This window comes from Chenopodium quinoa, unplaced genomic scaffold (genome assembly GCF_001683475.1).
Source record: "Chenopodium quinoa cultivar QQ74 unplaced genomic scaffold, ASM168347v1, whole genome shotgun sequence".
In the NCBI taxonomy this organism is placed as follows: domain Eukaryota; kingdom Viridiplantae; phylum Streptophyta; class Magnoliopsida; order Caryophyllales; family Amaranthaceae; genus Chenopodium; species Chenopodium quinoa.
The window spans coordinates 3,670,969-3,743,057 of NW_018742309.1; the positions used below are offsets into that span (position 1 = coordinate 3,670,969).

Sequence of the window (72,089 nt, forward strand, 5' to 3'; positions counted from 1 at the left end):
CAAAAACTGGCTGGGAGACCAAGGTATCTCTCACTACTTTGCATCAGTCGGCCGACCACAAGCAAACGGCCTAGTGGAAGCTTTCAATAAAATCATCTCAGACGGTATCAAAAAGAAGATTGAACGAGCAGGCGGCCTATGGGCAGACGAACTACCACACGTTCTCTAGGCCATAAGGACGACTGAAAAGGGGGCGACTGGAGAAACTCCTTTCCTCCTAACTTATGGGGCAGAAGCTGTTCTACCAATTGAACACTATGAGCCAACTCTTCGTATAATGCTGTATGACGAAGAAGCAAATTGGGAGGCCATGCGCCTGACATTGGATTCACTCCCAGAACGTAGGGGCAAATGCAGCCCTACGCCATGAAATCTACCGCCTGAGGATGATAAGGGCATATAACAAAGGGTACACAGGCGTCCACTCAAAGTGGGGGACTTTGTACTACGAAAGATGGAAGCAGTCAGTAAGGCCAATAAGTTTGGCAAATTAACTCCCAACTAGGAGGGACCCTATCGAATCTATAAAGAGGTCAGGGACGGCACCTACCACCTGGAAACACCAGACGGCCAACCCTTACCTAGAACTTGGAATGTTGATAATTTAAGAGAAGTATTATTTTTGAATGATGTAATTGTAATTGCCGAGAGCAACTAATAAAACTTGCAAATTTGCTTCATTGATGTTATAAATAGAGAGGCATGCCACCTGCTCCATAAGCAGTCGGCTACTCTCCATTTTCTTCACTTTGTACTAGTTCAGAGGGGCATGTCACCTGTAACTTTACAGTCGGCTACTCTCCTACACCATGAACTAAATAAGGCCTATGGCCGGATGATCAGCCCATGCGCCTTGCCGACTGATCCTCTCTTTTAAACTAATACAACCTGTCCCAACATCATAGCAAGCGTTCGACGACATCCCTCCGGATGAGATTCGTTGCAGAGTGCAGCTCCCTTTTGGGTGGAATAATGCTCTATAAACTAGGTACACGGCACCCAAACGACTGTCTCTAAGGACAACCACGTAGCCGTTTCGAGACGAGGATAACTCTAACACTAACCAAGCAAGTGTTAGCAGTTGACATCCGAGTCGGATGACCGTCTGTATTACTTGGGATAAATACAAGGGGTACCTCTTGAGTTAATAGCCAACAAACATTGGCAAATCAAGGGGATCAGCCGGCCTCCACCGCCTGGTACCTTTACTACTCAAGCTAGGGTGATGGAGACTGAGTAAACTCAACTGTTAACTCATAGTCACTCTCTCAAACTTAGTATGGAACCTAAAAGGTATAAGTAGTCCGCCTGTTTTTTAGCAAACAGAGGTACTCAAACCACTATTCCTACTAGGTTACCAACCTGAGTTAGTAGCCAAGTAAACCTTGGCAAATCAAGGGATCATCCGGCATACGCCGCCTGGTTACCCTACTACTCAAACAAAAGAGGAGGCGCCTTGTTAACCTGCATGGGTAACCAGTCGTTCCCTCAGGTATGGAATCAAAGAGTTCAAGAGTCGACTGTTTTTTGGCAAACGGGGGCCCTAGGACACCATACTTGATGAAAAATAAGAATTCTAAACACGCAGCTCGATACAACAGGCGTCCAACCACCTAGGTAACGCCCAAACAAAGAAACCGCCCTAAGTTAAGGAAAGCCTAATATAGTTGAACTAGTTGGCACCAAGCTACTACGACTAATAAGGCGACCCATAAATATTAATTTGCGAAACAGATTAGAAGATCTAATGTATTTTCTAGAAAATGCGCTAGGGTCCGCCTGGATTCATGGCCAACTGGTCGCCAATTCTGGAACAAAGACAACAAGTCGCCCAGGGGCATAAGTAGTCGGCATCATGAGTAGTCGGCACTTGATAATCCTAGCCTACTATACCTCGCAAAAATTTGATCAGAATTTTATCAAGACAAGACAAGCAAATAAGGCTAATACAGTCGGTATGGCATTCAAAGCAGATGTCAAGGACCCTTTATACTTGGCAAAAATAAGCATAAACATGATTCTGTGATCAAAGACGACCAAAAAGTGGTCGCCAGGTTCATATATTAAACAGCCGGCCATGAAGACCGGCAAAATATTCATAACCCCGACCCCTTGGTTGGGTAAAGATACAAAAGAAACAAACGGCACGCAGGCCGATGGAAAGTTGAAATAATAAAAGCTTTAAACATTAGGAGGGGCTTGTGTCTCAACTGTCGACTGATCGAGCTCAATCATAGGCGCTTGATTTTTCAAGGCGTCCTCCTTGTTTGGCTCGTTTTCAGGGGCAGGATCCTTAGGCGCATCCACCTCCATTGGCTGGTTGGCCACTACCTCTTCTTTTTTCTTCAGAGCTGGAGCCGGCCGCCTCCTCCTTTCTCTCATCCTCTTCAGCCGCCTGCTGCATGATCCTTCTATTGTACTCTTCAGTACAGGCGGTGAATTTGAATCCCATGCGGCATAATCAACTTTTGGGAAGAGGGACGACCAGGTCATCTTCATTACATTGGCCGAGTCCTCCATCATGGCCTGAGCTAAAGCCATCTTCTCAGTCTCAACCTTGGCCTTGAGCTTTTCAGTGATAGCCGTCTCCTGCTTCTCTGGGCGCTCTTTAACCTTGTCCAAAGACTTCTGGAGAGACTCAGCCTTATGGGCAATGTTCTTCAGTGGCTGTAATTCGTTTTGGAGGCTTTTGACCGTCTTCTCCAGCTCTTGGTTCTTTTTATTGGCCGCCTCCAACTTGTCCTTGATCTCCAAAGTGGCAGCCGCCTAATAATAAAGAATATCAGTTGTCAAAATTTCATTTTGGGCAATTTGAAACATTGCCTTGTCAAAGTCAGAGGCGGCCATGGCTTTGGCAGCTTTTACCTCATTGTTTTTGGCACTAATCGGCATACAGAGGCCATGTACACGAAGCATGGTCTGAAAAATGAACACCAGGCGTCAGATTTGCAAATAATAGGCGGCAGGCAAAATCACTCAACATTTCAAAATACTAACTCTACCTCAGATAGGAGACCCATGATTCCGTCAAGGTCAAGGGTGCCAACTCCCTTGACCGCATTCCTCTCCTCTAAAGGGATGGCTTTCACCATAGACTTGGCCATGCTGACCAAGTCTGGTTCTTGATGGCCGCCTGTATTCTGAAACAAAAAATTAGAACAAAAGAAGGAATATCAAAGGAGGAAGAATTAAACAAGGGTCGAAGGAGCCGGTTATACCTCTTGGAGGCCGGCTGTCCCTGGGGACTTGCGTTTGTTTTCCCCCACTTTGGGGGGTGCGCGGCTGTTTTTCAGCCGCCTGCTTTCTGGCAGAACCAGGCGTACTCCCAGCTATCTGTTTTGGAACCTTTGAGTCCGGCTACTGGGAGGAAGAGGGTTTAGACGAGCCCTCCTGCAAAAGCACAGAAAGTTAATACTGGCCAAAAAGAGGAGTTCAAAGAGAAGCTCGAAAGATCAGAAACTCACTATGGGCGTCTCCTTGGCAGGAGAATCAGATGATGGCCGCTTGAGGCTCATGATAGAGGATCGAAGAAGAGCGGCCTCCTTCTTTGATGCAGAGATGTGGTCCATAGCTTCGGCTGAAAATAGGCAACAAAGAGTTAGTAAAACTTGAAAAAATTAATCAAATGATGCATATACAGGCATAAGAGGCCGGCTACCTCTGGAGGTCCGACTGCTCAGGCCACAAGCGACCAAAAAATATTCATCATACAGCCATTGAAATTTGGGGACGCAGTAAAGGCACCTGCTCTCGTACTCCAGTACTAGAGTTGGCCTTAATCTCTACTTTGAAGAGTCCTCGGTCAAGGATCTCTTCCTTTGCTTGATGAGGAACAGGCGGCATGCTTGGGCCGCCTGCAAGAAGAGGTGGATCCCTATTCCACCTGTTGTATCGTTTGTTCAGGAGTTTGTCAAGGCTAGAGATAAGGAAGAAAGTGTTTCTCCAATCTTTCCACTTATTTTCTTTCCCCCTAGTCATCAAATAGCCTTTGTGGCTTGTTATTTGGTACCGGCCGGTACCGCTTGCTTTGGGGGTTCGGCTTAAATAATTCATATGGGTGAACGCCTCAAAATTCGGCTCCACCCTATGCATTTCACACCCGGATACATAGCCAACGATGTTGAACCAAGAATTAGGGGCTAACTGCCAGAGCCCCACCTCGTACCCATCGAGGATTTGTTGAACTGCCGGATGCAGGGGAAATCGGAGTCCATCCTTAATGGTCGCCTCATAGCAGCCAAAACAGGCATCTCCGTAACTAGATCCCGCGTGACAGACGACTGTATCTTCAGCATCTGACACAAACAACTTAAAATTCGGACCCATCACATGGTCCGAGAGGAAAGTCTCTATTCGCTCATTCATGGTCTTGATTCGACCTTTTGGGACGTGACAGTAATAGGGGGTGTTTAACTCCCTATGGGAGGAGGATGGCTCTGACCAGTCGACCCCTTTTTCAACTGAATGAGATAGCCTCGCCTCATTTAAGCGAGAATGCCTTTCTTCCGAACTTGGAGAAAGACGGCTTGAAGAGCTGGATTCAGACTCACTATCAGAAGAGTCCGACTCCCCTCTTCCCGAGGGGGCCGACCCCTCTTCTTCAGAAGGAGCCGACTGCTGACCAGCTAAGTCAACTACAAAATGGGAAGGGGCCACCTTGACCCCCTCCTTAGAGCTCCCGGCGACAGAGCCACCTGGGTACCCTCAGCATCAGGCGTCTTATCTGACAACTCGCTCACCGTCACATGGTAGGTAGAGCCGTCTGAGCTGGTGTACCTGGCCGTCCTCTTAGTCCGAGCCATTGTGTTCTGCACAGACATAGAGATAATCGGGCTATGTATAAAGGGTGAAGAGTGGTCCAGAAAAGGGCAGGCGGCACTCCTAGTCCTAGATTCACCCGTCCCCGGTGACCGATTGATCACTAACCTAGGTCGTGTCGGGTGCTTTCGAGGTACCATATTTCACAGAAAAAGAAAAGAAAATACAAAAGAACAGACGGTTACCTGAGTTTTGAGAATTGTTGAAGAAGAAAAAGCAGTCGTCCGAAAAACCAATCGGCTTGTCAGAATCAGTCGGTAGGTTAAAAATTGTCCAAAGTGTCAAAGCTCAAGTTCAGGGGTCCGAGTGTTCTCTTTCAGGAAGTTTGCAAAGTGTAAACAAATGGCTTTCGGTCAAGGCCCTTATATAGGGTAAAGCGAGAATACGAAGGGTCACTGCCAAATTCAAAAAATAAGCGGGCAAAACCCTCGACCAATCTCGGGACGACACCTGTAGCGGGCCGTCACCTGTTACAGGCCGACACCTGTCACGGGTGACATGTGACCAGTCACGAGCCACCTGTGAGGGGCAAATGATTAGGGGATTTTCCCCGCCCAACCACAGTATGCCACGTGGACCAATCAGGCCCTTCCATGTGTCCGCCACATGGACCAGCTAGAGCCTGCCACGTGTCAAGCAGTAATCAGTCCAGCTTGGACTAATCGTGCCACACCACGTGGCCTGCTGTCTGTCCACCTAGGAAACCGGCCACCTAGGCCTAGTTTCTGGGAAAAGCCCAATCAGCACTAGGTTGACCTAAACCTAGGATTAGGCACGCATCCTGAGGCTATAAATATAGTAATTAAGCCTCCATTAAAGGGGATTCAGAAATAATTACTCTCACCTAGAGAAGCCTAAACACACTGATCACTCCTTCCCTTGAGGAACCGGATCTCCCACCTTTACTTTTCCGCACTTTTTCACTCCTCAAACAAGTACTAACTTGATCGTCGGAAGTGGAGCTCCCACCACCCGAAGTCTCTGTTTTTTTGCAGGTATAGGCGCAAGGATACCAGTCTCGGAATTGTAACTCTCCCGTAGGACACCAGAAAACCCAAAACACCTGTTGTGTTGTTCTTGTATTGTTGTTGTTTTTGTATTATGATGGGTATTAGTAAGACAAAAGTTAGTTTTTATTATTTTCTGTTTTGGGTAGTAGAATGATTAAAAGAACCAGGTCATGGCAGGAGAGGGAGACACATTAAGTTTGTTGTAGCTCAAATAGTTCATACAGTGATGAAATTTCACAAAGTGATTTGAATGACGATGTATGGGGGGTATTGACTTGAATAAGAAGCCTTGGAATCCCCATAAATTTAAGTAAATTATTATTATATTTAATTATTTATTATATGGTTATTTTACGATGATGAAATATTTTATAAGTATTTCTAAAATATTAACTCTAAATTATTTAGTCATTATTCTACTAATACAAGTTAATACCCTAGTCCAAATTACCTCAAAGCCCAACTCTACATCTTATTTCTAACCCTTAGTATGTATTTGGGCCTAAATAAGTTTTTCTAATTCTAATTGGATTAGGAAACCTCAAAACCCCACTTACTATTGCTATTTAATTTAAGCCCATGATTCTTCTTCTTGCTCCAAAACTCACGTACATTGTTATTGCCCTTTGCTCGTTTTCCCTATTCACGAACGGCACACACAAAAAAAAAAGAAAAAAAAATTTCCCTGCTACCTTCTGCCATGGACTGCTGCTGCCGGAGCCACCAGACCGGTGCTTCACAACCGCACTGCCTGCCGGTTTTTCCTCCCTTCCTCCTTCCTCCCTTGTTTCTCCTTCTTCCTTATTATTATTAAAGATTGTTATTTTAATTTATATTGTTAGTTTCAATCACTTTAATCATGTTTAAATTCTTTGAAAACATGAGAAATTATCAAGTTTATAAATTATGATATCTAGTTTAAATTTTCAGATTACATAATTTGTGAAATTAGGGCTTAAACCTTGATTTTTCATGATTTTAGGGCTTAAAACGTGTTAATCAAGTTACCTAATCATACTATGTTTAAATTATGCTAAAGCTTAATTATTTTGATTGTAAATAAAATTCAGATTTTAAAAAATTTTGATTTTGGGTTTTGATTTGTATTAATTTCATATTTTCATGTTCTTAATTCCGTTAGATGGTTATTATGGGTATGTTGTAACTATAAAATGTTACTCTTTGAAGTTTAGTTTGATGACTTAATTTTCAGATTTTTGTCTATTATTTTTGGAGTCTTTAATCACTTTAAATTAATGGATTTTTGGGTTTAAAGTCTACTAATCTACTATATAACGAAAGTAGTAAGTAAGGATTTCAATAACTTCAAAATACTTGTTTAAAATAAAATTTCAGATTTTTTATAATGTTTTAAACTTGCTGAAATTTCATAGATAAATATGTATTTTAAGGATTTTTCTATGAAAATTCGTATAAATACTTCTAAACTACTAACCTAGACTTTAGGGAGGCTTAAAGATATTGTTTCAATGATTTTTGAAGCTTTTAAAGTTAATTAGTATTGCTGTAAATTTTATTGCTTGAGTATTGATTTAATTATTGGTGTTTGGTTTAGGAGAGGACTTCGTAGAGGGCGATTTCTAGTTCCTAAAGTGGCCAACCAACTCGTTTACTCAAGGTACATACAAGGATACGAAAACCTTGTCTTTAGGAGCATGTTTAAGGACTTGGAAAATTTAGAATCATGTTAGGGAAACTTGTAGATTGGTTGAAATTGTATGGTAGTGAGTTTGATTGATGATTAATGTGATGATTTGTTTTGATTCATGTATGAGAAATGCATATTGATTTATCTTGTTAGTATTATTTATGCAATAACTTGCAAGATGAGCTAAGAGGCAAAGGTACAGAAATATGTGGAATGAATTATCTTATCACTTGTTCATGTTTATGAATTGAAATGAGTAAAGGGAGAATTAAAGTCTTATGAGATGAGGTTGAGGAGTTGAGGTGCCTTATGCACTTAAGGGTTTATACACCGAGGTAGTTAAAGGATTCAATAATAAATATTGTTTGTCAATAATAAATCAAGGATTGAATTGGAAATTTGAATTGCTTGAATGATTGATGTTTGATTAATTGTATTGTTTTGCATTTGAGTCATCACCAAGTTTAAACTTGTAAATCACGTAAAGTGCAAGATGGATGAGCAATAAAACTCTGATTTGTGCACATCTAGAGTAATGACAAACAAGGGTTGGGGTACACGGGGTATTAGCCGCACACTTTTCTAGAGGCCGTCTGATCTACGAGTCTCTTGTTTTCAAATACATTTTAAAACTATAAGGAGTTAGCTGAGATCTCATACTAGCTATGGCCACGGAGTCGCGCCCGTCTTCCATTAGATGTTTATTAATGCTTTTGAAAGGAGACATGGGGTTTTTTCTTTTATTAATGTTCCAAATTGGAGCATGGGGAGACAACCTTGTCTATTGCTTAATCCAATGAATGAAATGAAATGAATAATTATTATTAATAAGTGAAGTCTTAGTAATGTTAACAGTTGAGGCATGTGTTCGAGTCAATAATTAAATTGTTGTGGGTTGATTTATAATATTAGCATGCTAGAAATTCTTTGTTATACTTTGTAGCTTATATGTACTCAGCGTTGCTGATTGTGTGCTTTTGTGTGTATTTTTCTTGGTCATGACCTTCGCCTTTCAATGACCTTGTAATGATCCAATTTTTACACTTGTAATATTGGGGAGCAGATTAATCACAAGTGTTTACATAGTCTGGACTTGCATCAAGGTGGTGGGGTTTTTGTGTAGAGTGTTGGTTATTGTTCATAGTTTATTTTATTTCATAAGTTCGAATTTATTTAAACTGTGGTTTGACTTATTTACTACTTCTGTTAGGTTTTGAATAAGGGCCTTAATGGTTCCAACTTGTAAGACTTAATTTGGTTTTGTTCATTGGTTTTGAAACTTATTTAAAACTGAGTTAGTTTTTCCGTTGCTAAATTCTGAATTAGCCTCAACGTTTGAACACAAGGCGGTAGCACGTCAGTAATTCTCTTGGTTTTATTAAAGGAATTACAGGTTTAAAGAGAGAATTATTGGGGTGTTACAAGCCTTCTGCTGTATGTACCAATACTAGGGAGGGTGAACTTGAATGACGATTGAAATGTGGGTTCACATAATGCAGGCTCAGAGAGGGGCTCAGAAAGTTCAGGGTCAGGTAGATCATTAAAGGCTACTTCAGTACCTGATCAAGAAGTAGGAATGGTGTTTGGCACTTAAGATGACATGAATAAGTATTATCGTAGTTATGGGAAGCAAGAAGATTTAGTGTTGTGTGTATAGAGGAGGTGGCAAATGGGTCGGGTCATTTTGGATCGGATAAGCAGATAATTGGGTTGTTTTGGGTTTCGGGTCAACATATCATTGGGTCGGGTCGGGTGTCAGGTCAATACTTCAGGTCATGTTTGGGTCGGGTCAGTTCGGACCTGGTCAATTTATAGGTCTAAATGTCAGGTCAAATTCAGGTCGGGTCAAGTTTAGGTCCGGTCGGGTCATAATCGGGTTGGGTGAAGTTCGTATCGGGTCATATTTGGGTCATTCCATTTGACTATTTCGGGTCACTACTTTGGGTGAAACTCAAATTGGTAAATTTATTATTGTTATTGTTATAATTATTAGTGTTTTTTTTTCTAGGAAATATACTTATAAGTGTTAATATCATTGTATTTATTGTCATCATTTTTGAATTATTACTGTTATAATAATTATTATTCTTTTAATAATTTATAATACTTCCCTTTGTTTTAATATAAGTTATCCATTTTAATTTTTAACATGAGATATATGCCGATGCAAAATTTGACTAATAATATAATTAATATATTATAATTATCAAAAAGGAAATCATAATAATAGAATTTTAATAAAACAATCATTTTGAAGATTTTAACAAGTACACAATGGTTTACGTAAATAATACAAAAACTTCTAAATGATATACTTTAGAAATGAACGAAGAGATAAGCTTCGTAATCAAGTGGAATCATTTATTGTGAATTGCAAAATTACACATTCATGTTACTAATGTAAGACGACCATCTTACATTAGAAACGTTTTTTGTATGATCTGAACTTCAGAGTTAAGAGCAACAAGAATATGTTTTTCTTACATTATAAATTATAATATTAAATAATAAGAAATGGATAATCTTGCTTATCTAAATAGTCTAACATGGGTAAAGAATATGATATTTAAAAGTTCTGACCAAATAATAATTGTAAGTATTATATAATCCAAAATGATAGGAGAATTTTATCTTTCAAATTTGATTTGAAATCGGCGGAGTTATTTATATCATTTTTCCTTAATTAATATTATTAGCTATTGTAGCTACTAGTCTAATATAGTTACAAGTCTTATAACTGCTTGTGAACTTTTGTAATCAATTCGATCAAATATTTGTTATAACATGACTCGTTCAATTTTAAACTTATCTGTAGGATGTCAAACAAGCTAACTTAAACTCAATTGATATACTGATTTAAGTCTAGTGATTAAGTGTTATGTGAAGCTTTAGTAGCCTAGTAGGGTCCTTGTATGATCGGTACGAATCAAATTTGGATTAATTGATTTAGTCTAACTCAGTTCGGGTAAAGGATTAGATGTCAGACAATCCTTTCGGATCTACGTTTAGAGTTTTACTCGTCTCGATTTATACTTTCATATATTATCAAATTTTTCTAATTTTTACACATTGTAACTAAAAATATTAACGATAAAAATAGTGCATTGACAAACGTAAAAAGAGAACTGTTGCAAGTATTAAGAAACAAAGGAAGTATTTATTTAGCGAAATATTTGGATATAGGATTACAATTTTACAAATAGAGTTATTGATTATTAAAAAAATAATCAAAATTTGAATTTTAAAAAGTAAAAATATTGGAGGGAAATTCCCTCTATAATCAAAATACCATTTAACCATTTTTCCCAAATAGCGGGGAAACTCCCTCCAACTTTTTACAAGTAATTTCTAAGCGGTAAATACAAGTTAATCTCTGGGAGAAACAATTTTTAACAGAGGGAGAAATGCTTAGAGAGAGAAAGAGAAATGTATGTTCACGAATGGAACAGCAACTAAAGAGCACTAGATAACCTGCTGGAACGTTGTTATAATTGCAGCAAAATGCAGAAGGTGTGCGTAGTTGATGATTGTGGTATAACAATTGAGGATTAGCAATTGAGGTACAACAATTGAGGAAGCACGAAGAAGCACGAATGAGGTAAATCAATTGTGTTAGTGCGATGAAATTGCTGAATTGCAATCAAGTATTGAGGTATATTCAGTGTTTGTTATGTTAATTATGTTAATTATTAGTAATTTATTGTATATTTCGAAGTCAATTGAATATATGTCAATTGTAAAACCTAAATTGTTATTGTTGCATTCCATTGGCGTTCTGTTAAGTCTATTGTTATTGTCGCATTGGCGTTCTGTGACTGTAAATGTTAGAGTTGCACTTCAATTCCTATGAACCCAGATGATGTATAAATGTAGGCTTGCCCTCTACAGCTTGGTTTCAATGATCTTGGATGAATGAGTTTCGTATGTCTTTAGTTGTGGCAAAACTTCGCATTAGTATGCTGTCATATTTTGCTTATACCCTGTATGTCGTCCATAGGAAGTGTGTTTATCAAATATTGGTAACAATGTGCTCAACTAATGATGGATGTGGATTGGTAACAATGGTAATGTAGTTAATTTTGATGTTGTGCTCATATTCCACTGTGAATGTTACCGATGTTGGTTATGTGGGAAATCTGGGTTGTAGATGTAATGTTTGGATATTGTGATGTGTACAGACTATGAACAGAAAACGAGATTTTCAAAGGAAACATATGTCAGCTGAATTGTTTAAGGTAAGGATGTTCAGAGTGTGTTTTGTTATCTAGATGAAAAACAGATGATGTAAATGAATATGTTATTTAAATGGTGAAGTTGTTGTGTAGGATGATAGTATTAGTGTTGGAGGTGGTGTCATGGCAATGGGTGAGGTTATCAAGTAACAAGTGGAAGTATTTGGACGGGTATGTTACATTGTTGTTGGTTTTATTTGGAGATCTGGTTGTTTATGTGTGTTTTGTTTGTCTTATATGTTTCTTATAATTTGTAGCCCCCCAATATGAATTGTCGTATTCAAACCTTTTCTAGAATATGCCGCACTTTTGATGAGAGGAGAACTCGTTGGGTTAATGAAATGGGATTCGGTGGGTTGTTGAATGTTCCAACTGACATTCATTTACCTCGGCAATTGGGGTATTGGTTAATGATACGTATTGATCCTTTGAATAGGCTTCTAATTGCTCCGGATGGTAATCAATTTAGGTTTTCTGCAAATCAGGTGCATTGGGTTTTAGGTATTCCTAATGGGGGTTTAAGTGTTTCAACTGGAAAATCGATGTCAGTTGAGTTAGAAGAAAAGGTGAATAGAATCCAACAAAAATATGGTCAACCCGCTAAGACAATTTCACGTAAGTATGCAGGTTGTGTGTATACCTCTATCGGCATCCCAGTCAATTCAAAATTGATGGAAAGGGTGGAGGGTGAGTGGCAGGCTCATGAAGAGGAAGAGTTTATGATGTTGTTCTTGTTGTTGTCATTGGAGATGGTGTTATGTCCTACGCAATCACCGAGGCTGGGTTGTGATTTGATCCCCGCGCTTACTTGTGCTATGAATGCTGCGTCATACAATTGGTGTGATCTAGTGTTGAATAAGTTGATGGATAGTGTCAATAGGTTTGCACGTCGCTTTTACTCGACCGGGGTTGCCGGGTGTTGTGTCGGTTGTACATTCTTTGTAGTGGTAAGTTTTTTTATTTTTCAAACCACGCCGTCTGCACTATATTAGTTATCTTGTTTGAAATTGTTACTAAAGTTGGTTTAATGCAGCTCTTCTATTTGAACAAGTTAAACCGATTCCCTGTTAAGTGGGGTGAATTCCCACGAATTAAGGTGTGGGAATCACATAACATCGGTGTCGCAGCTAAAGAGGATCGATTTGCTGTAGGAGTTGATTTTGGTCAGCTTGGGGTAAGTGAAAAAACTGAAAACCCATCCGAGGGAAGCAAGAGATAGTAATAGGCCATCTTTTGGTACTGAGGTAGAGTATTTATCTATGTGTTTAATGAGCTGAATCAAAGTATTTGAATTGACAAACTGTTTAATTATTTATGTCTGCTGGGGTGTTGTCCATGAATATGTTAAGCCTCCTGGGCATATTGAAAAAATGAAGCGAAGGCGGGGAGCACCGCCAAAGTCCTTTCCACATCAAGGCAAACGACGTAAGCTATGTTTAGGGAGCACCTCCAATTTCCGTTAGTCTATGTTCTTTTGTAATGTATGTTTTTTCATTGAAGTTGTATTGAAAGGAATAATTGTAGTTTTAGTATGTTTAGAGTTGAAATACTCCCTAAAGTTGGACGTTGAGATGTGTTTAATAAATATTTTTTCATGGAGGTTCATTGTTAGTCGTCGAGTTTGGCCTTATGCATTTATAATGGCCTACATTATAATTGTTTGGTAAGTTATTTACAATGATATCTGGGCCTTTTGTTAAAAGTCCATACGTTTTGTAGATAATTGGATCCAATTGTCTTATATTGGATTTCCAATTGTTAAATTTGTGTGTCATGGGCTGTCTTACATGGCCAACTTATAAGCTGATGTAATATGTAATATAATTGGATTTTACCACTATATGCCACTTAAGATCCATACATTACCAATAAGGTCTGTCCATTCATCAAAACATATAATATGCAAACCTCTAAATTCACATATATGTTTACCATCATCCCACCTGTGCCAGGCATATATAATAAACAATATAAACAATACAAAGCAACACAAAACTAATGCTTTCAAACCAAGATCATTAATTATATATAGATCATAATTTCACAGATTCAACAACTTAAACCTGTTGTTCAGACTTACTAATTAAGTAATTATGTACCATGCATTTTAAAAGTTATTAAATACATACAAAAACCAAAACATTTTGTCAAAAGCTTTCGTTAATGATACTATCTATAAAGCTTAGCATCTGAAAATAACCCAAAACAACCCTAAAATGCACCTTCCTGACCAAAATCCATTGTTATAGCCTTCAATCATATCTTTTCCTTCCATACATATCAGAATCCGCACTTGATCCCTCATTGTCTTCATAGTAGTTCCCATAGCCGGAACAAGACCTATTATCCTCATCATCATCAGCCTTATCAGCATCAGCATTATCATCATCATCATAATTGTCTTCTAACGAGGCATCCAATTTTGGTGCAACCTCAGTGCTCGCCATTTTTTTGGGTTTTTTGGAAGTTGAAGAAAGAAGATAAAGCAAATAGAAAAAGGAGATGGGGAACAGTTTAAAGAAGAAGACAACTACCAAAAAAAAAAAATTCGGCCAACCAAAACCAACTAGGGTAATTATGACAGATTCTTGAAAGAATAAAACGGAATTTCTTACTTCCAAAAAGTACAATTTCACATTTTAAAAATCTAAGAATAGAAAGACACTTTTCGTACGTATCTTTTTATGCATAATATCTATGCACACGTGTGTTTGGACAATTTTTCCTTTCCGTCAATCAGTTTTTCTTAAATACATTCTTGTAAAAACGGATTATATGTAAATCTTAAATTTTTAAATTAAATTGTAACAATATAACATTAAATTGTTAGTTCAAAACTTTTAAATTAAACTGTAAAAGTACATAAATATATAATGGATGCTTTCAAAATCTGAGAGTTTTTTTTTTTTTGAGATAAAATATGAGAATTGACAAACCTTATCCAAGGGGTTTTAAACCATATTTCTATGATTCTTCACTAAATTTTTTGTTTTCTCTCCATAATTGAGTATAATGGACATAAAAAGCCAATAAGTCACATACTAGTTTATCTTCCAAGAAACAAAATGAATGTAATTTTCTTTCAAAAGTAAAAGGGTTGGGGCAAAAATGATAAGTCTTGACTCAACCCACCCAACTTACATTTTAATGTGACCCGCCCTTCCCTTCATCTTTTATAAATTGACCCACACCACCCCTCACTCGACCCATTGAACCCGTTTATTGACATATACATTGTATTTTGTAATTATCATTAATTTTTGTAAAAAAAAAAACGATGCTAAAATACCAAACTCATATCCATTTTTGATAAGAAATCAAATAATACAACAGTATTAATAATAATTAAATAAAACAATTACACTAAAATCACTTGGAATTGAAAGTGCGTAACTATAAATATCAACATAGTAACACTTAAATACAAAGATCCAAAACCATTTTTTTGTATTAAGATAACCAATAAATAATAACCTTTAGGAACAATAGTTAAATCGAATTGTTACAACACATCTATTCAACCATGAATTTACAAACTTATTACCACACCTTAATCCGGATGAATTTACAAACTTATTACCACACTGTATTCTTTCCACTAAACCATTCCAAATTCAGCCACAATAACGAACTCGAATTGGTGTGCACGTATTATCAAGAAGATAAGGCGGAAGAACAAAATCCATGGCAAAGTCTGCAAAAATAATAAAGCAATGTACACATTAGTTTATATATACCAATGTACACATTAGTTTATCTACACGCAAGAGATTTGCATCGTTCGGAGTTAGTTATGTAACATCTTTTTTCTTTTGTTGATGTTGTCTACGACATACATGATTTGATTTTCAATTTGCAGTTATGTAACATCTTTTTTCTTTTGTTGACACTGTCTAGGCCATACATGATTTGATTTTCAATTTGCAGTTATGTAGCATCTTTTTTCTTTTGTTGACGCTGTAGGATACTCTACTCTATTATTTTTTTTTCAATTAAACCAATTTTGTTACATTTTCAAAGTGTAAACTACTTGTTAAAAAATTATGACCATTCCAATTCAATTTCAGGGTCATATTATTTGTTCACTAAACGTAAATGCACAATTGTTGTCGTTTTACCTAGAAGTGAATTTTGTTCGTAATTAATATATGATAATGGGCCTTAATCATTTTTCCCATACATTGTGATTTTGTTTTACTGACATTAATAAAAAAATTTGAAGATAAACATAAACAACGATTACTAATCACACATAATACATTAATAACACCATAAACCATAGCATTGTTGACACCTAGACAAATAACAATTATTGCTGCCTTAATTAATACACGATTAGGCCTTACTAGGCCAAGTAGTAGTAGCAAGTACGAATAAAATTAAATTAATACACGATTAGGCCTTACTAGGCCAAGTAGTACTAGATCATATTGTCTTAATTAATTACCCTAATACACACCAACAGTACGAATAACATAAAATTACACATAATAGTTCACGATTTGTTTGAAAATTGAAAGGGCGAGTCACATCAGTCACCACATTGCACCATCCTTCTCCAGCAGTCTACTACCAAGGGTTGTGCATGCATCTAGGTCAACCAGCCTCCTCCGTGGCAGTGGCAGGAGCAGCCTATTAAAATAGAAAAACAAAGTACTTTCATTAATAAAATGTCCTAAGTACATTTTGACAAAATGAAGTTACTAATTAAAAAAATACCTTCAACTCCCCTAGCATCCTTAGTGGGCAGCTGTCTGCATCCATAGTAGCAATGTTGAACTCCCCAGAACTGACCTTCTTCTCATCCCAAATCACAGCTACACCACCTGCACTGCCTACACTCTCGTCCAAGTAATAATTCACTTCATAATGAAAGGCCTTCACCACTTCCTTGAAAGACTTCTGACCAGTTCTAGCTTCAGTTATTATGAAATGATGGGTTTGTGAACGAACACAATTTCAAGGGCATTTGACTTAAAAGAAGGGTGACTAACACCACGTGCATTCCACACAACAATTGATGCACCTAAAAGAAATGCCGAACTACCTCGTTTATACTTAGTCTCGAGGTTAACATCCATGTACCTTATAAATGGGTCAACGATAAACCTACTAGCACAAACTCTGACAACGACTTCACTAATATTGGAATGCAAATAAAATTCTTGAAAACCGTCGGAGTAACAGGCTAGTTCAGTTGTTACCGACCTAGTAGTGAGGGGGTAGACAGGACCCTCAATGGCAATCATAGGAGTAGGATCAATTACATTGAGAAGGAAATCTGGGATTACCTCACTGATGTTGTTAGGATTGTAAACAAGCACTTCCTTGTTGAGCTTGTCAAAAAGGTCTTTCACATCCACTACACCCACAAGATCAACCATATTGGGAAGGTGTGCAGGGACGGGGTCTGTTACACCTGGACCAATCATGACCATTCCTTGCAACTTTGGCTCCCATGGGCTTTCCGGGCTCCTAATGATGTCCCTAATGCATTGGTCACTCAGAATTTGAAGGTTGCCATTTCCGGGTTTGGGTGAAAAGTACATGAACTTGTTAAAGTTCATTTCGGGTTGGCCGGTTTTGTTAGGGTCACGGAAAGTTGTTTTGTTAGGTGTAGGAACCGGGTAGCAGCGAGGAGGGTATACCGGGTTTTGGGGATCTAAGGGTTGGTTGGCCATTGTGAATTTGTTTTAAGAAAATTAGGAGTTTGGAAATGTCGAAAAGGTAAAGGGTACTATATCCACTCCAATAACATTGCTTTTATAGCGAAGCAAAGGGGGTAGAGCATAAGACAAGTACATGAACTGCCACGTCTGATCTTAGTGACTTACAAATATTATGGAATTACTATAAGTAATCCATGATTTCGGGTAATTACACCATGCAATATTTGGAGTGAGCAATACTTATTAATGATAATTTGCACGTGATTAAAATGGTGACACGAGTCATGAAGTATTAAACCATGAAAAGAGTACTTATTCTTTCTTTTAGAGTTGAATAATATGATTATTTGAATATTATTCATGAAAAGGGATGCGTACAACCCTACATCTGATCTTTCAACAAGACACATTTACAAATGAAGTAGCATGTATGTATTGTCACTTCACCAAGCTGAACAAGTCAGGGGAGTATTCATATGTAATCATGATTTTGGCGAAATTAGGCGCACAAGTACTACACGCAAGAGATTTGCATCGTTCGGAGTCAGCTATGCAATTAAACTTTTACTACACTAAATAAATAATGTCTTCTATAATTGGAGAATTACATTTAATTATAAAAAATTAAATCAGGGTAAGTTATTAATTAGTAAAATGAATTTATTATGAGATTAAAATCCTTTTTCCTCTTTATCCTTTCGTTGTTTAGTTCTTTCTCTCTGTACAATTCTAAGCTGAAACTTTCTTTCTCTCTCCTCTCATTTCCAGCTTCTGCTACTCGGGGATTTCTTCGTTCTCCAGGTAACGACCTTTTGCTGGAAATCTGAGTATCATTTCTATGTCGTTATTCTGATGTTATGATCAATTTTGTTCAATTTCCAGTGCGATTTTGCGACTTTTGCTCATCAATTTTTTTGACTTTTTTTCATCAATTTTGTTCGATTTTGTTTAATTTTGCGATTTTCTAGTTCGATTTTCTTCAATTTAGTTCGATTTCCTGTTTTACTAATCAATTAACTTTAGTTTCTTCCTTCATTTCAGTGATTTGTTCGATTCAGTCAAGTTTTTCCACCATTGTTAACTAATTTGAAGTTCACTTGTTGATTTGATTGATTTTTGTAGTGGTAGAAGAAGCGTATGAGGAGATTGAAGAGGAATTGCCGAAAGATGAGACAGAGATCTAAGTAGAAGAAGATCTACAACTTTCACGATTTTTCACTCGTCAAACAGTTTAACCCTAATTCTCTCAAACTCGTTCTTCAAATACTCCAATGTTGCTCGCATTTGTATGCTTTTCTTTCTCATTTCTTGTCAATTATTGGTATATTATGATTGGAAATTCAAGTTTTTACGATATTTGATGCTTTTGGTTGATATAGAGTGTAGTTGTTGGAAATTAATAATATTAGGTGATTAACTATATTAATTTTTTTCATGATTTTAATGTGAAATGCTGCTCGTTTCGCTCAATCTAACTTAGTCTTGCTTTAGATTTGTTTGTTCGTCTGATTTTCTGTTGAATTTTGTTTCTCTTTGGTTAATTTTTGGGCTCCCTTTGCTATCTCATCAATGTGGAGATGCGTAAGGGTTGGAAATTGGTTTGTCGATTGCCATTGGATATTAAGACTTTGTTGCATTGATCTCCTTCCTATTTGATGCAACAAATTCATCATTGCACCTCTGCTTGCAATGTCTAATCTTTTGAGTTTCCCTCTGTTATCGAAGGCATAAGATAGTGCCATAGATAGGTCGACCACTTTTCTTGAGTGTTGGCCTCCAACATAAGGGACCGTCTGATTAGCAGTTTGTATAGTACCAGGACATTTCTGGCTATTACTGCTACTCTTGTACCTGCTTCCAATCTTCGGACCAACATGCAGTAAATAAATTGTTTTTGTTGTTACTGGTACTTCTTATGTTCAAAGTATATAAATAACACTTCGTATCTTCTTGTTTTATTTACTATGACTATCTGCTAACATAATTTGGATTAATAATTATTCTGTCTAAGCTTTGTATGAAGTTCCTAGAATTCATGAGCATGCAATTAAGTTGCTATTTATGTACAGAAAATGTATTAGCTAATCATAATTTCTATGCAGACTACTTATGTTTTAGGATATCTTATTATATACTCATGTCATCAGATGATCAGATCCCATATGATTCTAGCCCTACTTTAAGTTTAGAGCAATTTAGTTTAAATCTTTACCTTATGCTCTTACACTTACTTTTGATGCCTTTTTGTGTGGTCAGATTATTGTATTGCTAGCATTAGCTCTTGAATATCTGTTTAATAGCATCTGTGATCTTGTCTAGCTAATATGGAATTGATGACACGCATGATTTTTATTCTACTGAATGCTATTTTATATTAGTTAAACTACAATGATTATTTGTCAAATCTAATTGTTGGTTGCTATGTAGTACTTGAAATTATGTATGGCATGTACTCTTTGCTGAATATATGCATTTGAAGTGAAAATTAAGTTTAGACAGTTGGTAGCTCTGAGTTTTATTTTGAGTTTGATTATCTTCCACTGAGTTTCTACTCAGAAGTACAAAACCAGCTACATTTCTTCTCTTGTATATTTAAATTGCTTAGCTTTGATCTGACTAATAGTTTATGGGTGATACAAACACTTACTGACTCAAGTGCTCTTGTTCCCCTGGATCGTTTTAAGTTTTGCCTCAAGTTCCCGTACATATCTGCGCACTCTAAATTAACAAAAACATCAACCATGTTATATTTAAAGGTTCCAAGTCTAGTACTGTGTTAGAATTTTTTGGCCTAGCTGCTAAGATTGAGTGCATTATCTGCCTGTTTATTGTTGTTTTATAGCACTCCTAACTTCCAAGTCAATTAGTATTTTATATATACTGGAGCAATTGCAGACTTAATTGTTATGTTTCATGCTATATCATATGCGAATCCATTTTAATGATTTGGATAATACGTTAATTCTATAAGTGCATGCTAGATTACTAGATATCCTAAATTTTGTTATTATCTCTTCCTTGCCTTTGTTTTTGCTTTTAAATGTAAAACACGGTAATTATTTGCTTATTTCAATAATTTCTTAATTGTCTACAATTTATAATATCTGATTCAAAAGCTTGCTTTGACAGACCGTTGGAAGCTGAAAGCTGATTCGTTGGAATCGGATAGCTTATGGTTCGTGGAAGAATCACAATTTGGCTATTACAAAATTATTTGATGACAAGCAGGAGTAGGAGAAGTTATCTGATGACAAGGAGAAGAAGGAAAAGTTATCTGATGATAGTTACCTTATTTTTGTAAATAGTGACTTCTATATAAATGTGGTCAATGTTGTCAAAATTGATATAATTACCGTATTTTTATACATAGTGACCTTCGTTATTTTTATATATAGTGGCCTCTGAATAAATGTGGTCAAAATTGATATAGTTACCTTATTTTTGTATATAGTGACCTTTATGTAAATGTGGTCAAAATTGATATAATTACCTTATTTTTGTATATAGTGACCTCTACTATTGCAACTTAGCTTCTTACTAATAACATAAGTAAGAAGCTATAGTTTAGTGGAGTACATCATTAATAATAACATAAGTACGTTAGTGGAGTACATCATGGGGCATGTTTATGGCTATTTGTTATATGTGGATCAATAGTTTTATGCTTAATCAAGTAATGTAGGGAGTTTTAGTGTTGTTTTGATTACGTTCATAGCTACTTTTTAGAGGGTAGTGAAGGGTAATTATGGTTTCCTAATATTGAGTTAGGTTAGTAGTGGTTTCCAAATTTCAAAACACTAAGTTAATACAAACCATTTTTGGACTTCACTATTATCTTGATAGTGGAGTTCGTATATATGTCACCAAATGGAGGTAAATATTCCCGCCATCCACTATCTTGCCAATTTACCTCAACAAATGGCAATACGCTATTGGGTAAAAAGACATATAAATGTACATTACTCTCCGGGAAACCAAGCTGCTCACATTCGAAAAGTGACCTCCAAGTAACACCCTTGTGTTGATGAACAACATGCCTTCAACACCAAGAATAACCTGTGTGCTATCACCCATAGCACATCATCCTCCCACAATTCCTACCAACACTACCCATGCCACTCCAAAGTCAAACAAAAAACCAACGCTTCTCAGTAGGAGGTTTCATAAGAAGAAGAGCCTTTTAGCTAAGATACTCAATCAGAATGCCATTAGGACCCTCCTGAAGCATAAGGTTGGTAGAATACACCCATTCCCTAATAATGGAAAATTGAAAGAACAATTCGATGCTGGCTTAGCATTGACACGGTCCATTGTAGCCGTCAATAGAGCTCGGTTGCAGCTGGAAGGTCCTCCTACGACCGAATTAAATGTTCCTGTGACGGAGGATGATGTCTCTGAGCCTTTAGAAGGTGAGGGACCATCTCCCTTAAACCACACAATCCTTGTTAAGAGTAGACAACGTCATGATATAGGCATTACGTATGAGATAAGAGATGATGAAACCTTTGAATTGATATATGAGGATTATTCATCACGAGTTGATGTTTCAATCCATGAATTACTTATCAAGAAGCATAGCTTGTTAGTGGCACGTACTGCCACTGCCACATCAGTCAGAATAACGACCGGAGATATTTTATATGTCTGTGGTGTGGAACGAGTTATTTTTTGCAAAGCAGTTCATACGAAATAGTGTTGTTATGATTGTTCATATATATTTCAGTATATGCATGTTCAAATTCGTAATATTTGACAAATGTTTACCATTTTTGTTTTCCTAAATGCAAGGATCCATCGAAGAACATGGTCAGAAGGAGGGAATTTTTCTACACGCACAACACTTGCACACCTTGCCATGAAGTGAAGTGCAATGCAAGCATACTTCGAAGCTTAGGAGGCTATGCTTCAAGTGGGGTGAAGTGGTGGGCAAGGAACCTAATACACTAATGCTTCTACACCAAGATAGAAAGTTAAATAGGCTCCTTACAGTTGGTGAAGCTAGCATAAAGAATGAAGACTACGTGTATGCTTGTCCAGAAGTATGACATTGGTTGTTGTTGTAGGCAAGTCTAATTTATGTTAGCTAACAAATAAGGGTCAAATTAATGTAGTTTATGTGGTCAGTTTGTCACTTTTGTAGGCCGTTTCAGTTTTAGTGAAATCAGCACAACAATCAACAAGTATGTTATGTATACCCCTTTTGGTGTATTAGAGTACGGGGATAGTTGCTTTGTTTTCAATTAATTCAAGTGAATCAACTCATGTTTGTCGTTGTAATCGCGTAGGTTGACTGAGTTTGTCTTCATTTTCAAACTATTGGCTAACTGGGTTTATATTATGTATCGTACCGTAGATCTTTTCAACGATCTCTATGTAATGTAAGTATCATAATTAAACGTTGTTGTATTAATTTGCGTTTTGTTTCGTTCTTTGTATTGTAAAATTGAAACAAAGAAAGAGATAACTCAGGCTAAATAGTTTATCCTAAATACAGGTGTATTAGTTGTAGTGTTAAAAGTACGGTGAACAAGTTAAAACATTACACAACCGTAAAGGTAAGCTCATACATAATTGGTTACATTCATGGTTTCATATTGCGCCAAGATTAGAACATTTGGTGGTCACTGGTCCACTCCTGGGTGGACATGTTGAGCTCAAAATCATCACATGGCAAATCATCAGTAGGAGTGACAGCGTAGAACTGAGTGTAGGGGTTCGGTTGTTTCCTCCTTTTCACCTGCAACCAAACCAGCATTAGGTATGTATTGCCGTAAGAAGATAGCCTTTGGACAGATACATTAGCAAGTTCCATACCGGTAGTTTAGTTGTTTGGAGTGATTCATATACAAATCCTACATGTGCTTTCTTCTGGGCTCTATGTCATACAGAGAAATTAACAACATAAGCAAATACTGCCCCGGTCAGTGAATGAAAAGAATGGATTCACCCAAACAAACCATAGTGGCACCATACACATACCTTAGTGTTTTTCCCTTTGGCTGCATTGTATCCTAATTCAGACAACGCCTTGTTCCTTGATCCCTTTGGCCGACCTCTAGGCTTCTTTTGAGTGACTAGGTTTTGGATTACATTTCCTGAACTTTTTCCACCATTGAATTCAGAAGTATTGGGCATACCTTTATTACCCCATCCAGCGACATTATAATTCTTGGGTATAGACTTAGGAGTGCCTTCCGGTGGAGGTGGATTTGATGACCCTATTTCTGATCCAAGCCCATTTTTAGCCATGCTTTTTGCACGACGCTCATTAACTTCAGTTTGGATCTTCGTCATTGCTTGTCTGACTGCCTCAACTGTTTTGTCATCAATGGCAGCTGCTTCATCACACAATGCCTCAAGGTCTGGAATTAACTTGTTGTATGCATACATTCCTCTATTTGAGTAGGGTCATGGTATGCAACTTTGACGCGAGTGTGCTTCCTCAACACATCCTTTCGCCATCAATTTAGCACAAATTCCGATGGAATTTCTGTCACCAAGTTTTCATCCCACACTCTAATGACATGCTTACGAAGGATCCCATCCTTTTCGAACTTCCTACAGCCGCATCTAATATGTTTAGTGACAGGGTTAAAAATCAGTGTGTAAAACCTCCTGGAATCAGTGATGATTTCCTCATTTGAACCTTCTCGAACAACCCAAACGCGATCTAAAACCAAGTACTGAATTTCAACTTCACTGATAATTTTCTCCTCCTTGATCTGAACATATAGCATCCTTGCACATTCTTTTTGAAGTTCTTGAAACTTCGCATCAGTATATATTTTTTGAAAATACTGTTCCACTTTGAATCCACTCACAAGTCATCTAATGTACTTGGAATCCCTTGCATCAACATCTTTCTCATCCGTAACCCGCTTCTTCATCGCTTTGTTATATTTTTCAGGAAACTCGAATAGTTTTGTTTTACGGGTGACAAAGCCATCGAAAAAGCGGTTAATGCTCTCTACCCTCTGTGTAGTTTTCATACCTGCCCAAAATTACTCTTTCATGTAGGTCGGCACCCACATGTGCCTCTCAATAAATAGATCTTGCAGCCATTCATTGTCCTCCAACCCATACAACTTTATTGCTTCACATCATCGAGTTTGAAATTCTTCTACAGTGAAGCTGTCATATATTATATTCTTCAAAGGGTTCTTGAAATCATCGTACCTGTCATTGCATTCAAACAAAACTACGGGTTCACTGTTTCACAAAGTCAGCAACATAAATCAAATTCTGGACAACAGTAAAAGGTTAACCTGTATGCTAAATAAAATTAGAACAACACAAGGGTTGATCCACAAGCATTGCAATATAATGAACAACAGTACTTGTAACAGCTTGAACAATGACATAAAAACCAATGACAACCACATTGTAGAATAATAAAATTAACTTAGCCTACTGCAACAATGCCAAAAACCAAATCCTACTCTAGTTTCTTAATAAAGGTCACTTCATGACATTACATTAATAAGCCAGCCAATTGTTTTGTACATTTTAACTATAAATGATTATTAAAAGTAACAAGTAAAACCAACAAATAAAACTCATAAATTACAATAAACAGCTATAACCAATAAAAAACAGTGAATGAAAAATGTACCAAGGTAGGCAATACTTACAAGGCACACTTGCCAAGTTTCTCTGGAAATTTCCGCATAATATGCCATATACACCATCGATGGCGTGTATTAGGCATCACTTCAGCTAAGGGCTTCTGCATAGAAGCTGCTTGATCGGTGAGGATGGCATTTGGAGCTTTATTACCCATACAAGATACCCATTGTTCAAAGATCCATCTATAGGTATCACAATCTTCACGAGAAATGAGGGCACACCCTAACAAAATAGACTGGCCATGGTGATTAACCCCGACAAAATTTACAAAGGGTAGCTCGTACTCATTTGTTAAGTATGTGGCATCGAAGAAAACCACGTCTCCAAAGTCTTCATAAGTTACCCGGCTCCTTGCATCCACCCACATGACATCTTTTAATCGACCATCATCATCCAACCTATTTGCATGGTAAAAATTCTGATTATCTGCTTGCATGTAATCAAAGTAGTCCATCATGGCTCGTACATCTCCGCCAGCCATCTTGAGCCGCCTTTGCTTGTACAGTTCATGCTGAAGATCCTTGACACTTAGCAAGTTTCCATTCTCAGTGCCTAAACAACCGCGAGTTTGGGACACGGAGAGACCTTCCTCAAAAAATTTAATCAACCTCCTTCGTACCGTTGAAGTCAACTTCTTCATATGATACTCTTTAACCAAATTTGCCATACTTGGAGATAGAGTATGAGTATGCTCCAACACAACAGTTTTCAAAATCCAGAGCCCATCAACGTTTAAACTCCCATAAACCCTAGCATTGCACTCACATTTCTTCGATTTACGTTTTCCATGTGCAAGCTCTGCCTCCCCTATAGCCCCATTCACATTTCCAAGACTTCCCTCAACTTCCATGTACTTTGCCCTTTTCTTTGCCTCACGCTTCGCCCTCATGTTGGATGCACCCAACATTCGCACCTCCAAGTTATTCCCCTTCTCACTTTTGTACTAGTGTATGATCCTTGCACTCTAGTAACGCTAAATCCACAATGCTCAGCATATGTTTTGTAGAACAACTCAATTTCCTCCCAAGATTTAAAAAGCATTCCAACTTTTGGAGGCGGAGCACAGGTAACCCCACTCCTCTTATTGGTAGAAACTATACTCTCCAATGTCTGGATTGTCTCCATTGGGGAAGGGCATTGAGTTGGATTGCAAGTTTTGTCATTCATAAACAACGTAGTTGTATTAGTTTCAACTGTCTGAGCCAAGGTTATGTCCTCCAACTCAACTGCATTCACATCCTCATATTCTTCCTGCTCATTTTCATCTAGACCAATCTCCATCAAGGAACCAACCTCTTCACAGTCCCTTGGAAAGGGACTTAGGCTATCTTCTCCCAAATCAGACATCTTATCCAACACCTACTACCACATATATCATGTAAAGGTCACACATGCTGAACGAGTACACAACACAATGCACTAAAACACACAATAATCATAATCCCAACTGAATGATTTCAGAAACCACTACATAATTTATACAAAATCATAACAACAAATGTAACACACGGTTGAAATTTGAAAGGTATAGCCTTGGGGAGATAGTCATCACCATAATCAAACAATAAACATATTCATGCGATTTCCCAAGTTACTATAATCATTCAAACAACAAAATATATCAAATTAACCAACAGAAGGGCGCAATTCCAAAGTAACCCAGTACCAATTACTAAAAATTGGGTCATAATTAATCAACTATGGTGAAAATAAACTAACCTTTACCAAATTCAAACAACGAAATATATCAAATTAAGCAACAAAGGTTGCAATTCCACACTTACGCACAACCAATTACAAAAAATTGGGGCCATAATTAAACAAAATCAAATCTCTTATGGTGAAAATAAACTAACCTTCAACGAGGGCCAGAACCAAACAAACGGCGCAAACTAGACACACACGTACACCACTGAAGACGAAAACAACAGATTTCAACCAACAGGAAGACGGGAAAACCACCAGGAAGCAAAGTTCTTTGTTACTGTGTAAAATGCGATTGTGAGAGAGAGTGAGGTATATGGCCTATTTCGCAAAGTATGCAAATTAACGCTTCTTACCTCCGTCAAATTATACTTTCACATCGTCTGTTAACGACAAAATGGGCCAACAATTACAACAACTATTTTTTATTTAAATACGGTTACGTGGCAGCAAAAGGTTGAAGAGAAAAACTTTAATGGGGGCTCGCCTGTTTTTTTTTTTTAGTTTTCGCTTGAAATTTGAAATTCCGCCACTAATTTACAATAGCGCGTTCAATTTCTACGACGACTTAGTATTTGTACATAACGAAATACCTACTTGTCATTTGTGGGCTTAATCTTAAACCAACATTATTAACGAAGACAACCAAAATTTGTCGTTAAAGAATGACAATAACGACCAATTTTTTGTGTCGTCGTTAATGATATTAATTTTAGTAGTGACCCTTCTCACAATCCTTTGCTAAATTTGAGCTCTGTTATGTGTTTTTGGCGATGCAAACTTTATGCTTCTTATCATTATGAGTAACTACGTACTCTGTCTCCTCCTCATAGTCAACAACATCTAAAGCATAATCTTCTTATTCTAAAACATAGTTAGCATCATTAGAATTTGACCCACTTATCATCTCATCAAAGGAAAAATCATCACCTTCCTCAACCATAGCTTTCATTTTCTCTTTATTGGTATGTTTGCTAGAAGAAGCAGCATGAACATGCCTCATGATTTATTTGAGGCTAGACTGCAAGTGGTACAATGCAAAAGGATTAAAAATGTAAATTAAATAATTACTAAACTCACCAGACTCAAAGATAACTTAAATCACCAGAAAACAAGACTCCTCAAATTGACATAAGTTGTTTTAGACACGTCGTTAAATGCTCAAAACTCTAAGTCAACAACATTTATAAACACTCAACCACCCTAAGCATGAGCATAAAGGTAAGTCAAGGGTCGATCCATGAGGAATGGGAGTTGAAAACTATAACTGAAAGGAATGGTATCCTTCAAACAAGTGTATTATTCCGATAGAGGATTCGAAATTAATTGGAAAGCTAATTATTCAGTGAGGTCAAGTGATCAAAATGCCTAGCTGGAGGGCGCTTCCGATCAGTATTATTAATGAATAATTAATATTACAGCTTAATCTTGATTGAACCCTTCGGGCCACACCCAATCGTGTAACCGAACCAAATCGACGAATTAATCCGAAGGATTAAATGAGTCAATAGAGATTTACAAACAAAGACCTCGGATTACGAGCTAAGAGCGTCGAAATCGAGCGTTGTGCGTCGAGTCGATTTTAGGAATCGACGAAGATGAGAAAAATAATCAAATAATATATCGTGCTAAAAAATATGAGGATAGCATGAACCCTAGCCACGCCTCGGATCGAAGGCAAGTGGCTAGGGGCCGCAAGCAACAAGGCACCAAGCCACCGCAAGCCCGCAGCCCTCGCAAGGCCCAGCTAGGTAGGCCGTGGCGTGCGGGGCTGGATGGGGCTACTTCGTGGGCCTACGCGCCACATCACCCTAAGCCGAGCTGCCAGCAAGGCCAGTAAGAAAGTCGAGCTTGCGAGGGGGCTGCTGGGCCTACGCTGCTACTGCTCGCTTGCGGGTGCCGTTGCTGGGCCTGCGTGTGCGCATGGGCTTGCGATGGCATCCGTGGGCTTGCGGCCATGGGTTGGCGTGCCTAGCCTTGTGGCGCAAGGTTGCCAGCAAGGCTGGCTTGCTGCCCAAGGCCGGGCAGCTGCCCGGGCTAACCAAGTAGGTAGGGGGCAAGCCTTGCCTTGCTTTCCAAGGCCTAAGTGGTCCTTCCACCTACTTCTTCTTGTGTGATAACACTTGTAATTTGATTATTGTTTCATGGATATTTAATTTAATTTGGAATTAAATTAAATTCTAGTTTTTCCTTTTTACCAACTATCCCACATTGAAAGATGATGGGATTTCAAGGGAAATATTCCCTATAAATACCAATCATTTGGCATTTGGGAAAGGCACTTGACTTGGTGAACTTTAAGGGATCTCCAAGAAGAGAAAACCTTTGTTCTGATAACTCTAAGTTATTTTTGGTCTAGCCCTGACTAAGCTTCGGGGTAGGGACCGGTGCGGTTTGGTAGCAAGGGTGTGAGCCGTTGGAGGTTCTCGCACTTGCGAAACTTGAAGCTTTCAAGTCCAAGCTCAAGGTTGAGCGAAGCACTCTACAAGGTGAGCATTCTCTCTCTTCTCTTATGTTTATGTATATTTTACATGCTTTTATTTATGTTGTAATTATTATGCATGCAATCCGGTTATCGGGTTTTGTTTCTGCGTGGTGTCAGACACCGCAAAACCCAACAGCGGTATAAAAGCCTCTTGCATTTAATTTTTACAACTAAAAAATTAATTAAGGTGATTTAAAATGGATTTAAATTTCTTGTTTAGCATCCTAATTAGATTAGGAGCTCGTTTTTAATTGGATTAAAATCGTATTTATGCTGATTTTGGATTACGAACTCCGATTTTTACTCAAAAATAGTGAATTTTGGGTGGAATCGACATTCTAAGTCAAACTTTACCCCGATCTGTGTTTAAAAATGGTCTTCCAGAACCCAAAATCCACCAGAAAGTGGTTTTTTGAGGGGTTTTTCGTTTTTGACAAAAAACTATAAATTTTTAAACCTTAATTTATTGTGGCATGCAATTGTTGGATTATGTGTTTGATTATACCATTAATCTTCTGCAATTTTAACCCTTCTTAAGCATGTTTATGAAGTCATAAATGGTGCTTAATTTGGTTAGCTCTTATTTTCACATAAACTTGCAATTTCACATTTTTGCAAATTAATTGCTTGGAGTGTGGATGTTTATGGTGAAAATGTATTTTTGAAGCCCTTAAAATGTTAAAGATTCAATCTTTAATTGTTTATTTGGTTGGATCTTAACTTTCTAAATTCCATAATGAACTACATTTTAGTTTTAATCAATTTAGAGTTGATTAAAGTCTTAAATGTTCAAACTTGTGATTAAAATTGATTACTCTTCATGTTGGAAGAATGTAATTTTTCAAATTTACACAAGTTAGTGTTAAAGAAATTTTTCATTAGATGATTGTGTTTATTTTTCCAACTCCTTTTGTCAAATCTCATTGTTAACTTATGTTGGTTAAATTAATTGTGAGAATAGCCTTCAATTTTGTAGCATCAAGTTGAGCCAAAAATAATTTAAATAATGGTTCTTGAATTAATTTTGGTTTGAGTACTAAAATTGAATTTAATTAAGTTGGACTTGTTTTACTTTCATATTGCTCAATATTGGTTCTAAAGATAATTTAGAATTAATTTTTTATGTCACACAAAAAAATCGGAATAAAATTTCGAGGCACAAGCACGCAAATCAAGGCACAAAGCCTCAAACATAACTCTCGGCCAGCTGGGCTGCTTGCGCAGCTCACATGTGGTTGCCGAGAGTGCGCGGCATGCTAGTGCAATGGTGTGTGCGAGTAGCTCCCTTGGTGCAGCAGCTTGGTCCGAAGTAGGCTAGCGTGTTGTGTGATATGAGGTTGTTAGGCAGCACGAGCCCGCACAGCAGCGTGGCCTTTGAGGCCACCACTTGCGTGCGTTGCAAGCACGCTTCTAGGGCCAGCATAACACGCGAGCGATGCTGTCAGCCGCTAGCACGTAGCTTGGCGCAGCACCCAGGCATGGCAGCCCGGGTTTGGTGCCTAGCAAGCCGAGCCTCGTGGCTTAGATGCTAGGCACTCAGCCGTAAGGGGCTATTAATTTTGCGATTTTGCTCGTTTTCGTTTTAATTAAAACGAGGCTAGGCCTCGGTTTTTCTCGGCACTTGCAAGATTTTTGGCAAAATTTTGAGTTAACCGGCTTAATTAATTTTAATTGGATTAATTTGAATTAAGTTGGATGTGGAATTAGTGGGAGCTTCGTTAATCGTTTTGAGCTATTATTATTGCGTTAATTCACATAATCGGATAACAACTTTGGCTAGTTTTAATTGGGCGCGTTAATTGGATTAACCACCTAAGTTAGTAACTAGTGTTACGCTTATTTTGAATTGTTTCTTGAATTATTTGTAAAATGTATGGGCCGTTCACGTTAGTGAATGGATGAATGGAATAGATATTCTAATGCCGGTTTTACAAAATGGCAACTAGTGGGGCCCGACTAGGATAGTAAATACGGACTGCATTCTGTTTTGTATTTTTGTAAATCTAAATACAGACTGCGTGCCGTTAAGTATTTTTATACTTAAATTATTTAGATTAGTCCTAGCTTTTCTTGGAGTTGCGTAATTGGTGGTGATGTCTCGAAGACGACGTTTCTAAGAAGACGAAGTCGAGAGGATGCAACGAAGGCCCTTGAAGATTTGAAGACTCAAGTTCAAGGGGTCATGCTAGTTGCCAAATGCATCTTAAGTTATGCGTTTTATATTTTGCTTATATAATTGCGATGTTAGATGCATGTTTAGGATTTCGAATGTTGAATGATTAGTTTAGTTCACTTAAATCAACCAACATAGAAACCCTAAGTCCCAAAGAAAATTGAGTTAAATCTGCCATTCCAATATGACACTTACGGAACTAATGAGAATAGTAATGGGCTATGCCAAGCAAGGCATTACTACTTTCCTAGGGAAGTAAGGTATGTTGGTGCGCTTGCCAAAGCAAGGCATCATATACACGTTAGTTTTGATTAGACTCAACGATATCAGTAAGGAGTCCTTAAATGTTGTGGTAATGGAGATAAACGTCAAGAAAGCATTAGATGCGACGTTTCATCGAACCAAGAGTAGCTTAGAGCTATTAGCAATTGGATTGCTTACCTTAAAATATTAAGTGTTAAGACAAGCCAAAGCATGCTTAATGATTTTTTTATTTTTGGGGTCTTAGAATTGTTTCATTCTCGCCTAAAAGGGACAATTTTAAATGTGTGGATAAAACGCTTAATAAGATTGAAAATTTGCATGTATGCTTTAAATTTCAAACTTATTGGTTTTATGAATGGTTTTTCATTGCAAATCCTTTCAATTGTAGAATCATGTCTGCAACTAATACCAACAACAACCAATTTTCACTCTGTTCTATTCTCGATAAAGAGAAGTTGAATGGGACAAACTTCCTTGATTGGCAAAGGAACTTGCGTATAGTTCTCATGTAATGCATCTTGTTGGCCACAATGTCTCCAGATCTCCAAAAGACCTTCTTTGGAAAGGAGACGGATTTTGAGATCATTTCAGAACTTCAGAATATGTTTCAAGAGCAGGCCCGAACTGAGAAGTTTGAGACCCATAGGCAGATCCTTGAAATCAAGCTCAAGAAAAGAGAGCTGGTCATCCCACATGTACTTAAAATGATCGAATTATTTGAGATGATGGAAAGGCTCGACGCTTGGTACTCAACCGAGATGGCAATTGACATTATTCTCAACTCGCTGCACAAAGGCTATAATCAGTTCAAGATGAACTATAATATGCACAGCATGGAGAAAACCCTCATCGAGCTTTATGGAATGTTGATGCAAGCCGAGTAAACACTCAAGGATGAGGGGAAGCATGATATGCTTATGGTCATGAAGGGCAAGCCGTTCAAGCGCTCGGGCAAGAAGAAAAAGAAGGTAGCCTCTTCTCAATCCGATTTCGAATGTTTCTACTGCAAGAAGAAGGGATATTGGAAATGGGATTGCCTCAAATTCAAGGAGGATAAGAAGAATGGCATCATTGCTTTTGGATCAGGTATATATGTTATAGACCTTAACTTTACTAGCAAAGATTCATGGGTATTAGATATTGGATGTGGCTCACACCTTTGTTCCAATGCTCAGGGACTAAGGAAAAGTAGAAGGCTAGTGGAGGGAGAAGTGGAACTCCGGGTCGGCAATAGAGCAAGGATTGCGGCCGTATCCGTTGGGACACTAAGTTTGTCTTTGCCCTCTGGGCTTGTTTTAGAACTTAAACATTGTTATCATGTTCCAAATATTACCAAAAACATTATTTCAATTTTGGCGTTGGATGCCAAGGGATTTGAATTTCGGATAAAAACAATAGTTATTCATTTTATCTTGATAATGTTTTATATGGTACGGCACATTCAGAGAATGGTCTTTATGTGCTTCCACTAGACAAACAGGTTTATAATGTTAATGATACCACCAAAAGAGCTAAGACCATTGAGTCGAATCAAACCTACTTGTGGCATTGTTGTCTTGGCCTTATTAACATCAAACGCATCAAAAAACTTCTTCATGAAGGGATTCTTGATTCATTCGACTTAGAGTCGTTTGAAAATTGTGAAGGATGCTTACTAGGCAAGATGATAAAGCAACCATTCTCCAAATTGGGAGAAAGGGCTAGTGACTTATTGGGTCTTATACACACGGATGTATGTGGACCAATGAGCAGACCGCAAGAAATGGTTATCGCCATTTTATCACTTTCACGGACAACTTTAGTAGGTATGGCTATGTCTACCTCATGTCGCAAAAATCTGAATCTTTTGAGAAATTCAAAGAATTTCAGAGTGAAGTGGAAAATCAGCTTGGCAAGAAAATCAAAGCACTTTGATCGGATCGAGGTGGCGAGTATTTGAACTACGAATTCGACGATCATCTGATAGAACATGTAATTCTCTCAGAGTAACTCCACAATGGAATGGAGTGTCCGAGAGGAGAAATCGAACTCTATTAGACATAGTTCGATCAATGATGGGTCTTAGCGATCTTCATTTCTCTCTCTGGGGACACGCACTTCTAACCGCGACACTTACACTGAACCGTGCTCCGTCAAAAGATGTGATATGAATTATGGACGAAGAAACCTCCACGGTTGTCTTTTCTTAAGATTTAGGGTTGCGAAACATGTGTCAAAAGACTCGTATCTGACAAGCTTGCACCAAAATCTAACAAGTGTTTCTTTGTGGGCTATCCAAAAGAAACAAAGGGGTATTACTTCTACAACCAGTCTGAGAACAAAAATATTTGTTGCTCGAGATGGTGTCTTTTTGGAAAAGGAGTATCTTTCCCAAATGACAAGTGAGAGGAAATCGAACTTGATGAAGTTCAAGAAGGTGAGCAACAAAGTCAAACTGACAAAACTGACAATCAAAGTGCTTTGGAAGCAACTGTTGAAAATGGTCAAGGTCAAAATGACAAAGCAAATGCTCAACCTATTACCCTACGTAGGTAGCAAAGGCCAAGATCTCAAACAGATAGATACCTCGGTGTTGTCTCAACCGAGAATCAAGACATCCTAGTTATGGATGAAGATGAGCCAGCAAAATATAAACAAGCTATGACGAGCCCTGACTCTGAAAAATGGCAAGAAGCCATGAAATTCGAGATGGACTCCATAGTTGAAAATCAAGTCCGGGACTTGGTTGATTTGCCCGAAGGTAACTCACCTATCGGTTGCAAATGAATTTTCAAGTTAAAAACGGATAAAGATGGAAATGTATATGTATACAAAGCTAGATTGGTGGCAAAAGGTTACAGGAAAATTCACGGCGTTCATTATGATGAAACCTTTTCGCCAGTCGCCATGCTTAAGTCCGTCCGGATTATCCTAGCAATTGCCGCATATTATGATTATGAGATATGGCAAATGGACGTTAAAACCGCCTTCCTTAATGGGATTTTGTAAGAAACTATGTACATGACACAACCGAAAGGTTTTATAGATATAAATAATGTTGGGAAGGTATGCAAGCTTAAGAAGTCCATTTATGGACTAAAGTAGGCAAGCAGAAGTTGGAATTTGCGATTCGATGACGCCATTAGTGAGTTTGGTTTTATCAAGAATCCAGATGAGTCTTGTGTTTACAAGAAGTTCAGTGGGAGTGACATCGCATTCCTTGTCTTATATGTCGATGACATATTACTCATTGGAAACAGCATTCCAATGTTGGATTTTGTACAGGCTTGGCTTGGAAAGTGTTTCTCAATGAAGGACTTGGGAGAGGCACAGTACATATTGGGCATTAGGATCTATTGGGAAGATCTAAAAGGATGATTGGATTGAGCCAAAGTACTTATATCAATAAGGTACTGGAACGATTCAATATGGAGGAAGACAAAAGAGGCCACCTACCCATGTCACATGGCATAACACTCAGCAAGAAACAGTGTCCTAATACACCTGATGAGCGAGAGAGGATGAGTTAGATTCCATATGCTTCGCTTATTAGATTGATCATGTATGCCATGATATGTACTAGGCCGGATGTATCGTATGCCTTGAGTGCTATGAGCTGATACCAATCAGACCAAGGAGAAGCGCATTGGACTGCAACGAAGAATATCCTAAAGTACTTGAAAAGGAACAAGGATAAATTTATGGTCTATGGTGGGAGTAAGGATTTGGTTATTGAAGGTTATAACGACGCAAGCTTCCAGACTGAAAGAGATGACTTCAGGTCACACCCAATTGTGTAACCGAACCAAAGCGAAGAATTAATCCGAAGGATTAAATGAGTCAATAGAGTTTTACGAACAAAGACGTCGGATTACGAGCTTAGAGCGTCGAATCCGAGCGTTGTGCGTCGGGTCGATTATAGGAATCGACGAAGACGAGAAAAATAATCAAATAATATATCGTGCTAAAAATTACGAGGATAGCACGAGCCCTAGTCACACCTCGGATCGAAGGCAAGTGGCCAGGGGCCGAAAGCAACAAGGCACTAAGCCACCGCAGCCCTCCCAAGGCCCAGCTACGCTGGCCGTGGCGTGCGAGGCTGGCTGAGGCTGCTACGTGGGCCTGCGCGCCACATTACCCTAAGTCGGGCTGCCCAGCAAGCAAGCCGAGCTTGCGAGGCTGCTGCTGGGCCTACGCTACTGCTGCTCGCTTGTGGGTGCCGCTGTTGGGCATGCGTGTCCGCGTGGGCTTGCGGTGGCATCCGTGGGATTGCGACCATGGGCTAGCGTGCCTAGCCTTGTGGCGCAAGGCTGCCAGCAAGGCTGGCCTTGTTGCCTAAGGCCGGGCAGCTTCCCGGGCTGACCCAGTAGCGAGGTGGGGGGCAAGCCTTGCCTTGCTCTCCAAGGCCAAGGTGGTCCTCCCACCTACTCCCTCTTTGTGTGATGACACTTGTCATTTGATTATTATTTCATGGATGTTTAATTTAATTTGGAATTAAATTAAATTCTATTTTTGCCTTTTTACCAACTATCCCACATCGAAAAATGATGGGATTTCAAGGGAACTATTCCCTATAAATACCAATCATTTGGCATTTGGGAAAGGCACTTGACTTGGTGAACTTTGAGGGATCTCCAAGAAGAGAAAACCTTTGTTCTAATAACTCTAAGTTACGTTTGGTCTAGCCCCGACTAAGCTTCAGGGTAGGGGCTAGTGCAGTTTGGTAGCAAGGGTGTGAGCCGTCGGAGGTTCTCGCACTTGTGGAACTTGAAGCTTTCAAGTCCGAGCTTGAGGTTGAGCGAAGCACGCTACAAGGTTGAACATTCTCTCTTTTCTCTCTCTTCTCTTATGTTTATGTCTATTTTGCATGCTTTTAGTTATGTTGTAATTATTATGCATGCGATCTGGTTATTGGGTTTTGTTTCTGCGCGGTGTCGGACACCGCAAAACCCAACAATAACCTATGGTCAAGCTACTTTGAAGCTTAGGTAAGGGCGTAATTGTGTTAGCTATACTACCAAATGAGCTAGAATCACTAGAGTAGAAGCAATATCACAAGCACTAGGGATTAGGATCTATCCACATGCAATCATGATAGATTTACTAATTGGGGGGAAATCAAATCAACCAAACATTGCAAGGACTAATAGTAATCGCAATCGAAAGAATTCAAAAGGTTATCTCCTAGAAGTTAAGCTAGGTTTCCTTTGAATGACTAATAAGGAGAATTGGAATTTAAAATCAATTAATAAATGTAATCCCTAAATCAAGTGGTCATGTCATTAGAAACTATAATGCAATCTAGTATGGAAATCTAGGTTAGCTACTCCTATTAAGCCAAACACATGCACAATTGTGTCAAACAATTTAATAACAACATTTCAATCAATCAAAATCCCATAAGTAGCAATCATCCATCATTCATGCATGCTTCACCATCACCCTAGCAAAGAATCTACTCACTAAGCATAATGAATTGAAGGAAGAAAACTAACTTATAATCATCATCAACGTCATCATAATTGCAATACAATTTAATCAAATTCAAACAAACAAAGGAACTTGAAATTGCAACAATCAACAAAATCAAATGCATAGAAATTGAACTAAGAAGTAGAAGAATCTTACAAACTTGATTGAACAAAGGAAATTGTGCTTGAATTCAATGTAAATGAAGATAAAAATTGTAATCAACAAATTATCTCTCAAGTTTCTCTCTCTAAAATTCAGTACAAAATTATGAAAATTCAAGTCTCCCCTAGAAATAAAAGGAAAAAGCTATTTATAGTATAAATAACTAGAAGGAAATAAGGTAGACGTCCAAAATAGACCCAGCCGGGTGCACCATCTCTCGAGCTTGCACGCCCGCGAAGATCTGGGTACGGAACAGAGACCCCAGGTGGCGCGCCCGCAAAGGAAGGATGCGCACCCACGCTACTGGCTTGCGCGCTCTCGCATAAGTGGTGCGCGCCCGCGCCACTGGAGTAGGACACCTTCCATGGTGCGCTCTTGATGTAGATGGTGCGCTCCTCTTGATCGTCACTAGGCATGGCAATCCCGAAATGGAGTTCACGGTGGGTTCAACACCAAAATCTTGTGCGAGTGCAGCATGAGAGCGCAATCACCAATTCTTAAAGCTAGCCATTCCTTGCCTTGTGAGCTATGTATGAGCTTCCACTTTGCACTTTGAGTCTCTTCCAACCCGGAAAATCATCGTGATACGTCTCAGGCTATACCTCATACCTACAATTAAGAAAGAAGAACAAATAAAGGAGAAAACACGAGAAAATCTACAAAAATAAGAGAAAACACGAAATAAGCAAAGAAAAGACAAACTAAGGAACAAAAGAACAACACTAAGGGAAAAGAGGGAAAGAAAGCTATAAAAAGAAACCAAAAACATCCTAAAATACTACCAATTGAGTGCCATAAATGAAACTCATAACAAATGTATAATCTTAAACCAAAATTACACTGAAAAATACTCTGTAACATACTTTATGGGGTTTAATTACAAATAATCCACTCACCTCCCAATTACCTGAGTCTGTTGAGGAGTCAGCATACTTCTAGGATACCATGACGAACTGCATTAGAACTACACACAAAAAAACCAAATCAATAAGTTCAAAGACCAATTTACACACACACCGTTCAGCCACAACAACACAACATTCCAATTTAATAAGAACAACACAGAGCAATTTACCAACATATACAGCCGCAACATGATTTCCCAATTTAATGGACATTTAGTCTAACCCAAAACATGATTTCCCAAGTCTAATGGGTCATCAACCCAACTACTAGAATTTTACATTTAATCTAACCCAAAACGTGTATAGATTCACACAAAACTTTGTTTAATATACTCACTGACAAGGTGATTTCCTAAAAAAAAACAGTCACCAACTTGAGCCATTACAATGGAGCAAAACTAATACAACAAAATTTAATACAATTGTATCAAACCAATACCAACAAAGTAGAAGATGGTATCAGCGCAATCCCAACTACGCACCAACAATATCACCACCACAATGTAATATCAAATTTCCATTCCACACCTACATAGTATCTGGGTAATACATCAACAACAACATTCCTCATAATTCTACACATTATTTTTAGAAATTGGACACAAGCAATAAATTAACAGATAGTTCGACATCCTAATACCCCAAATCCAGGACCGATGTTTCAATTGACACAGAAATCACGTCGCTCGCTCCTCCACGTTGCCGCTTCCGCTGCTCATTCCAAGGTTGCATTCTTCAATTTTTTTTTTTTAATTTATATTTCTGTTTTTTAGGGTTTTCTTGGTAATCAAATTCAATTTTTCTAGGTTTAGTTTAGGTGATTGAAATCATAATTGAAGTTGATTGAATATGGAAGGTGATTATTAACAAGGTTAATGTTGAAGTAGGTTGGGCGCACGTTGTTCATTCTGCTTCTAAAAGGCTTGGTCAGGGAAGGGGGTGGCCGAGTTGTCGTCTACTAGTAGTGGCAGGTGTGTGGGTTTTGGTTTTTTCTAATTTTATTTAAATTTATGACCCCTAAGTCAGAAAACTGGCCACACTAATTAAGGCCCTGTTTGGTTGGGTGTAAAATGTTTTCAATGGAAAATGATTTTCGATGAATAACATTTTCCATGAGAAAATGTAATTTCCTACTAATTTACCATTGTTTAGTTGTATGTTAAATGAATTTCCTTTTTAGGCTTTTTTCATTGTTTGGTTTAACAGAAAATCAACTTTCTATTTTGGTTTTTTTTATTCTTTGTCTTTCCTATATTTGTAAGGAATGTCTTACTAGTTCTTTCTCATACCATAATAATAATAATAATAATAATAATAAGTCTTTCCTTTATTTTTAAGGAAGGACTTACCGGTTCTTTCTCATGCCATAATAATAATAATAATAATAATAATATATCTTTCATTTTTTTTTGAACGGGATCTTTCATTATTTTGTTGAGAATAAATAAAAATATTTCCTTATTAGTATAATCGGTTGGCCAATAATTATAATAATAATAATAATAATATATCTTTCATTTTTTTTAACGGGATCTTTCATTATTTTGTTGAGAACAAATGAAAATATTTCCTTATTAGTATAATCGGTTGGCCAATAATAATAATAATAATAATAATAATAATAATAATAATAATAATAATAATAATAATAATAATAATAATAATAATAGCACTAATAATAATGAAAAAAAATAATAACAACAACAACAATAATAATAATAATAATAATAATAATAATAACAATAATAATAATAACAATAATAATAATAATAATAACAATAATAATAATAATAATAATAATAATAATAATAAGCGAAAGGTGGTTTCGGGCTGGTGGTTATGGGTTAGAGGTGCCGATTTTTGGGTGGGGGAAGGGGAGGGGAGGTCGATTCAAGGTGGGGGAAGGGGAGGGGGGCCGATTCCGGTGGGGGGGATAGGGAGGGAGGGTTGTTTTTTCGGTTTCAGGGTGGGGGTTGGGGCAACGAGAAAGGGATTAGGGAGGGGGGTGGGTTGCGTTGGTGGGGAAAGGGATAAGGGTGGGGTCGTCGGCGCCGGCCAAAGCATTGGGCGCCGGTCGCCGGCAGGGGGGAGGGGGGAGGGTGGCTGACGGGGAGGGGGGCAGTTGAGGGTGGCTGGGTTTTTTTTTTCATAAACTTAATTTTTAACAACTGTGATTTAGGTGGTAGTAAAATAAAAAAAAAAAAATTAAGGGGTAGCAAAACTGAGATGCATGCCTTTTGGTGGTAGCAAAATTGAAATTGGCCTTAATGTTATAGTTTGCTTAATATAAATAATTCAAGTTTACTAAATATAAATAAAACTAAAAAAGGGCACTATACTTTATTTTTTCAAAACCAGAGTGTCACTTGATTAAACTGGAAAAAAGTTTGTCTTTCATATAGAATTTTTTATTCCTGGAGGCGACTACGTAGAATTTCCCAAAATATAATTACTTGCTCTTTAACACTCATTCGAACACTTTCCCGCAAAAGTCCTCTTTCGATTAGAATATTACGTAAGCTATAAAATGCAGCAGGCCTCATACGAAGTTGTCCTAGACAATGAGTGTCACCACAATATAAAATACTATTGATATTGGTCTCCCTCAAACTATCTCTATCACATAAGGTTTCCTAATTATTCTAGGCTTTTTATTCCTAAACCTATACTGTTTAAGAAGGGCAAGAATGGAAGCAATTATGGCTGCCACAAAACCAAGAATCATGCCTTTCATTTCATGGGTCATCTACAATAGCATATACAACAAATTATATAATCAGACATAACATATACAACACATTATATAGCATGTTCATTCAAATTCCAAGAATATATATATATGTAATCTACAACAATGCCTTAAATTATCTATCACAATAGCACTACCCAAAAATTTTAAGACAGTCACCTTAAATTAGCTAGAAAATTTTCAATTAATGAACATACATAATCAATAGCACAAAAATTCAACCTTATAAATAAAAATTAATAGCTTTGGTATACGACACAATTAAAAGTCTAACTATGAAGGCTTTTGTCCAGCCAAATCCTTAAGAGATAGTGTCTTTCATTTCCTTCGAATTACCATTTACAAATCACTCTTTTCACAAGACTAGACTACAGAAGATTTCAATGACAATATTATCCTATGAAGCTAGATAACCACTGTAATGCGCCCCGAAGCATCGGTCTTACACTGTCCACTTCTTTCTCCCAACATCACCTTTATCGGTTAATCCTCACAGGTAAAGTTAAAATATGCATCTTTATTTCCCATTCAACAACAAAGAAAAAGCTTCCTTACAAAGTACAGACAAAGTCAAAAGGAACATCTATCAAGATTAGTAAACCAAGGCCGAATAAGGGATGTATAGTATAAATAGTGCTTACAACTTTACACTCAGTTCATTTAAATTTCCAACTAACATATGCAAGCATTATGTATCATAGAAACAGGAAATAGCCTCTTAACTCTCAAAATGATGTACAAATTTAAAGAGCAAAGTCCAAGTAACCCTAGGTCATTCCTACATCAAAACCAAGTAATTACATATCCACCTGTTTTGTTCCCACAATTAACTTATATAGAAGTTATAATTTGTACCATTTATAATCTGCTTTACAAGTATATCAATTCTAAGAATTAGTTTCAATTACAAATTCAACAAGAGATCGATGACATTCATAACCGCAGTTCATCACCTGTAATACTCAAACAAAATTATGTTGGAACCCCATTTGATTTCAAGCAAAAGATATTAGACCACTAGTATACAAACTTCTATATTCATTCATGAAAATGATACTCAAACAACACTAAAAAGCTCAACAATCATAACCCATTATACGAATTTGCCAATTCGTCTCCAATGAACACCAAATTGAACAAATATACTATCAACCATAGCAAATCAGATTAAGCTAGATCAAACCACAACAAATCTTCTAAGACCATAAAATTATCAGTATAATGAAGCAAGTAAGATTAGACCACTACACATATATTTTACCTAAAGTGATTTTTGAGATGATACTCCTTGATCTGACATCATACTAGCTTACAATCTTCTATAAATTTAAACAAAACTAAACTAATATTAGGTGAGGTAATTTATCAAACACTTTGTGGGCATGATAAAAACATGTAAAATATATAAATGAAAATAAAATTTACAACAAGTAGAATGCATCTAATAACAAATTCCCAAATTATAATCATCTTTAGAAAATTTAATCACATCATGGTGATTTGGGTAAAAATACCCGGGCCACGTGGCCTAATCAAAAGGGGACACGTGTCACCCTAGAAGAGGTCCAAACATGACCAATAACCAGCTGACACGTGGCATTCCCAATCAGCAGGGAAAATACGACTTTCAAGGCCCAATTCCCGAGAAAGCCGCAAAGCGGCGCAGCCCACCAAATCTAGGTCAGAATGACCTAAGGGCACATTTACCAATGATCCTATAAATAGGGAGATTTACCCCATTTTTGGGGACACGTTCATTTATTACAACACAATCAACTCTCTCACATCAGAAAAAACACCTGATCTCGGAATCCGAGAATATTTACTTTTACTTTCCGCACTTTTTACCTTACTTCGACCAGTTCTAACTTGATCGTCGGAGGCGGAACTCCAAACCCCTGGAGCTTCCGTTTGTGTGCAGGTGCAACCAACGAGGATTCAGTCTTGGTGACGTAACTCTCCCGCAGAACACATAAAAAACCCCAAAACATTTGGTGCCGTCTGTAGGGAGAGTACCTCTAAGATGGTTTCTCAAGAGACTGTACCACCTCCTGAAGAAAAGCAGCCTACGGCTGAGGTTTATTCAGACCATGACACAGATGAAGATACAGAACTCGAGGTCTATACGGCCGAAGATAGATCCCTTAAAACCAGGCGCATCCGTTCCAGGGATAACAGGGAACGGGGCGATGGTCAGGCAGGTCCGAGTAAGTCATATGGCCAGCCCCAGGCGGCAGGATAGACTGCTCACATCACCCAAAACGAGTTCATGAAATTCATGACAAGTTTCAAGGGAGAGATGAAGGACCTAATCTCTAAGAAGACGACTGGTCCCAGCAAAGGTCAGTCGGCCAAGAAGGCCTCTCACTCTGAGAAGGCTAAGTCGGTCAAAGACATGCAGCCCACTCTGCATCCTAAAACAAAGGAGAGGAGCCGACCTTGTTGAAGTCCTACATCCTCAAGTCCAACGTGACCTTGAAGACGGACCCTAGATAGCCGTCAAAAAAGCTAGCAAAGCCTGCTAGCAGTTCTGACACAGATCAAGACATGATCTGCACCATAGCAGGCGGCTTTGCCACTTGGGCCCCAACTATCAGAGGCACCAAGGATCATGTCAGGTAATTGGATTTCAGCTCGGTCGATGAGGGTCAGGCGTCTACCGACACTTTTCCTGAGGTCATCATCTCTAAGAGGGGCCGGGGAAAAGTCTGGCGGCCGCATGATGACCCCATTGTCATTGAATGTAAGGTTGCCAACCAAAGGGTTGGTCGTATTCTCATTAATACCGGTAGCTTGTCTGAAATCATCAATCGGAAATATCTGTCCAAGCTGAAATATAAGCTAGGCAGCATGCACAAAGTCACTCACCCCCTGGTTGGTTTTGGGGGTGGAGTTGTGCATCTAGTCGGCCGAATAGATCTATCCATCCGGATGGGAGAGAAGAGAGAGGGGCGTCACATGGTCGTCCGGTTCTTGGTCGTAGACGAGCTGACTGACTATAATCTCATTTTTGGTCGTCCGACTCTGAACGAATCTAAGGCCGTCATTATCCCATCCCTCATGCTGCTTAAATTTGAAAGAGATGATGGTTCTGTTGGCTCCTTGAATGGAGACTAGAAGACGGCTCGAGAGTGTTATCTCTTAGACGTCAAGCCCACGGTTGTTGATAGGGACGTGGAGCCAATAGACCTTGACGATGTCAAGGAAGAAGAGCTTGCCCTACCAGAAGCCGGCAAGAAGAGAAAGACCGACAAGCTGGTGACTGTCAAGAAAGAGAAGCAATAGCAATCATTGATCGGGGAACGGTTAGATGAACTCTGTCCCCAGCCGGCTGGTGAACACATTGATATCATTCTAGACAACACACGTCCGGAGCGTACTGTAAAGGTTGAGACAGTTGCTTTTGAAAGGTAGGGGGCAGACTTGCGCAATTTGTAGAAGGAATTCAAGGACATTTTTACCTTTGAATTGGAAGAGATGCCAGGCATCAGCCCGGATCTCACTGTCCATAAGCTCGCCGTGGATCCAAAAATGAAGCCTATTAGGCAAAAGAAAAAAAATCACGGCAGGGAGAGAGGTTAGGCGGCAGCCGTCGAAGTGAAGAAGTTGTTAGACGCCGGGTTCATTCGGCAATGACACTTCCCAGATTGGGTTGCGAATGTTATCCTTGTGAAAAAGCCAAATGGGACCTGGCGTATGTGTGTTGATTATACTGATCTGAACAAAGCATGTTCGAAGGACAGTTACCCACTTCCAAAGATCGACAGTATGGTCGACTCTACAGCCGGACATGCTTTGATGAGCTTCATGGATGGCTATTCAAGTTTTCATCAGATACCCTTGTGGAATAAAGATCAAGAAAAAAACGACATTCGTCACTGATTAGGGGTTATTCTGTTATACTGTGATACCTTTTGGCTTAAAGAATGCGCCTGCTACTTGCCAACGAATGATTAATGTTTCGGGGTTTTCTGATGTCCTGCGGGAGAGTTACAATTCCGAGACTGGAACCGGACGCCTGTACCTGCAAAACAAACGGATGCTCCGGATGATTGGAGATCCGCCTCCGACGGTCAAGTTAGTACTTGATTAAGGAGTAATTAATGCGGAAATTAAAGTGATTGGGTCTCTCTAGGTGAGAGTGTTTAACGTGTGTAATATGCGTGATCTCCCTTAATGAGGATTAAGGGAGGTATTTATAACCTCGGGAAACGTGCCAATCTAGGTTTAGGTTAACCTTGGGCTGATTGGGCATCCCTCGGAAGTTGGGCCTAGGTGACCGGCTTCTCCAATAGGCATGGAGTATGCCACGTGTCATGACATAATAAGTCCAGGGTGGACGAATAAGCGTGTGCCACGTGGCAAGCCCTGAGAGGTCCAACTGGGGGACACTTGGCAGGACCTGATTGGCCCACGTGGCGCATTCCGATTGGTGGGAGCAAAATCCCCTAATCATTTGCCCCTCACAAGTGGCACGTGACTGGTCACGTGTTACCTGTGACAGGTGTCGCCCTGTAACAGGCGACGGCCTGCTACAGGTGTCACTCGACGAGAGGCCGAGAGATTCTCCCGCCAAAATTTTGAATTCTGGAAGTTACCCTTCGCCTTCTCACTTCGCCTATATAAAGGAGTGTTGACTTTGGTCGTTTTCACACTTGAAAACTTTGTGAGAGAACATTCGGACCCCTGAACTTGCTCTGACATTTTGGACCCTTTCTGCCTACCGCCTGCTCTGATAAGCCGACTGCAAAGGATTTTCAGAACTTCATCAATCGTTACTCGTTCAGGTAACCGTCGGTTCTCTTACTCTTAATTTTCTCTTTACTTTATTCTTTTTTGAAATGGCACCACGGAAACACACGACACGACCTAGGTTAGTGATCAGCCGGTCACCGGGGACGGCTGAATCTAGGACTAGGAGTGCCGCCTGCCCTTTTCTGGACCCATCTTTGCCCTTTATACAAAGTCCGACTGTATCTGTGTCTATACAGAGCATGATGGCCAGAACAAAAAAGACTGCCAGGATCTCAAACTCAGACGACTCCTCCCACAGGGTGCCGATTAGTGAAACATCTGACCAGGCGCCAGATGTGGAAGTGAAATAAAGCGGCTTGAAAGCCGGCAGTTCTGAGGGAGGAGTCAAAGTGACCCCTTCCCATTTTACAGTTGACAATTCTACATTCTCTCCTGCTCCTTTGAAAGGAGAGGAGTCGGGCCCCTCCGAAAGAGGGGAGGAGCCGTCCTCTTTGGACTCGTCAGAGGAAGAATCCGAGTCTAGCTCTTCTGGCCATACTTCTCTGGACACAGAAGAGAAAAATAGTCGCCTACAAGAGGCGAGGCTTTCTCACGCAGTTGAGAAGGGGGACGATTGGGCGGAGCCATCCGCCTCTCACCGAGAGCAAAATACCCCCTACTACTGCACGGGGACCTCGGGGCCGGATCACGGCCATGCAAGAGAAAATGGGGAGCTTTATCGCAAACCACACAATGGGCCCCGGCTTTTTAGTGTTCGTGCCGGATCCAGAAGACACAGTCGTCTGGTCGGCTGGTACCAGTTATGATGGCGCCTGCTTTGGCTGCTACGAGGCGGCCATCAAGGCTGGGCTGCGCTTCCCACTACATCCGGTTGTTCAGCGGATCTTGGATGGGTATGAGTTGGGGTTATGGCAGTTAGCCCCGAACTCCTGGGTTAACGTACTTGGCTATGTGGCCGGGTGCGAACTGCACGGGGTGGAGCCGAACTTCGAGGCTTTCGCCCATATGAACTACCTCAGCCGGACCCCTAAGGCAGGCGGTACCGGCTGGTATCAATTGACGAGCCACAGGGGCTACCTCATGACGAGAGGTAAAGCAAATAAATGGAAGGACTAGCGGAGCAACTTCCTTATCATTGAGAGTTCAGACACAGAGTTGAACAAGCGCTTCAACAGGTGGAACAGGAATCCGCCCCTTCTTGCAGGCGGCCGCAGCATGCCGCCTGTTCCCCCCAAGGCTAAGAAAGAGATCCTAGATAAAGGACTCTTCAAAGTAGAGTCGAAGGTGAACTCTACTTCAGGGGTACGAGAGCAAGTACCCCTGCACTACGTCCCGAGCTTCAAATGGCTCTACGACGAGTACTTTTTGGCCGCCTGTGGCCTCAGCTGTCGGTGCTCATGAGGTAGCCGGCCTGTCGAATACTCTGTTGTTCCGTGCATTTCTTGTTATGACTTTTATTAACTTTGCTATTTGTTTTTGCAGCGGACGCCATGAGCAAAATTACCGCCTCCAAGACTGCGGCGGCGATGTTGCGGGCCTCTATCATGCAACAGTCTTCAACCGACTCCCCCAACAAGGGGCACCCTTGGTGGGCTTCTAACCTTTCACCCTCTTTTTGGAGTTGTGTTTATGCATATACTGACTCTTTTTTTCTTTTTTAGACGGGCGCTCCAAGAGCTTCTTCTTCCCAACAGCCGGACCCCAAGGCCCGGAGGACGACTGTTGCGAGCTCTCCTGGTTCTGCCAGGAAACATGCGGCGGCTGAGAAACAGCCGGCCACTTCTTCTAAAACTCCAGCTGGGCCACCTAGAAGTATAAAATTGTCCTTGTAAATTTTAGACTTGCTCCCTCCTTTACTAGGTCTAATCCGTTTGTTTATGCTTGATGCAGCCGGCCCTCAGGAGCCTGACTTGGTCGAAGTGGCCAAGTCTATGATCAAGGTCGTACCTCCAGCTGAAAGGGAGGCGGTCAGGGGTGTCGGCACCCTTGACCTAGACGGGATTGCAGGGGTCCTTGCTGAGGTATACTTAGCATATTTTTGAGTATTTGAATTCCAGGACGCCTGTTTTCTTTTTTGTTTGGAAACTGACGCCTGTTCCCCTTTTTACTTAGGCCCTGCTCCGAGTGAACGGCCTTCGCAAGCCGCTTGACCGGAAGAACAAAGAGGTAAAGGCTGCAAAAGCTATGGCCGCCTCTGACTGTGATAAGGCAATGTTTCAAATTGCCCAAAATGAAGTTCTGACAATTGATATTCTTTATTATCAGGCGCAGGCTACCGCCGCTATCCGGGCTCAGTTAGAGGCGGCCCAGAAGAGCAATAGCGAGCTGGAGGCGACCATCAACAACCTCAAGACCGAGCTGAGACCTCTTCGCCAAAAGATGTCCTCATACGAAACCTTGGAGAAATCCTTGGCGAGCGTAAAGGAACGCCTGGTGACCCAGGAGAAGAGTCTTACTCAAGAGCTCTCGGAAAAGGCCGAGAAAGAAAAGAAAGAGCTGGTCCGGGAGATGATGGAAGACTCTGCTCAAATCCAGCGCATGACTTGGGGCCGCCTCTTCCCCAATGCCGACTTTGCCTCCTGGGAAAAAACGTACCGCCAGTGTTCTGATAGATATAATCAAGAGATCCTGGCGACTGCTGAGGAAGAGGCGTTGGAGGAGGAGGAGCAGCCGGTAGTGGCGCTTGTGCCGCTTGGGGGTAATGCATCGAAGAAGGATGCAGCTGAAGCCGAGTCCAGCAAAAAGAGTGCTGACCAGGCGGCAGCTGCTAATATTGAAGATCTGCCCCCTTCATAAGCTTTGTCTTCTTTCCCCGGCCTGCGTGCCGTTTGTTCGTATTTACCCGGCAAGGGGGCCGGGGCTCTGAATATTTTGCCGGTCTTTAATGACCGGCTTCCTTTTAATGAATATTTTTGTTTTGCTTCAAATTTGTTTAAGTATTGAATATTCTGATATCCAATTGTACACTATACCGACTGTTTTACATGGCCGATAGTTGCAGACAGGTACGGATAGTTAGTCACGCCGCCTATGCCCCTGGACGACAGGTTGTCTGTTTCAAGGCTAGACGATCAGTCGGCCATTTATCCAATCGGTATTCGAACCATTTTAAAGACTGGATCCCCTTTAGGCAGGCGCTCCTGTCATTTGTAAAATTAACCAAGTAGGAAAGTGGTTTCCTACTTGTCATGTTTTTAGGCTAGAGACTTTAGGCCGTCTAGGCCGACTGTTCCCCGCCATATTTTATCTAGTGTGAACAGGTGCTGTATGAACACCTTTTTAGTTTCATACTAAATTTTTAAGGAGTGACCAAGTAAACATGATTGTTACCTAGTCGCCAAGTAACTGAGTAGTAGAGGTATCAAGCGGTGGGTACCGGTTGTTCCCCTTTATTCGCCAATGGTTGTTGGCTTTTAACTCATAAAATACCAACTGTTCTTATCCCAAGTAGTTCAGTCGGTCGGTTGACCCGGATGGTTACTGCGAACACTTGCTTGACGTGATTAGTCAGTTAAGTGAGAGATATCCTTGTCCGGGAAATGGCCACGTGGTTGTCTTGGTTAGACAGTCGTATAGGTGCCGTGTAATGATTTTATAGAACAATGTTCCACCCAAAAAGGGAGCTGCTCTCTGCGACGAATTTATTCCGGATGGATGCCGTCGGACGCCTGCTATAACGTTAGGACAGGTCGAATTGAATTTTTATATTTTGATCAGTTGGCTTGGCGCCTGGTCTGATCATTTTAGCTATGAGCCTTTGATAGTTCTTGGTGAACTGTATTATGGGAGTGTAGCCGGTTGAGTGAAACAAGCGACGTGCCCCTCTTAAGTAAGAATAAAAATTAAACATGGAGAGTAGCCGACTGTTTGTCAGTAGGCATGCCCCTCTTAAGTAAAAATGAAAACTGAGTATGGAGAGTAGCCGACTGTTTGTTAGTAGGCGTGCCCTTCTTAGTACAAAATTGAATATTAAGTATGCAAACTTTTATTAAGTAGCCCTTGACTATTTATATCATTCAAAAGAAATATTTCTTAAGATTATCTACATTCCAAGTTCGAGGCAACGGTTGGCCGTCTGGTGTTTCCAGACGGTAGGTACCGTCCCTGACCTCTTCACAGATTCGGTAGGGTCCTTCCCAGTTGGGAGTTAGTTTGCCAGACTCATTAGCCCTTCCAACTGCTTCCATTTTTCTAAGTACAAAGTCCCCCACTTTGAGTGGACGCCTGTGTACTTTTTTTTTGTATGATCTAGTCATTCTCAGGCGGTAAATTTCATGGCGCAAGATAGCATTGCCCCTCCTTTCAGGAAGTGAGTCTAATGTCAGGCGCATGGCTTCCCAGTTTGCCTCTTCGTCATATAGAATTACTCGAAGAATCGGCTCGTAGTGTTCTATTGGAAGAACAGCTTCCGCACCATAAGTTAGGAGGAATGGAGTTTCTCCAGTCGCCCCTTTTTCAGTCGTCCTAATGGCCCAGAGAACATGTGGTAATTCATCCGCCCATAGGCCGCCTGCTCGTTCAATCTTTTTCTTGAGACCGTCTGAGATGATTTTATTAAAGGCTTCTCCCTGGCCGTTTGCTTGTGGACGGCCGACAGATGCAAAGTAGTGTGCAATTCCTTGGTCACCCAACCAGCTTTTGAGAACAGGCGTCTCAAATTGGGGACCATTATAAAAAACCATAGACATGGGAACCCCGAACCGAGTGATGACATTTTTCCAAATGAATGAAATTACATCCTTCGTCTTGATTCCCTTTACAGCCTCCGCCTCTACCCATTTAGTGAAGTAGTCGACGGCAACAAGTATGTACCTCCTTCCGCCTGCAGCAGGCGTATATGGACCCAGAATATCCATGCCCCACTTAGCAAACGGTAGTGGGCTATGAATGGTAGTGAGGTCAGTAGCCGGACGGTGAATTAGTCTGCCAAACCTTTGGCACTTGTCACATTTTTTCACCATCTCCATCGCATCTGCTTCTAAAGTAGGCCAAAAGTAGCCCTGCCGTCTTGCCCGTTGAGCAAGCGTCCTACCGCCTATATGGGAAGCACAGTAACCAGAGTGAAGATCATCTAGTATCTCTCGCCCCTTTTCTGGAGTAACACACTTTAAGAAGGGTTGATGGTACCCCCTTTTGTGAAGTTCTCCCTTTATTATTTCAAAACTGGTTGCTCGTTTTTTCAGTGCTGCCGCCTGTTGATGATCATCCGGCAGGGTACCATTTGTCAGATATGCCCTGATTGGATCCATCCAAGTTGAGCTTCTGTCTAAGATTCCAATAGGGTCTTCCTCAATGCTTCTCCTCTCCATTACTTCCCAAAAAAAAGTTTAAGGAGTATCACAGGAGGCGGATGATGCTAATTTTGAAAGTGCATCCGCCTGGTTGTTTTCTGATCTCGGCACTTGGGTCAGATGGAAATCCTCAAGGGAGCCGACTGCTTGTCGGACCGCCTATAAATACTTGATCATGGCCGGATGGGTTGCTTCGTATTCGCCATTGTACTGACTCACTATCAATTGTGAATCGGAACAGGCGTCTATTTTTCTTGCCCCTGCCGCCTTGCACATGCGGATTCCGGCTAGTAAAGCTTCATATTCTGCCTCATTGTTTGAGGCCTGAAAATTGAAGCGTAGAGCATACTCGTACATGTCGCCCTCTGGCGACTGACATATGACGCCTGTCCACAACCATTTGAAGTAGAGCTTCCATCCACATATACCTTCCAGACTTGGTCTGGAACTTGAGAGTCAGGAGGACGAGTCATCTCAACAAGAAAGTCAGCAAAGGCTTTCCCCTTAACTGCTTTTCTAGGCTCGAAGGTAACTTCGAGGCTCTGTATTTCTATGGCCCATTTGATCATTCGGCCTGACGACTCCATGATGGTCAGTGGCCGCTTGATAGGTTGGTCTGTATACACGACGACTGCATGTGCCAAAAAGTAGGGCTTCAATTTTTTAACAGCCATGAAGAGTGCAAGACCAAATTTCTCCACTAAGGGATACCTCAACTCGGCATTTTTCAGTACGTGACTGACAAAGTAGACCGGGAGCTGACAGCCGTCTCTTTCAGCAAGGAGAACAGCGCTTAACGCATGATCAGAGACGGCCAGGTACATGTAGAGTACTTCTTTGGGCAAAGGGCTGACCAGCCTCGGCAAGGAATGCAAGTGAACTTTCAATTTCTGGAAGGCCGCCTCAGCATCCGGCCCCCATTCAAACCTTCCCTTTTTCTTAATTGCCTGGAAAAAGTATAGGCATTTGTCGCCTGATCGGCTTAGAAATCTTCCAAAGGCCGCCAGACAACCTGTTAACTTCTGAACCTCTCGGATGGTACGAGGCAACTGCATGTCGATGACCGCCTGCACCTTCTCAAGGTTCGCCTTTATTCCTCTCTGATTGATAAGGAATTCGAGAAATTTCCCAGACTCAACTCCAAAGAAACATTTCCTGGGATTGAGCATGACATGGTGCCGCCTGAGTGTGGCGAAAGTTTCTCGGAGGTCCGACAGATGATCTTTCTGAAGTTTAGACTTGACAATCATATCATCAATATATGCCTCAACATTTCTCCCAATCTGATCAAAGAACACAGTGTTTATCATTCGCTGGAAAGTGGCCGGGGCATTCTTAAGACCAAACGGCATGACCGTGTAACAGTATAACCCCTGATCAGTGACGAAGGTCGTCTTCTCCTGATCTTTCTTCCATAAAGGAATTTGATGGAAACCAGAGTAGGCGTCCATAAAGCTCATCAAAGCATGGCCGGCTGTTGAGTCGACCAGGTTATCAATTTTAGGCAGAGGGTAACTGTCTTTAGGGCACGCCTTGTTTAAGTCTGTGTAGTCTACACACATTTCCCAGGTGCCATTCGGCTTTTTAACAAGCACCACATTTGCAACCCAGTCTGGGAAGTAACATTGTCGAATGAACCCTGCATCAAGTAATTTTTTAACTTCGGCGGCTGCCGCCTGACTTCTTTCTTCGCCATGGTTCCGCCTCTTCTGCCGTACCGGCTTCTTTTTCGGATCCACGGCCAGTTTATGTACCGCCAGATCAGGAATAATGCCTGGCATTTCATGGACTTCGAATGCAAAGATGTCCTTGTATTCTTTCAATAGTTTGTGAAAGTCGTCACCCTGGTCCCTTAGAGCAGTCGTCCCAACCTTGATTGTTCTGTCAGGACGCGAGTCATCTAAGATCAGGTCCGTATACTCACCAGCTGGCTGAGGGCGGAATTCATCCGACCGCTGCTCTGCCAATGATTGCTATTTTCTGTCTTTTCTTGCGGCCCCTGTCTGGGATGCCTTTCTCTTCTTGCCGCCTGCTTCTTGAACAGGCGCACTCTCCTTGACATTGTCAAGGTCTATTTTTCCACCTCTCGACCCAGTGGCCATAACAGTGGGCTTGACATCCGAGAGATAACACTCTCGGGCCATCCTCTGATCTCCCCTTAGGGACCCGACTGTTCCATTATCCCTCTCAAACTTGAGCAACATAAGAGATGGGATTATAACAGCCTTGGAATTATTCAGGGTTGGTCGTCCCAGAATCATGTTGTAGGCCGAGAGTTCTTCTACTACCAGGAACCGGACTACCATGTGTCGTCCTTCCCCTTTTTCGCCCAGGCGAATGGGTAAATCCACTCATCCCACTGGGTGGACGACTCCTCCTCCAAACCCTACTAAAGGGTAGGATGCCAGATGTATGCAATCAGTCTGATATTTTAGTTTCGACAGACATTTGCTACTGATGAGATCTGAGGAGCTTCCGGTATCTATGAGGATTCGGCCAACTCTCTGGTTGGCCACTTTACATTCAATAACGATAGGGTCGTCATGCGGCCCTCTTACTCCTCCTAGATCTTCTTCAGTGATGACAATCTCAGGAAATGAATATTTGGAGGGCCGTTCTTGGTGAACGGAATTTACATCTAACCGTCTGATATTGTCTTTGTTGCCCCTAATAGTGGGGCCGCCTCCTGAGAAGCCGCCTGCAATGGTGTAGACGACTGCATCATCTGTATCGGAGCTGTCGGCCTGTTGATTCTTTTTGGTCGACTGCTTTTTCGAGGAAGTGTTCCCCGTAGATTTCTTGACATAAGTGTCAAGGTCACCTTACTCAGCCAGGCGGTCCAGATACCGCATGAGAGTGATGCATTCATTGGTGTGATGACCAACATCTTCATGATAATCACAGAATTTTTCTTGGTTCCGATTGTTTGCAGAACCCTTCATGGGGACCGGCTTCTCAATTGAGATCCGTCCCTTGATTTCCTTTAGGATAAATTGGCTATCCTTGTTAAACACATACTTTGGAGAGTATGGTTTGAATTCTTTTTTCTTCTTCTGGGACGGCTGTTTAGAGGAATCAGTTTCCCAGACCTCTTTTCTCTTCTCGTCTTTGTTTGACGACTGCTTCTGTCGTCCTTCCCTTTTTTCGAACCTTTTCCTGTCTGACTGTTTTACCGTACTAAAAAGATCACTCGCCTGTATATAGGCTTCCGCTTCAATCAAGGCCTCTTGAAGAGTCGCCACCCTCTTTCGGACCAAATCAAATTTGAAGGTCGACCCGTCTTTGAGACCTCTGAAAAAGTCAGTATAGGCTACTTCATCCGGTAACCCTTGAATCTGTATTCTCATCAGGTTAAATCGCCTGATGTAAGAACGAAGCCCCTCCTTCTCGCCCTGCTGAATTGTTCCTAAATCAAGGGTCGTCTTCTTCGCAGGGATGTTCATGGCGAAGTTGGAGGTGAATAAGTAAGCAAGCGTCTTGAATTTATTTACACAACCAGTCGGCAGGTTGCCGAACCATTGTTGTGCGATTCCTTTGAGAGTCGCTGGGAAACACTTGCACCAAGTGGGATCATCCAACCCTTGAAGGTACATCAGATTGGTGAATGCCATCAGATGGTCTTCTGGGTTAGTAGTGCCGTCATAGGCGCCTACTAATACATTTTTCACTTTGGTCGGCTGAGCGGCTTTAGTAATTTCCTTGGAGAAGGCCGACGGCTGTTCACCAAGTCTAAGCAACCGTAGCTGCCAGTCCATAGGTTGGACATTTTTTGCTGCATGTCCACCAAACGGAGGTGGCTGTAAAAAATACTGTTGTTGCGGTACAAACGGTAAGTTTGGTACCGCCTGGTCGCTATGAAAGCCGGACTGACGGGAGGTGCCGCCTGACTGACCCTCATGATACGACTGAGTATGCCTCATCGAGGTATTTCGCAGACTGTCTTGGAAGTTTGAAGTAGAGGCCGACTCTGACAATCGGTCACTCTTCTTCTGCTCTAGCAGTAGCCGAGCGTCTGTGTATGTTTTCCTCGACCCGTCCGCCTGAATATGACGAACAGGTTTCCTATTTCCTGGAGTAGAAAAACGGTATTTTGTGAAATCAAGGGCAGGTGGCTCCCACTTCCTAGATTTAGGATGAGGGGTCGCCTCTCGCCCTTGAACTGGCTTCCTCTTCCGTGAAGTGGAGGGTTTCTTAGCCGACTGCTCCTTGTCCAGAGCAGGCGGCTTCTTGTTGATCAACTTTTGAATTTCTCCCTTGAAGTCCCTCATGAAGGTCATGAGTTCGTTCCTTGTGATGGGAGCAGACCCATCAGTCGACTGCTGCCGAACAGGCGGTGCGCCTGCTGGCTCGCTTCCAGTTTGAAGATGTTCCCGTTCCCTCCTTTTGGTATGACGGGTACGTCGGGCCCTTAGGGTCCCGTCTGAAGCTGTGTGAGCTTCAACTTCAAATTCATTCTCAGTATCGTGGTCCGACTGAACTAGAGGATCGTCCAGGGGACGTCTCTCTTCAGGAGCCGGTACAAACGTGGGTGCCATCTCAGAAGTACTCTCCCCACAGACGGCGCCAAAATGTTTCGGGGTTTTCTGATGTCCTGCGGGAGAGTTACAATTCCGAGACTGGAACCGGACGCTTGTACCTGCAAAACAAACGGATGCTCCGGATGATTGGAGATCCGCCTCCGACGGTCAAGTTAGTACTTGATTAAGGAGTAATTAATGCGGAAATTAAAGTGATTGGGTCTCTCCAGGTGAGAGTGTTTAATGTGTGTAATCTGCGTGATCTCCCTTAATGAGGATTAAGGGAGGTATTTATAACCTCGGGAAACGTGCCAATCTAGGTTTAGGTTAACCTTGGGCTGATTGGGCTTCCCTCGGAAGTTGGGCCTAGGTGACCGGCTTCTCCATTAGGCATGGAGTATGCCACGTGTCATGACATAATAAGTCCAGGGTGGACGAATAAGCGTGTGCCACGTGGCAAGCCCTGAGAGGTCCAATTGGGGGACACTTGGCAGGACCTGATTGGCCCACGTGGCGCATTCCGATTGGTGGGAGCAAAATCCCCTAATCAATTAATACGGTCTTCATTAATCAAGTTGGAAGAAATGTAGAGGCGTACATTGATGACATGATAGTCAAATCCAAGCCATAGACGGATCATCTTGCTGACCTCCGAGAAACCTTCACCACACTCAGGCGGCACAAGGTCATGCTCAATCCCAAGAAGTGTGTCTTTGGTGTAAAGTCTGGGAAGTTTCTCAGATTTTTTATTGATCAAAGGGGGATATAGGCCAATCCAAAGAAGATACAGGCGGTCATTGATATGAAGTCACCCCGCATTGTAAGAGAAGTTCAGAAGTTAATCGGTTATCTAGCGGCATTGGGGAGATTCCTCAGCCGGTCATGTGACAAGTGCCTCTATTTCTTTCAAGCGATTAGGAAGAAGACAATGTTTGAATGGGGGGATGATGCCGAGTCGGTTTTCCAAAAATTGAAAGAACATTTCCACTCTTTGCTAAGGCTTGTTAGCCCCTAGCCCAAGGAGATGTTTTACATGTACTTAGTCATCTCAGATCATGCCCTCAGTGATGTTCTCCTTGGTGAGAGAGACGACATCCAGCTTCCGGTCTATTTCATTAGCCATATTCTTTGAAATGCTGAACTCCCAAAAAATATGATTATGCACTACGGTTCAAATTTTAAGCCTCAAACAATGAGCCTGAGTATGAAGCCCTGCTAGCCGGTATACGCATGTGTAAGGCGGCAGGGTCAAGGAAAATTGATGCCTGCTCTGATTCACAGTTCGTCGTTAGCCAGTACCATGGTGACTATGAGGCCACTCATCCGGCTATGATCAAATATTTGCAGGCGGTCAGAACAGAGGTTGGGACACTTGACGAATTCCACTTAAGTCAAGTGCCCTAATCAGAAAACACTCAAGCAGATGCTTTGTCTAAGCTAGCGTCATCCGCCTCCTGTGATACACCTCGGTTAGAACTTTGAGATCCGTAAAGGAGATCTTTTCAAGAAGGGATTTTTGCAGCCTCTTTTGATATGTATCTCCCCAGAGAGGGGGCAGGAGATTCTGGAAGATCTACATTCGAGCTACTGCGCCTCACATATAGGCGGTAGAGCTTTAGCAGAAAGGGTGAAGAAGTGTGATAAGTGTCAAAGGCAAGCTCATCCACCGTCCGGCTACTGATCTGACGGCCATTCATAGCCTAGTACCATTCGTCAAATGGGGCATGGATATCTTTGGTTTGTATACAACTGCGCCAGGCGGACGGCGGTATATTTTAGTTGCTGTTAACTACTTAACCAAGTGAGTGGAGGCAGAGGTGATCAAAGGCATCAAGACAAAGGATGTCATTTCCTTCATCTGAAAGAACATCATCACCCGGTTTGGGGTACCTATGTCTGTGGTATTTCATAATGGCCCTCAATTTGAGACGCCTACCCTCATGAATTGGCTGGGAGACCAAGGGATCTCACACTGCTTTGCCCCATTCGACTGACCTCAAGCAAACGGCCAGGTTGAAGCCTTCAACTAGCTAATCTCAGACGACATTAAGAAGAAAATCGAAAGAGCTGGCGGTCTATGGGCAGAAGAGTTAACTCACGTCCTATGGGCCATCAGAACAACGGAAAAAGGGGCAACGGCGAAACCCCATTCCTCATGGTATACAGTGCTAAAGTTTTCTTACCTATAGAACATTATAAGCAGACTCTTCGAGTTATGTTGTATAATGAGGAGGCAAACTGGGAGGCCATGCGGCTGGCATTGGACTCACATCCAGAGCGCCCGGGCAATGCTGCCCTGCGCCATGAGATTTACCGTATGAGAATGACAAGAGCTTACAACAAGAGAGTAGATAAACGGCCCTTGAAAGTTGGGGACTTTGTGTTACGGAAAATGGAGGCAATCCGTAGGGCCAATGAGCAAGGCAAGTTGACGCCCAATTAGGAAAGTCCCTACCAGATCTATAAAGAAGTAAGGGGAGACACTTACCACCTGGAAACTCCAGACAGTAGACAGCTAGCCAGAACTTAGAATGTAGACAACTTAAAGAAGTACTACTTCTAAGACTTGTAAAGTTTTTGTAAATGAAAAGCTTATCAATTAAAAGTTGCTTTTTATTTTCAATCTGTTTATTTTTACTTTATTAAATATGTCTCCTTATGGGAACACCGCCTATGCAATGTGCAAGAGGCAAAACCTAAACCAATCGTCTGCTCTTACAAGAGTAAGACATCCAGTGACGCCCATCCGGGCGAATTTGTTATAGAGAGAATCTCCCATTTGGGTGCTACATTGCTCTATAAACTCAAACACAAACGCTCCAATTGACTACCTTAATAAGGATTAGCTCATAATCGTTTGACCTGAATAATCTAAAATGGAACCTAAACGGCGTAATAAACCGCATGTCTTATCGACAATAACCGGTATCCGGCTGTTATTTCAACTTAGATTAAAAAATTTACAATAATTGTACAATTTAACAGTCCTCTCGATGGGGAAAAAGGACGCTTGAGTGCATTATTTTCATGGAGAACCTAGTTAAGCTTGACAAATGACCTAGACGGTGGAGAAAGTATTCTTTGTCCAATGGACATAGTAATATCGAAAACCGTTTGGGTATCTAAGTTCATTCTGCCTGAACCTTGGGCGGTTGTGTACTTGGTTTGGGGCAATCACGATAGTGATTATTTAACCAAGGAACTTGTCATACTCCTTAAAGTATTAAGAGTTCCTAAGTCAATCAATCTACTTTTTGAAACCAACCACACCACCTCCCAGGGGCAAGAGGCCAGCCGGTTTGCTAGTTGCTGTATGCGATTAACATGTTGGGAAGAAATCAAAGCATATGTAGCAAAAACCAAAGAATTGCAAAATTGCAAAATTGAAAAAATTGACACAAAATTGACTTAGTCGGCCATTTCGTTAATAAAACCCGATCCTAAGGCCGGGAGAGATATTATCATACCGGAGCTACGTTCGGGAAAATAAAAAGTGTTGAAAGAGTTACAACAAAATACTCAGCGTGCAGGTCGGAAAAGCTGACGGCCCAAGGCTAAAATTAAAGTCTTGAAAGCTTAATTCTAAGGCGGAGCCATCGACGAGTCCTTCCCAAGCGGAGGCAGAGTAGAGTTCACTTGTGCATCTTCCGCCTACTGCTCTTTCTCTACCTCCTCCTCGCCCTTCTCTGGCTCCTCGTCTTCCCCTGAGTTCTCTTTGTGCACCCATACATCAAATGGCTCAGGCTCTGGCTTTCCCTCCGCCCTAACAGTAAGAACAAGATATGCATATTGGTATCTCAAGGCAAAGACACCCTATTCGGTTCCCGGATAAAGGAGGTCTTATGCCATCTTCATGCAATCTTCGCAGTCTTGTTCATTCCCCTCTATGAGGCGGTTTTGTTCAGCCTCCAAAGTCGCTTGATGGCTGGTCCTTTTCTAGGCCAACTCATTCTTCAGACGGTCAATGTCTGCCCGGAGAGTGGTGTTCTCCTTGTTAGCACCTTCCAAGGCTTTGAGGTCCGACTAGGCATTTTTTAGTGTCGCCTCAAAATCGAAGGCTTTCTTGTTCGCCTCATCCAGCGCAGACGTCAGCTGCCTGATAGACTCCGTCTGCGTCAGTAACTCAGCCTTAGTCTCAAGATCATTTATTGTACATTGATATTGGACGACATTAGTAGACTTAGCCGCCCGGACTTTGGCAGCCCTTACCTCTTCCTGTTTGCGGGCATACAACTTCTTTAGCTCGTCAACTATCAGCATGGCCTATATTATACAAATGGCATGTTAGACACCTAACCGGTATTTTACTAAGTTGAATATCTAAGGGTTTGAGTTAAGTTAATATACCTCAAACAGCAAGGCAAGGATGCATTCAACATTGAATGATGCATCCTAGAGATGGCCTCCTTGTCCTCCTTGGATATGGACCTCGGCATGGTCTTGGAGAATTGCTGCACATCCAGCCATTTGGGGGATCGATCTGCAGCGTAAGGTAGATTTGGTGAGTAAGCAACATAGGCGCCACCAATAAACTGCCGGCTTCCTGAAGAACCTTCTGGCTGCTGTTGAGACCGTGACTTGATCCGCATGGGCCAAGGAAGATCAAAGGGAGTATCAAAGGGGTCATCTGTACCTTGGGGTAATGGCTGAAGGCTTAGATTTCCTACAGCCGCTGCAAAACCGCTTGCAGCTTTGGGTGGCTCACCACCCTTCAGCGCCTCATTGGCGCTCGGCTTAGCAAGGTCTATCCCAAAATCAAAGTTTTTTATGCTCTTCCCACCGACAGCCAGACGACCATTTCCAAGTGGAAGATCAGGAACCGTCTGGGATGAAGACACCTTCTTGGACTTGGCCGAACTTTTGGCCTCGTCCTCAGGCTTCCATTTGATCAGCTTCGTGAATGATCTAGGAGGCCCCTTGTATCCATCCTGGATGAAGAAAACAAAGTGTCAAAGACATAGTCGGCTATAGCCGTTTATAAAATAAAATAAATAAAATAAAAAAAAGGAAAAAGAGTAAAATGAAGAAAGACTATGGCAAGCAGAATATACCTGATCCTTGGCCGCCTGCTGGGCCCATTTTCTCTCTCCATTGTCATTTCTTATTTAAGCAGCAGAACCGGCAGGCATCTTGTTTTCAGGAAGCATGTTTCTGGCGATTTCTGCAAGAAAAATTCTCTGTTAGATCACCAAACAAAACAAGAAAATTACAAGTGAAAGCGTAGAAATAATAAAGAAAGCATAAGAATGCCGGATGTCTACTCTACATACATTTGTCGAACATGGTGCTGAGACCGCAGGCGGATAAGAAAGCCTTGTCTATAAGCCACTTATGCTTTGGTATCCAGTTTTTGGGCACAATTATTTGTTCGCCGGTTGATAGGGGCATGGTAGTTACCCCAAAGAAATCCGGTTAAATTATTGTATCCTAGTCGTCGCCTGGGATGTGAAGCATGGCACACTTCTTGCCTAGTAGCTCCGACTTTTTATTTTAGCGGCAATACTCAAGATTTTCTCGCCATTTGGGGGAAGAACAATATACCTTTTCCTCCAATCAGATCACTTAGACGGTTTGTCTAAGGTCATGAGGTATTCAGGGTGGGTGGTCAGTGTGTACCACGCCCGCCAGCCGCCTGGGTTGCGGCTTAAGTAGTGCATCTTCGCAAAACCCTCCCAGCCGGGATGGAGATTCTGCATCTCGCAGGCGGCGATGTTACCCAGAATGTTGACCCAAGTGTAAGCGTCATTCGAAGTGCGCCTATGTTCAGCATGTTGTGAATATGCTAGGCACTCATAGGAAGTGGGAATTGACATAATACGATTAGGGACAAGGAAAGTAGGGAGCTGCCAACAAGATTTTTAGGAACTTGTAAACCGTTCACAGATCATTTAAGGCAACCACGAATAAGGGACAAGGATAGGCAAAAATGATTGACTCGTGAAGTTTACACCCCATTCACAATCCATGAGATTACTAGCTCCATATGGTTCAGAACCACGAAAGGAGGATCGGGGATGATGGTACGAAGTGAGTCATGGAGTCACATTCGCCCGTCTTAGCCTCTACTCGATTCTTTTTGTGAAAAGTATTCCTGCAATCTCAAAGGCACACAAAAAAAGATTCAATTTGCTCCAAACTAATATTAGGATAAATTGGTTGAAGGTTAATGCAACACATAATTCTAAATATCGTGATCACTTCGATTAAACAATAAGATTAAAAAGGAACCTAAACTGGTCGTCCAAATTATCTTATTAGGCGTGATATTCACTTACATATTGCCATTAAACATGCAATACGGTGATCAATAAATATAATAAAATCAACATCAACATTGGAAGCAATTTAACCATAATAACGTAAGCTAAATCAAATAATGATAAACCTAATCATGATGCTAGCAACAAGAATAATATAAAAAGTAATTAAGTGAATTAACTACTCACGTTCCGCGTTTCCTTGAATTGCTATATCATGAATAAACTGTTAGTAACTTCAATAAATAATAAATCAAATTGAATTAAATTAAATGAAAAGTAGAGTTGATTTGTTCCAAACCCTCAATTAATTCTACCTTTCACGCCTTGGTTTAAGTATAGAACTTCGGGTCAAGTATGGACTCCTTGGAGTGCTTAGGGGAAGTATTATGAGAGAATAGGGTGGCTAATGTTTAGGCTAAAAAGGTAAGAGAATGATTGTTGGTGCAGGGAGAAAGAGAATGATTGTTGGTGCCCCAAAACTGGAGAAATCAGGTTCGTATCTATAGAGAAAATGTGAGGAGTGAAGCACGGAACCCTAGAAGTGAAAAGGCACCGTGGAGAAACCTTAGAATAATGTTGTGTCACGGCGCAGAATACCGTGACACGGTGCAATATACCGCGACACAACACGGAATACCGTGACGCGGTGTGTCTGCCATGACACGGTGCACATGTTTTCCTCAAAACAGTTCAGATTCATTTATTCCTTGCTTAATAATTAAGTACGTGATATATTATGCGCCGTTTCAGCTATTCCGGATTAATTTCATGCTTAAGGTTTTTATTATTTATTAATCAGGCTTAATTAATAAATAACACGAAATGAATTAAAAGGGTTTGGGATAGGATATGAGTTGGACTGAGTTTGAGTAAATGGTTTGACTGATTTGTTAACTGAATATGTTTGACTGAATATGGATTTTAAGCACTCCCGAGATTAAATACTCGATCCGACCAATAATGGCAATGAAAGTTTATTCATCATCAGGTTTGGTTTTGGGGAGACATTTTTAGGTGTCTACACCAGGAGTTCGGGGTCAACTGTCACACGCCTGAGCCATATCCTCGAAGAATGGCCTTTATTGCGTCATGGAGGGGGAAGCGGAGGCCGGCTAAGAATGCCGCCTTATAACAGCCAAAGTAATCATTGGAGTTTTGCTGATCATTCTTCCAAGCTATGGTGCCCACCTCACGCGGCACCCGGGTGTCATAGTTCCCCCCAAGGGGACGTTTCATTTTGGAGTCCTCCAAACCCTATTTCATGTTTGCCCTGGCAGACACATGAATCTGAAATGGGTCATTCTTATTACTTCAGTGACGGCGCTCCTCCTCCTCACTATCCTCATCCGGCTCTAAAGAGTTGCTGTTACTCTCTTCAGAGTCCGACCCAGAGGCGGACTCCTCACCGTTTCTCTCAGATCCTGACCTAGAGCCGGCCTCTTTGCCGTCTCCCTGCTCAGACTCTTCTCCTTGCTCAAACTCCTCTAAAATACCATCACTTGGAGTGCTAGGTGCATTCGGGGGATAGTCCACTTCTTCGTCAACCGGCATAACTACTTCCTCAACCGGTGTAACCTCATCAGCCGGCACTTCTAGAGTGCCTTCTTCTCTATACTCCGGATCAAGTGTCGTCCACTTTGTTCGAGCCATAGTGTCCTGCACAGACACAAAGACGATCGGATTTGGGGAAGAACGAGGGTGGTACAAACACCCAGAGAGGGCACCCCTAGTCTTGGACTCAGCCGTACCAAGAGACCGGCTGACTACTGTCCTAGGCTGTGTCGTGTGTGTTAATGGTGAATCCATTTATTTCAAAACAATATGAACAAACGGTAAAAGGATGTAAGAGAGAGAGAGAGAGAAGATTACCTCAAATATGTTTTTCTGAAGTGATAGGGTGTCAAGCGCTGACCGGCTGCAAAAGCGGGAAAAACAAGCGAAATTGACAGGAAGATACACAGGTGGTTATCAGACTCTCTCTCTCTCTAAAATTCAAATTTTCTCTCTCTAGACGTTGTAAAAATGTCAAAAAGAGGGGGGAGGTAAAACCATATTTATAGAGGGGTAAATTTAGGGGTATCCCTGTAATTTCCCCAGAAGGTGAACAGTTAAAAACTGTTCACCAATGCCAGAGTGACAAGTGTCACAGGCGCCACATGGCGCGCCAAGTTACCCCTATGAGGGGCAAATGATTTGGGTAAAAATACCCAGGCCACATGGCCCAATCAAAAGGGGACACGTGTCACCCTAGGAGAGGTCCAAATAGAACCAATCACCAGCTGACACGTGGCATTCCCAATCAGCAGGGAAAAAGACGGCCTTCAGGGACCAATCCTGAGAAAGCCGCAAAGCGGCGCAGCCTACCAAATCTAGGTCAGAATTACCTAAGGGCACATTTACCAATGACCCTACAAATAGGGAGATTTACCCCATTTTTGGGGACACGGTCATTGATTACAACACAATCAACTCTCTCACATCAGGAAAAAAACCTGATCTCGGAATCCGAGAAGATCTACTTTTACTTTCCGCACTTTTTACCTTACTTTGACAGGTTCTAAGTTGATCGTCGGAGGCGTCCAAACCCCTGGAGCTTCCGTTTGTGTGCAGGTACAGCTAGTGAGGATCTAGTCTTGGTGACGTAACTCTCCTGCAGGACATATAAAAAACCCCAAAACACATGGCACGGCCTAGGACATTTCAGCCGGTCTGCTAGAATGGATGAATCTAGAACTAGGGGTGCTGCCTCTCCTTACTTGGACTCCCCCTATTGCTTGACCCCGAATCCGACTGTTTCTGGGTCTGTATAGGACACCATGGTTCAGAATAAGAACGACCTAAGGCCCCGTTGATGAAGGAAACGACATAATTAGGGTACCGGCTACTAAAGTATCTGATCACCTGACGTAGGGAAAAGTAGGTCGTTGACTAATCTTCCCTAGAGCCAAACAAAATTTATAATCACATAACAAACCTAAATACAAGTATATAGGTAAGTCTAAGGTCGAACCACTAGGAACGGTTATGCTCAAGTGCTTTCAATGTACGCTTAAGCTAGGTCGAAGTCAAGAGTGAAGAATAGGGTGAATTAACATTAACTAACTACCAAAACAAAGAATCAAACAAATGAAACACTAGGGAATGGGGATTAGCAGGTAATCATGACAATTGCAACAACTTGGGAAGGTCATGTCAATTAATGGTTGTGAAGACTAATGATAAGAGCTATCAATTGGAATCAAAGAGCTATCTCCTAATCATCAAGCTAAGTTTCCTTTATGAATGATAAACTAGGAGAATCACAATTCAAACCAATCAACAATTGCAAATCCTAAATTAAGTGGTCATGTCATTAGGATCTACAATGCAATCTAGTATAGTTTTCAAGGCCTAATCAAACTAAGCACATGCAAACTTCCAATAATCACTTTAATCTCAACAATCAACCAACATAATTCCCAAATTAATCATAATTAATCAATCATACAAGTTTTACCCAAACCCTAGCAAAATAACTACTCACTAACATTCATCATCTAATCTAATCAATCATACAAGTTTTACCCAAACCCTAGCAAAATAACTACTCACTAACATTCAGCATCAATCAAGCATCAATAACAACTAATCTAATCAAGAATCAAGCAACAAAACCAAAACAAACAAACATGAAATTAAAGAGAACAATAAGATGAGATAGAGTAAGAAATGCTCATTGATAATTGAGAAGATCTTCAATACAATTGTCACCCTTACATCTTCAATATCTCAAATCACTATTGAAATCCCTCACTTTTTCTCTCTAAAACTACTCCTAAAACTAACCTTTAAACTAGAGAGAGAAACTCTCAACTAAGCTAAAAATGAATTCTAAAATTGCATTAATTGCTTGCTTAATGAAGAAATAAGAAGAAAAGCTACTTATAGTATAACAAACTACAAAGGAAATAAGACAAATATCCCGAAATAAACCCAGTTGGGTGCGCCCTCTCACGAGCTTGCGCGCCCGCGATAATTAGGGTACGGAAACAAGACTAGAGTGGCGCGCCCGCGTAGAAAATATGTGCGCCCGTGCAGTCTGATGATTGTCGTGGCGCGACGCTTCCTGCCGTGACGCGGCAGTCCTTTCCGTGGCGCGGCGAATTGAAGTGTCATGGTGCGGCAAAGCTTTTCCTGCCCGCCCGCGCACCTGGAGCATGACATCTCTTCGGTGCGTGCGTGATGTGGATGGTACGCTCCTCTTGATCGTCGCTAGGCATGGAAGTCTCAAAATGAAGTTTACGTTGGGTTCATCACCATGATTTCATGAGAGCGCAAGCATCAAGTCTTGGAGTAAGCCAGCTCTTGCTTTGTGAGGCATAAGTAAGCTTTCACTTTGCACCTTGAGCCTCTTCTAACTCGGAAAATCATCGTGACAGGTCTCGAGCTTTGCCTTAAACTTTTAAGCAAAGGAAAAGAACAAATAAAAGGGAAAAACACGAGAAAATCCACAAAAGTGAACGAAACACAAAATAAGCAAGAATGAAGAAACTAAAGAACAAACGAATAAAACCAAGAATTTATTAAGAAAGAAAGTTATAAAAGAAGGTAAAAACAACCTAAAAACTTATCATATGAGTGCCATAAACTTAACGCTTGGCAGGGTGAGTCTTGAGTTGAGTTTTGGAAATCAAAACTCAACTTGAGACTCTATTTAGTCTTACATTAGTTTATTGCACAAGACCCATAACAAACTCAAGTCAAGACTCGTGTCAAGACTTGCAATAAACATGCCCTTATTTTATTACTTCTTTTCTCTCACATTTATTACTTTTCAATAAACTATTAACCTAAGCATATTTCTTATACAATTTTTTAATGATCCAACTACCCCACTTACCTCTTATTTTATTTAAGTTAATTAAATTGGATAAATTCATGTTTCTCTTCTTGATAAACATGAAATGCATTTCAAGGGGGTAGTTTTATATTTTAAGGCCTGGTACTGGGGCTACGATCATCTTTCTGTAATATCACATAGAATAGAGGTGAATTGGGCTAACGAAGTTTTGTTGACGATGTTAGTAAAGTACAACAACTTCCTTCTAAGTCCTAGTAGTCCCGTTTACTCCAACCTCAACCAAAAATGTAGAATCTTTTTCCCTCTTCACTACTACTCCTCTTCTCATTATCTATTGAACTTATAATGGTAAAATTGTAGATATGCGAGGTCGTTGGTGGTTGTAATGTTAGGCATCGGGTGGTGGTGTTTTCCAAGCAAGATAGCTGAAATATATGTAACAAAAGGTTTGTATATTCTGTGAATAACACCGAGAATTCGAAGATCATCTTCAATGGAGTTTTAGAAGCTCAAAGACTATTTCAATGAAGGAAGATGACACCCTTACCCTTTAGGGTTGGTTATGCCCTTTTTTTCTCCCCTTTATCATAGGGTTTTCGTTTCGCCGCCGGAAATGGTGGTGTTGGTGGGGGATGGGTGAGGATGAAAGCTCGAGCTCCTTTAATGGAGCTTGATGTGAGAAAAGGAGGAAGAAGAAGCTAGAATAGCGTGTTAATTACAAATTGTGACCAAATGTTGCACGACGTGAATTAACATAATGCTTCACATTTCTTATTGGAAATCACAGTCAGCAAATAAAATAGTATAAAATGTTTTTTCCAATGCAAATAATAACGAAAATGCCACTAGAGATACACTCCATGTCTCTCAATAAGAGAAACTAGGCTCGCCCAAATAAATTGTCTAAAACTATATGTAGGTCAAAGTGTAACATTTATAAAACACGAAGAGAGTACGACCCTGTTCTTTGAGCTTCTAGATAGAGCCGAGCAGAGCAGGGATCAGTAGAGCAGAGTAGATTTCAGCAGAGTAGAGTAGATTTCAGCAGATAAGAGTAGATTTCATTATTATTATTATTATTATTATTAGAGTAAATTGCAAAATAACACTACAAAAAAGACACGATTTTGATAATAACACCACAACAACAAACAACAAACAAAAAAAAAAAAAAAAAAAAAAAAAAAAAAAAAAAAAAAAACCTTATTATAATACCACAAAAAAAACCAAAAATTTGATCTCACCACCACTTAACGGATTCTTGGATGGAATCTGTTAGTGTGACCCCTTGAAGACACGTGTCAATTGTCTACTGGTTTAAATGAATAAATTAATAAAAAAGAAAATTAAAAATTTTAAAAAAAAAAGACAAAAAAAACCTAACCCTTACCCAGCCCAACCACCACAACCGGCGATCCTAACACCCATCGCTGGCGACCCCGATCCACATCTCATCCCCACCACCGGCATCTCCAGCCTATCTTCTGCACCCGAGCCGACCCTGAAACACCCCAGCTCCAGCCACCACCGCAAAACCGACGCTAAAACCTATGGAAGCCGAAAACAACGATCGAAAACCACCGAAATCGATTTGGGAAACCGACCAAGAAAACGGACCATGGGAACCCTTCACTCTCAAACAGCCGAAATCGACCATGGAAATCCAGAATGGTCGATTTCCATGGCCGATTTGGCCGTTTTAAGGGTGGAGGAATGGGGGGTTTGCGTGGTGGTCAGGTTGGTTTTGCGGTGGTTTGATGGGCTTGGGGTGGTTTTCGGGGAGGGGAAAGGTGAGAAGCAGTGGAGTCGGCGGTTATAGGGTGGAAGTTGGACTGGTTCGCCGGTTTTAGTGGAGGCAGGAGGTTCCGGCGGTGGCTGGGGACAGGTGGTGTCGATGGTGGGGCTAGCTGGGTTAGGGCTAGGTTTTGTTTTTTAATTATTAATTTATTCATTTAAACCAATAGACACTTAACACGTGTCTTTTAGGCCCCACTAACGGATTCCATCCAAGAATCCGTTATGTGGTGGTAAAATCAAATTTTTGGTTTTTTGGTGGTGTTATAATAAACGTTTTTTTTTTTTTTTTTTTTGTGGTGTTATTTTAAAATTTACCCTTATTATTATTATTATTATTATTATTATTATTATTATTATTATTATTATTATTATTATTATTATTATTATTATTTTGTTATTATTATTATTTGATTTTTGAGGTTTTTTTTATTCTTTTTATAACATTAAATTATGTGTTAATAAATAATATAAAATATTAATTATTATCATTAAATATTAGTTATTATTATCAATTAATAATATATATTAATTATTATTATTATTATTATTATTATTATTATTTAGAGGTGATCAACATTGGCTCAATCCGGCCTGAAAATGGGCGGGTTTGGGCAAGCTTAAAAATACATTTTTAGTTAAAAAGCTGATCCCGGCCATAAAAGCCCGGGCCCGACAAGTCCGTTACTTTTTTGCGGGCTTGGGCACGACGTATCATGTTAAGGCCCGGCCCGCCCAATCTTTTGATCAAATCTATTATTATTATTATTATTATTATTATTATTATTATTATTATTATTACTATTATTATTATTATTATTATTATTATTAAATATTAAGTGTTATTATCTACAAATATTAGTTACTATATAGAAGCCCGTGCAATGCACGGTTTTTTTCATCTAAGATTTTTAATTATTTGATTTATTTTATTTAATAATTTCAGACAAAACTACAAAAGTTTAATAATTTTTTTAATATAATTTATAATGAATTTATTAAATATAAATAAATTGTAAATATGACAATTTTTTCCATTATATAAAATCTTTAATGTGAAATGATAAATTTTAATATTTAAATCCTAAATCATTATTCATTGTTTTACCATATCATTTATTTCGATAGAATCATCAACCTCGTCCACAACCAACCTACTACATCAATGGATAAATTAAACCGTGAAATGTTAGCCAATCTGAAATTGATATAAATTAAATCTTTACTTTTATTTAAAATAAATCAATATATTTACCAAAAATGAAAAATTGTTGCGATATAAAATCAAATATATGCATTGGAATTTATTCTTCATCTCCAAAAATAACCAAAGCCATCTATATATTAAGTATATAACATCTAATAATCGTTAAGTATCCTAAATAAATACAATGTAACTAATAATTACAATTATAAATTTAAACATAAGATTTTGAAAATTACCCGAACATTGATGACCTAAAACTAACACAAAATTACTAACACAAAATTCGCTTGATGGATTTTGTATTGATACGAAATTTTATTTGTGTCGTATGATGTGTTAGATCTGCATGTAAAAAACATTTAGTAAATAAAACATAAACATATAATCGTTGAGTATCCCAAATTAATAAAATGTAAGTAATAATTAGAAATACTAATTTAAAACATAGGATTTCAAAAGTTAAGCTAAAAATTACCCGGCCATTGATGACCAAAAATTAATAAAAAATTACAAACACAAAATTCTCTTGATGGGGTTTTTTATTGATATGAAATTTTGTTTGTGTCGTATGATGTGTCAATTTATAATCATAGGTATCACAAAATTTAATTTAATTATAATTAACGAACAATTTGTATTTCTTATCATAAATACTATCAAAATTTATCTTATAATGATAGGTATCAAACTTCATATTAAGTGTTTATCATTTAAATATTTCTTAGTATATTTTTTTTGGATTTCTTATACTCGTAGTATTGAATTAATAAATTTATCTTTTCCTATATTTTTACTTTATTTTTTTCATTAAAATAATTTAATTTGTGGATTATAATCTATGTGGCATTAAAAATTTAGATATATCAAATCTAATTAGTTACTTTTATCTAGGTGGCGACATAATTTTTTAATTCAAAAATAAAATACAAATCTTTCTTCTTATTGGTCGAAATAAGTATATTTCTTACGTGGCGCTCCGAATGCTCTCCAAAAATGCCTACTTTATTTATATATATATTAGACTAGATGAAAGCCCGTGCGATGCACAATTTTTCATACATATATCTCAAGAAAAGATATTTCCTACATACTCTAAGTTTTTTTTTTATATAATTATTTGATTTATTTTACAATTTAATAATTTCAGACAAAAAAAAACAAATAATAATTTAATTAAAATGATATTTCCAATTACAAAAGTATAATTTTTTTAATGTAATTTATAATGCGACTTAATTTATTGTTGTTTTGTATTTTATTTATTGTTGTTAGTTATATGACAATAATAGGATATCTTTCAAAAAAAAAATTGTAAATATGATATTTCATTGATTACATATTAGGATAAAATCTTTAACGTGAAAATATAATAAATTTTTATTTTTAAAATAATTTAAATCCTAAATCATTATTCGATGATTTTTACACTTGAAATTAAACTCTCAAATCTATATATCATTTTGTATATTTCTTGTGATCTCTTGATCTCTAACAAAATCTGTCTTTTCAAATTTGTAGACATAAAATGTTTAAAGATGGTAAAGTTTTTTATTGCATTAAAAGTTTTAAATTTTTTTTTATGAAAAACATCTTATTAATCGAGTATTTAGATAAAACCATTAATTTCATAATATAATTTTTTTTAATAATTTAAATCCTAATATCCCACGGTTTTTTATACATAAAATCTCATAAAAATAATTTTTGTAATTAGATCATACTCACAATATTTTTGAACATTAAAATTAATAGTTATTAGATGTAATATTTCGATGTAAAAAATTTTTTATTAAAAAAAAATTCGGTAGGATCACTAACTTAGTTCACACCGATATCTCTTCCATCTAATAAAAGTGGATAAATTAAACATGTTAGCAAAAATAAAATTTATAGTCTTATAAAATAAATTAAAATATTTACCAGAAAGTAAATAATTGTTGTGAAATTAATCTAAAATTGTAATTATACAAAATTAAATCTATGCATTGGAATTTTTTCATTGTCCCCAATCGCTCAAACAATAGTATTTTAGAAAATTGAATCATTATTTTGTTGTCGCTGACAATGCGTACGATATTGCTTCTTATTTGTAACGACTGAAAAGTATCTAATGGAGTAAACTTTCCCTTCAATCAATTTTGAACAAAATTGTAAACAAAGTTGACTTTAATTGAGGCATGAACACAATTACCCTGTAATTAAAAATAAAAAATTAAGTTGATTTTATGACTTAATTAAGCTACCTAAATTAGAAAAAATTTGTTATAATCATAAAATTAATTGATAAAAACTAAAAGGCTTATTAAAAGATTTAATAAATGTAAACGATTTATAAGGATATAATACCTTCTCATCTAATAGGATCATCAGGCGAGAAACTCGTACTTTAATATTCCAAAGATTTTTGCTCGAATATAATTATCTGATTAAATTAGATCTGCATGTAAAAACAAAATTCAGTAAACAAAACATAACATATAATCATTAAGCATCCCAATAAACACAATT

The 72,089-nt window shown here is 39.7% G+C and overlaps 2 protein-coding genes and 1 long non-coding RNA gene across 3 annotated transcripts; all 3 read right to left on the minus strand.

Annotated features, from left to right (window-relative positions):
- Positions 1-23,859: 23,859 nt before the first annotated feature.
- LOC110687081 (protein FAR-RED ELONGATED HYPOCOTYL 3-like) lies at positions 23,860-24,387 on the minus strand. Its single transcript, XM_021863712.1, has 2 exons — positions 24,236-24,387; positions 23,860-24,136 (listed from the first exon to the last, which is right to left on the minus strand). The coding sequence occupies exons 1-2, from the start codon at positions 24,385-24,387 to the stop codon at positions 23,860-23,862; spliced, it is 429 nt and encodes a 142-aa protein (XP_021719404.1).
- Positions 24,388-24,498: 111 nt separating this feature from the next.
- Positions 24,499-25,913, minus strand: LOC110687094 (protein FAR-RED IMPAIRED RESPONSE 1-like). The gene is made up of 2 exons (XM_021863721.1): positions 25,030-25,913; positions 24,499-24,574 (listed from the first exon to the last, which is right to left on the minus strand). The coding sequence occupies exons 1-2, from the start codon at positions 25,911-25,913 to the stop codon at positions 24,499-24,501; spliced, it is 960 nt and encodes a 319-aa protein (XP_021719413.1).
- Positions 25,914-36,975: 11,062 nt separating this feature from the next.
- Positions 36,976-39,445, minus strand: LOC110688248. Its single transcript, XR_002504531.1, has 3 exons — positions 38,809-39,445; positions 38,160-38,227; positions 36,976-37,872 (listed from the first exon to the last, which is right to left on the minus strand). It is a non-coding gene; the product is annotated as an uncharacterized LOC110688248 (long non-coding RNA).
- Between the last annotated feature and the right edge of the window lie 32,644 nt (positions 39,446-72,089).

What these genes read in the sequence shown, in the direction of transcription:
- LOC110687094 (XM_021863721.1), bottom strand. Translation starts at nt 25,913, where the DNA reads ATGAGGGCGAAGCGTGAGGCAAAGAAAAGGGCAAAGTACATGGAAGTT. An exon ending in AAACTTGGCAAGTGTGCCTT is followed by an intron (nt 24,575 to 25,029) that starts GTAAGTATTGCC and finishes ATGCAATGACAG; the next exon opens with GTACGATGATTTCAAGAACC.
- LOC110687081 (XM_021863712.1), bottom strand. Translation starts at nt 24,387, where the DNA reads ATGAAAACTACACAGAGGGTAGAGAGCATTAACCGCTTTTTCGATGGC. An exon ending in GTTGATGCAAGGGATTCCAA is followed by an intron (nt 24,137 to 24,235) that starts GTACATTAGATG and finishes AGAATGTGCAAG; the next exon opens with GATGCTATATGTTCAGATCA.